This window comes from Anas acuta, chromosome 3 (assembly GCF_963932015.1).
Source record: "Anas acuta chromosome 3, bAnaAcu1.1, whole genome shotgun sequence".
NCBI classification, from domain to species: Eukaryota; Metazoa; Chordata; class Aves; order Anseriformes; family Anatidae; genus Anas; species Anas acuta.
Genome location: NC_088981.1, coordinates 80,891,825 through 80,953,675, shown reverse-complemented (window position 1 = coordinate 80,953,675; position 61,851 = coordinate 80,891,825). Strand labels below are relative to the sequence as shown.

The window sequence follows — 61,851 nt, the reverse complement described above, 5'->3', positions numbered from 1 at the left end:
ATCTTTGGTTTCCATCTGTAAAGTTGCAGTCAATTGTCCTCAATTTGCTTTGCTTTTGGACTGCAGTGACAAGCAAATTGCAAAATCATCAACAAAAGCTCTGGAAACCACAAAACCCAGTGCCAAGAATACACTAATTGTTGAGTCTTACCCACTTCTGCTTTACCCTAAGCCCTCCAAAACACCTCTGAGAAGATTCTCCAAAGCAGGTGTTGTTTTTTTTTTAAGCACCACCCTACTTCCTCACAGAACCTGAGATTCCCTATGTTGTTTTTTTCCCCAACAGTAATGGAGCAGCCAACCATTTTCCCACTGAAGAGCAAGCTACCTGTTAGAACAAGCCTTTCACGCGACAGCCATCGCATCGCATCAATCACTGAGATTAGAGAAAGAGCCAGTCTGAAATCAAACAACAAGCAGCAGATTAAAAAAAAAAAAAAAGAAACTTCTCAAAGAATGCGACCTCATTTCCAAAACAGGCACAAATTAGGCATACCACGGCTGTGAGCCATGAGCACCCATGGTGGCATTCATCAGCCAGGAGCCTGTTTGCCATGCATTAATTTGGAGCAGCACAGGAATGACTGGGTGCTACCATGACATCACTTCTTATTTATAATAACTCTTAATATCCCGAAGGATAAGATAAGCTGAGACAGAGAGGCAATCACAATGGCTGGTATTTTAATTCTACCTCCAATTATCAGTTAGGCACATACTCTTCCCTATCAAGCCAGAACAAAGATCTCCTGGAGCACTGGAGATACAGGAGATGCATCAGGAGGCTGGAATCTGGGTAGTGGTCCACCCAGAAGCAAGGGCTTTCCTGCCCTCAACAAGTTAACAGCAGGAGGAGGCCGGGAAACAAGCAGGAAGGAGTGGGGCTGAGAACCCCGAGGCAGACAGAAGTTAGGTTTGAGGTTAGCAGAACCGTGATCGTTCAGTCCTCAGTACTGGAAGAGCCACAAGAGCAGTCTGGCAGAGCTCTGACAGTCTGAAATACGGGTTAAAAGGAATCCAAATATTAAGGTCAGGCAGGCTTCAGGGAAGCGTGCAGAAAATCCTCAGAGAGTGCAGCTACGTGCGTAATTCTGGACTCACATCACTGCCAAGGGAATGGAAGTTCACTAAGAGAACCCACAGGGCTCCTCTGAAATCATAACCCACAGCATGAGCCAATTAATGCACAGATCTACCAGGCTCCAGGACATTTCAGCTAGAAATCCCCACTCATTTGAAGTGGTACGAAGACCCAGTAAGCACAGACTTCCACTTAAGCAGAAGTTGACATTAGGTAAGTTAATTTAGAGAGCAGTTTAATGGAAGGATTACTTTAAAACTGCTTGTAAGTCCCCAAAGCAGATAATCCGAGTCAGGTGATGAGCAATACTCCTACCCGTGGCACAGAGCTCTGGAATTACCATGCAGTAACGTTTCAGTCACTCGTGCTGTGACTCAGAATGACACAGGCAGCAGCAGCCACCGCTTACACAGCAGTTTGCAAACAGCTGAGCGTATCTAACAACAAACTCCGAGGCCCAGAACACGCAGAGGTTGCACGCCTTCGGCTCCTCCAACACCTAGGGAGCTGCAGCTTGTGGTGCAAGCGCCTGCTCTGTCTGAGGACCAGACTTCCTTTGGTGTCACTTCAGGCTGAAGGAAGACGAGCACAGCTGCTTCGAGTCAGCTGCAGTTAAATCAGGTTTTGTCAGTCGTGTCACAAACATGCTGCCCTACCTGAAACAACACAGCCAATCTAAGAAGCATTTCTTGGCCTCTGAAAAATTATGTGAGGTTTCCATCCACTTCCTTTCCTGAAATTCTGACCCACCCACTACTGCTAGTAAATACAGTTTCCATTTAAACACTCAGATTTAAGTTTATTCATACACAGCAAAAGTTCCACCTGCATATTAAAAACAAACAGATTAGAAGTAAATGTTTTATTCTTCCAACTAAATTCCAGTACTACAAGGGCAGTAAAACAATGATACACTGAAAAATTGCAGCAATAAACATTTGTTAAAGACTGATAGAATAAATAAAAACTACAAAAATGAGAAATCATATAAACCCATTCTTAACCCCCAAAAAAAGTCATGGAATACAGAAATGCCCTCCTTCACTATTTCACAGGCAGTACTGTGGGCTATTTGCTTAAAATTGTCCTGGGATTACATTCTAATTTAACTGTGATTACAGCTCTGTTGTAGTGCACAGTTATGAAAACCACACTAACTTCAGTCAGAAGTGTCATTCTACGTTTTTTATTTACACAACCAGTGAAGGGCAACTTCTAGAACACCAGCTTTAATCCTTTACTTTTTCAAACTTATTAACATAAGAAGCCAAATTGTAATGATACAGCAAATGAGGCCACTGGTATTATTACAGGTAGCAAAGGTCCACATCCAGGTGGTACTGACATCAGGGAGCACTCCAAAACCAGTTGCTGCATAAGAGTGGTTGCCACTGACAAAAGCTTGAAATAACCTGTGTTCACAGGGGGAAAAAATATGGCATTGCTGCAAGTCATTACTGGGACAGCTTGCAACAATAAAACGGGGTGTATAGGGCAGCCCACGTATGCAGAAAGTATGATTCATGAAACGTCTGAAAAAAGAAAAAAACGAGAGTTAATGGTGAAGGTAACAAAAGGCAGGGCTATCACAAACCTGGTACAGCAATACCAAAACCTTCCTCAAAATCAAAAACCCAGCACGTAACGGGTGACAGCTCTGCGTGTTTTAAAACCAAAGCTGCATTTTACCGCACATCTTTTCAACCTCCATACTACCAACATGAAGTATTTTTGCCCTGGGGCCTTGGCGAAGCTCAACAATGAACAAAGGCCAGTTAAACCATTGAGCATTTGGTAACCCAGTGCTGCTGTAGGAACCGGAAGAAAGGGATACTCACAACTGGCAGGCTGTTCTCCATATCGTCGCATGATTTGATCATGCGTGAACTTCACAAACGCGTCGTATTGTTCTGCAAGCATGAAGCATAGGAAGTGTGAGTCTACTAAGTTTAACCCAGGCTGAAAAATAGTCAAAGCTACTTTTTTATACTGTACAAATCAGATCAATTAAACACACATCCACTAGCAGCAGTTTTAAGCAACTCTGCACAGTTCATAGCTGCCGTTTCTTTTCCATCCCCCACAAACAACAATGCAGCACATCCCCTTAATTAATAGAATTTCCCTTAGAAAAACAGTTAATATTACCAAGGATAACTGTACTGCACAGACACAAAGACCTCGGTACACCCAGTACATGCTAAGTGTCAGAATCTTATTTTGAAGTAACTGAGAACACCCATTTCACAGACACTAACAGGGCAGAGCAGTTACACACAGCGTTATGGTCAGTGCTAGGGTTGGAAACGTAACTTCTCTCTGCTCCTGCCCCTACCAGATGTAGAACCAAATTAATTTAATGCTATGGAAATGAAGTAGTACAGGAAAGGGACTTGCTACAAAGTTAGAAAGCCTTTTTGGTGACTACCCAAAAATGAAAAGCAAAAGACAAACTAAAAGGATGAGCTGCTAAGTGACTACCACTTGGCTAATCCCAGCCACAGAAGCAGCCACACAGCTGACTGTGGACTTCATAAAAACAGCTACTGTGTGATCCGAAATGAAATTTAGGTATCAAACATTCCTTTAGCTTTGGACTAAGCACTGCTCTTTCCCAGACAGATTATTTCTATACACACATACATACACTCGCAATACTTTATTCAGCTTTAATACTGCACTCATCAGCAGGATATCACCTTTCAGAATTAGGAAATTGAACAAGGAGAGTAATATCTACCAGATGCCGCTCCTCTCCATTCCCCTTCCTCCCTTGTGGAAAAATACATGTGCAGCAATGTGGGGTGTTCTGAGAAAAGGGCAAGGTCAAAGAAGGCAATCTTCAACCAAAAATGCAGTTACATTGGTAGTGGTTCCTAGTCCCACAGGTTTGCCCCATTAAAGTCCCCATCCTCTTGCAGGGATGAGCTTCACCTTTGAAGTAAACAGCGTGTCAGTTATCAGCAAGTAGTGCAGCAGCAGCAGCCCCACCTACGGACCTGACTCGGAGCTAAGCACATTCACCCTTGCCTGAGCGGGCCCAGTGTCACGGCAGCCACTTCCCCTCTGCCCACAAGCAGAAGCTCTGCTTCAGTGCAGTTCTGACCAATGGCTTTGCTGCAGCCATGTGAGGATCTTGGCCAAACAACAGAATAACACAAAGAGCAGATTGAAGGAGTTGTTGCCCAGAATCCATTTCCAAAAACAACAGCAACCACAACTTCCCCTAAAAGTTATGTATTAAAGGCCAGAAACCATCCTGCAATCTTTCTTCCTGAATAGTTTAAGTCAAGATATACTGCCACTCCTGTAGCATCATCTTTGTTGAAGTATGGCTTTGGCAATGTGAAGAATCCACGGTCACTACAAATCCCCGTTCTTGTGGCATTCAGCTCGAGGAAGTTAAGCAACCCAAAGGCAAGAGCGATCTAAACTGAAGTGTTTGAAAACCAAAGTGAACAACTGGAAAGATGCTTGTGCAGCTGGAATCCCATAGCACACGTTCTAACAATTTAAGTCAAAAGATGGCCATAAAAATACCATTAATACAAATGTTATTGCTAGACTAACTACTCTAAAACTTGAACCACAGTACTGAAGAGCCATTTTTCACAAGCAGCTTTCAAGCTAAAGTTTCACAGAGCCCCTTGCACTCCTTCCTCTGGTTTTCCAACCTGCAAAGGATTTTGCAATCCTGACTTTATGCTAACACAGAGGTTTTGAGTAACAGAGACAGAAGGGGAAGTCAGGGCATTACAGCGATCTGAGTTTTCCATTCATCAAACGCTAACTCTATATGAAAGGCAACTCTGCTCACAAAGAACAGGGCAGAGAGGGAAAAAAGGGAGTATCTGGCTAACTACTTACAAGAAAACTGTGATTCAGACAGGAAACAAGGAAAATACCTGAGATCCAAGCATTCAGTTAAGTCACTTGAAAGAAGCTATTCAATTAAGATCCCTTACCAAATTTCCAGTTACATTTCCATTGATTTCACTAGTCTGTAAGAACGAGGATCACCTTACTGCACAAAGTTTAGAAAAGCATATAATCACCCTGTCAGCAGAAAAACGTTACTGGCTGCCTAAGGAAGGAATTAGTCTAAAATTTTTTTGGCAGTCTCTCTTTAAATTCCTATACAATACTCAAAATTTACTAACAGCTTGATATATGGGATGAAGTAACTTGACCTCTTTCAGCAATGACCGTAAAAACAAATACACCTCATCTCATCTCACTGTAAACTGTCCCATGCCCCCAGCAGAAGCCACCCCTCCTTCCTAAGTGACTTTGACACAAAGAGCACATGCAAGGAACTTGCCAGAAGGGTTCCTGCTGTGAAGAACTACAGAAAAGTGTCAGAAAGTGTCTGGGGCAAATCTACAAACGTATCTACTCTTCAACTGGTTATAATCACAGAATCAGAGAATTGAAGGGGTTGGAAGGGACCTCGAAAGATTGTGATGATCACTGTTAACAGAAAGATGTTCTAGGAGAACAGAAGAAGCTATCCAATTCCTAACACACAGACGAGAAGAAAACTCTACAGAATCCTAGTTCACCAATCTGAAGCACATTGAAAAGAAAGATGTAGAAATGGAACATTAGGCCCAAAGAAAATTAAGTATTTAAGGCTAGTTATGCATTAAAGAGATGTGGATTTAAGAGGGACTTTGAACTATGCCAGTTTTTACACAGGCTCAGGTGCAGAGACAATACTGTCACGGGCAACCCACAAACCTGGTGACCTTCTGTGTGGCCATACCCACAGAAGGTTTTGCTCCCATGCCTGGATAGATTTGCAAACTTTAATCCTGAGGTGTTTTCAGGTGGGATGCAGAATGGTGGTGGGTGGGTTATTTAAAAGCAGGTTTGCTGCCAAAGAGTGCACTCAGAAGATACTCGCTATAATCACACTAACCACTAAGTATTAAATTAGACACCAAATCATATTGTGAAGGCACCTACCTCTGAATGCACCAGAATTTAGGTGCTCAGACATTACCAAAATGCTCAGAAGTAGAGGACACTGACAACTAAAGCAAGGTCCTTTTTTCAGTGCTGACATGAACATGATCCTTAGCAAAGATAAGCTGGCATCAGGCACCAAAAATATCAGCTGAGTGGTAGGAAATACAAGAATTCAACACACAGGATCAGAAATGCATCTCAACTACTGATGCTCGAGCAGCAACCAAACTACTCCACTGGCAGCAGTGTAATGCGAGTAACTGGGAAGAGAAAGGGAAATCTTAGGTACTGTCTTCTTGCCAAATTCCAGAAAAAGGAAGTCAGTTCCCAAGCAGGGAAAAAAAAAAAGTCCTTCACAAAGAGCTCTTAAGTCGGTAAAATAGAAAGTCTTTCTGGCAAAAAAACATGAAGAGGAAATGATCAATTCAAACACGATAGCAAGAGAAAATTCTATCCAAAATAAAACCTCTGTTTCCATTGATTGGTAATACCCAGGAGTCACTGTTTCTATCCAAGGCAGCATAGAAGAGAAAATCCTATCAGAGACTACACTTTTTTTTGTCTGTCCCATATACAATCTCATTCCTTAATCAGATTAGGTCAGAAAAAAAACACAGCGTATCACAAAAATGAGAAAAAAATGACACTTCTGAACCCATCCTAGCACGTTATTTTCAACTATGAAATACCTGCAAGTTTTGTGGTCAAAATTTCTTCATACTCTTCACGGATTTTCTCTTCACGCTCTTTCAGCAAACGTTCACAGATCATTCCAACTTGTCTGAGAGTAAACAGAGGCTGTTCTTTTTTCAATGGTGATGATGCTGCAGATGAAGTACCTAAGAAAATATTTGGGTATACCATTTACCGCTTGTAAGCAGTTCAGAACCAGCATTATAATCAGTTTTCTTCACATCTTTTATATTAAAGAAACTTTACAAAACATTTGGAGAAAAGTTTACGTCATTTGCACACTTCTAAGTAAAGTAAAATTTAACTGAACACTCAAAAGGAAGATATCTGTGATTGATAATAGGCATCGGTATCAAAGCACCAGGAGTGTTGTTCCACAATGCTACACAAATGGCCACTGCCCCTTACATTCAAGCTCCTGCTTTGTATTAAAATTGTAGCATATTTTTGCAAAGACAGCTGCTCCACAAAAGCCTATTAGAAGATCAGCTGCAGGGTAAGCAGGATGGTCTCTTGAAAACCTTAAAAGCTTTGCGTCCCACTGGCTGCTAAAATACGAGGGTACAACCTTCCAGATCAATGCGAGTATTGCCCCCCCAAAAAAACAAACAAACAAACAAAAAAAAAAAGTGATGAGAAGGTGCCACAGAACATGAGACAACCAGGGAAAATTATTGACTCAGAATCCGAAAACATATAGAAAATTACACAGAACTTTCTGGGTACCTGGCAAAGCTGGTCCAGTAAGGAGAAATGCATGTGGCTGTGCATCAGTAGAACAACAAGGATCTGTCTGCTGGAAGCTATTTTCTAAGTGTCTCCTCTTCTGCATGCGTTTATACTCCTGTTTTATGTTGTACAGAATTTGTTCTAGAAGAAAAACAATAAAAGAATTACAAGGCTAAAATAATTACATTTCAGGATTTTACTTCAGTTTATTTCCACTCAAATGCCCAGTACCGTAGATGACTAAGAGATGATAAGAGCTAGACTCTTAAAAACATGTCCTGCAAAAACGACACCATTTTACCTAAGACGCAAGCCAAACAATCAAACTTAACTAAAAGGAAGGTAACTCCAGACTGTTCTCACAAGGAAAACACCAGCAAAGTGTGTTGTTAGTTAGGGGCAAACATCTGTGCCACAGTACTGCTAACAACAATTAACAGCAGAACTTTGAAATTTAGGAACCATCAACTGTACGGCACACGTGGGTAAAAAATAAGCTGTAGAACTTCCACTGGCATTCATCACCTGCCCTCCAAACGTTTCATCAGCAATCACCTTTCTCCTTCACACACCACGGGTATCATTCACAGAGCTAAGGGGAAGAGAAGACTCCATCTCCAAGAAATCCCACTCCTCTCCGTACAGTTACTGCCACACAGGCAGCAAAGGAGAGGGAAACCATTTAGACAAAGTATTTCTAAAGCACCTACTGCTTAAAACCTCCAAGAACTGGAAACCAACGGGCAAAATAGGAATGTACGCCTCAATTTTTCTCCATAGCCCCAGATCTACTCAAATAAACCCTGTGGATGGATCAATAGCCTCTTTTAAATGAAGCATGGCCATTTGTAGGTCAGCATTTGATCACACTGTGAAAAATGCAGCAGGTGCTTTCAGTAACCTCATTTCTGTCGAAATGAGAAATGTCAAGGAAAAAACAACCCTTGCAATAAGACTATCAGCCCTGCGTGCTTTCTCTCTCCAATTCCACGTGACAAAAAGCTCTCGGGAACATCAGTGCCCTGAACGGATCTCCCCTGGCTACATCAAATATTTTTAAAATGCCTTCTACCCCCCCTCACCTTCCAGGGGACCTTCACAGAAAGAGACTTCTTCCTTGCGACAGCTCTTAACCACTCAAATACATTTTGAAAAATCATTTCCCTAAGCAATCTGCTTCCACGGGACTGAGCATCCAGGCTTCTGGCAGACAGCTTTCAAAAGCTCACAGCCACACGGATCAGCATCGTTGTGCCAGAGCTACAAAGGACTCCACTTGGTTCCTTCCTGCCTCTGTTCATTTCACCAACACTGTTGAAATTTCTCTACCAAATTTCAGCGTTTGAGAACAGACCGTCCTTGAGGTTCCACGTTTGCACATTTCCCAGTAAGCAACCAGCCGAAGCAGGTTAACTTCAGCACACAGCTTTTTCAGCTGGTGGCAGAAGCCTGTGCTAGCTAGTGCAAGCAGAAACAAACATTTGCCAACTCCTAGCTCCGAGGTTTAACGATTGCGGTGGGTCTCCAGTTCCATAAATTAATCCAGGAGCTCCCAGTTTATTAGAGAGGGAAACCTTCTGCAGTCAACAGGAACATCAGCGCCTTCTCAGCAAAGAAGCTTGTTTGGATTTTGTTGGTGAAGAGCCCTGCAATTTCTGCCTTGTCAGTCCCATGCCTACAGAGCCTGTCCAATTTCCAGCCTCCTACAGGGAGAACAGTAACTGCTGAAAGCAGCAGCAGCTGCAGAAGCCATAATAAAGAAATACAATCAGGAAATGAAAGAAAGCGAGGAAGGGGGGAAGAAATGTACTCAAGGCTGGCTGGAGGATTTATACTTCTTGTAGGACGTATTTATATATACACCTCCACTGTGGTACAGAAATATATAGATCCAGTTAAACCACGACAAAGTTCGGCTTCCAAAACGAAGCAGAATCCCAGGTAGGGTTTGTCCCGTGCATACACACCGCATCAGACATTCGGAGGAGGTGCTGCAATGTTTTACTCAACAGCATCATGGCCACCAAACAATACTTTTCCTCATAATCCTGTGCTGCTCTTGCTCAGCTGTGAGCAGGAACCGAGTTAGCTCCTGAGATAACATCTGTCCTAAAGCATGTCCACACCACAAGGCTGCACGCTGCATCTGCATCAACAGACCAACGCAACGCGCCATGTGCTGCCTTCACTACGACCGCGTGGTCTCGGGCAGGCTTTCCAAATTCTGTATGAACTGCAAAAATGTAAGCCAAATTTGGGATGTAACAACTTAGATAGAAATCTAACTCTTCTTAATATTATATTTATGCAGATGTATTTTCAAACCAGATTGACCTCCAAATTTGTTAAGAAAACTCCATTGACCAGAGCCTGTTTAGCAAGATCGCAAGAGTTAAAGCAACAATCACCAGCAAGGTTTTTTCCAGTCCTAAAAACCTCTAAAAATTCAAGAGAAAATAATTCAGAGAAAATGTTAAAATGACAGGCAGAAAAGAAGGATCAAAAGCAAGACATACAAGCAGGGGAAAATAAAAAAAAAATCGTGTGCTGACTTTGGGAAAACGGTTTCAACTGGGCCAGGAAATGAAGGGCTGTGCACCAAGGACACACGATTCTATGCAAAATTGTTTTGAATAGTGGGCACAGAAATCTCAATGATATTAGACTGATTGACTGATTTCACCTACTTCTAATTTGGCAATATTATTTTTTAAACTCACTTTCTTCTAATCTTGCTCTGACAACCAAAAGCCTTAAAAGCTACTGAGAGGCGCAGTGGGACGGCTCTCCCCCCTTCAATAAAAAGCTGCTTTGATGGCTTGCACAGCTGTAACTTCAGGGAAAGGGCTAAAACTAAACAAATATGGGAGGGAGAAGAGCACCAAAAAGAAATGACAATGCACCCTCTGCACTGCAAACAGCCAGCAGGAAAAAAAAGCTGGCAGTTGAAGTCCTGGCTGCACACGTGAGCACGCAGTTGAGCTCCCTGGGTTACCAGCACTCCTGTATTTGGTCTAACGGGGGATTTAAAGCCCTGCTGGTCAGCATGTAGGGCACGGGAAAGCAACTGAGAATGCCTCAGGCTTCCCCATTTCCACCATTTGTGACATGGAGACCAAGAGGCTCCTTAACACACCGTCAAGCCGTTCAATCTGGACTAGTAATACTTCAAATTACACAGGCACATTCTTGCAGCACCCAGGACCACGTTGGTACATTCCTTACCAACATACAGCGGCATAAAATCCATTACTTCAAGCTAAAGGACTTCACTGTGAGGTGTAAACCTGCAAATGTTTACAACTGATCTTAAACGAAAATCTGATCAACAAATTGAAGTCGCTAAACCACTGGATTAAAACTGGCCTAGATTACTCGTTTGTAAAAAAAAAAAATTTAAAAAATCAAGTAACTATTACAGGATGCAACTAATGGGCTAATGCATTATTTTTAGAAAAGCACAGAAGATTCAGAGTATGCCCAAATTCACAGAGGTAATGCAGGCAACACACATTTATCCTCATTCTTAATTTGCATTTATGTTTATGAAAGTGAATGAAGCATTCTGGATTTGCCAGAGTGCATTTCCACAAGCACTACCTAAAGTAAGTGTAAAGCGCGATTCTGACCTTAAAACGTATTTATTTTAACTGAACCTAGCAGAGTAAAAGTAGTTGTTGAAATGCATCAAGCCACTTCCAGCATTTACAGCTTTGCTTAGAAAAATCCAGACAAATATATCTGAGGAATAAACATTTTCTTTAGAACAGTTTTCATAGAGCATCAGCACATGAAAGCAGCCATAAAATGCTAAGGCAGCGAGAAACAAGTAACTTCTGAACAGTACCTACAAAGCAGACATCTGAGTGTCAAGCCCTTTAAAACTCTGGCCCAGTTAAAGTTTAAAAATTAGCAGATCTCATTCTCCAACCTACTTTGGATTCCAGAAAACCTTCCTGCCTTTTCACATCCAGTTTCTTCACTTCCAGTTCGCTCTAGCTATTCTCCCTGCACTGACAACTAAATTAAAGCATTCATTTAACTGGTGTCAAAGACAGGATAGGTTTGCTCCTTAAATATGGAGGCCCAAACTGTCTTTTTCAACAACGGCATGCATTTTAATTAACATGTTTCTTTATACGTAGAAATCTAGAATCTGAAAGTGTACTAATTAGAGAAAACTTAAGTTTAAAGTTCTCTAAGACTTCTCTAGAGCTTCTCCAAGACTGTAAAGGCAGGGCAGCAGCAATCCAAGTCCATGCTGAAATGAAGCAGCACTCCTACGTGACGCTCCCAACTCAAGAGGACTGTGGATGCCAGCAGTTAGGCAAGACCATGCTGTGCCCTCCCTTCTCACCCTCATCTAGAAGGCCGGGTTCAATGCCAGGACAAATGACAAGACTGCTGCGGCCACCGTGACTGTGCACAGTGCGGGGATTTGGCCACAAACACCTGGAACACAATGAAATGCACAGATACTCCTTCTCATCTGGGGTGCTGTCTGCTAGGAGCATCATGTGAAATCTTTCTTCACGGAATCTCGCGTTCGGGTGACGGATGGCACTCGCCCAAGCCTCCTTTCCAAATCCGAGCTATGATTCAGGGAAACAGAATTACACATTGCAGTTGCTTTCGCACGCAACGATGAGAGGTGAAAAGCTGAAGGGGCAATTCAGAATTCACGTTTGACAACTGAAACATGATCTGTCACACTGATGCATTACCAAGCCAAATATTTACTTCCTGGGAGTGATGTCTACTTCTCACTTCCTCTAATTCATGACAAAAAGACGAGAAATTATTTTTTCCCCCAAGTTCTGTCATCTAATTACTTCATCCTGACCTGTAATTACCCAGAAATTATGTACAAGGGAAGCAGCAGTTCAATCTGAAAAGGTAACAAGGCAAACAATTATTTTCTCCATTTTAATAACCTCTTATCAACTACAAAGGTGCTGATTGTTTCCCCTGAAGGATTTTTCTTCTTGGCTTGCTTTTCAAACTGGCAGTCTCGCATCGCGGCTCCCAGCTTCTCTGGTTTAGCTGAGGGAAACGTTGGCAGCGCAGGGAGGGAGGTGACTCAGTGGGCTGCAATCAGAGCAGCAGTTTTCCTGCCCTGAAATGGGACCTGCAGCTCGGGTTTCCGCTTGCAGTGTCCCCGTTCAACGTACGCGTTCGGACCTGAACCCTGCCTGAGGTTTCTTCCAAGCGAATCCATCGAGCGCTAGCCCCACGGCAGCAGCGCGCATCTTAAGGGCGTTGGGTCCTGAAGTATAAGCAGTGCCCTACTTCAGCCTCCTCTCCCTTACTCAGCATTTCGTTGCAGCTACCTCGTTCCTCATTGTGATCTCCCCACCGCATTCCTGACACACCAAATCGATTCGAAGCAGCTTGCTGCCCCTAAGGACAGCGCTGCCGCAGAGCGGTGGGTTCACAGCGTTGCTCACTGTTTTATCTCATACAGAGTGTCCGCAGACACAGCGGAGAAATTAAAATGATCCAGCTATTCTACTTCTCTTCTCACTCTGGTCACAGCCATCCATCACTCCAGCTACGTTTCTTAATTAGGCATGGTGCGGTAGGCTTCGGTCATCGAACGGATACTTTTGGAAATCACGTTCCTCTCAGAGGAACACGCTCCAAGACAGAAAACCCTGTAACGGGTCCATGCTGACACTTCACAGCCAGCATTTCCAGCTCCAGAAGCAGCTCGTGGCGAATCCTGTGAGATCCAATTACTCTCCTTCCCAGCCCGATGAAGGTTCTGGTTCTGCCACGGCAGCCGTGAGCTCATCCTGCCAGCGCACTATTTCAGGAAATTCCAGCTCTCCCGATCGAGGGCTTGAGCAGCGAAAAATAAATCAAGCAACGCAAAATGTATTAGATACAGCAATTAGGTCTTCCTCTTCGCGCACCAAAAAATGTCACGTTGCGTTTATCAGACTCGCCACTGGAATGAAAAAACTGCTTCGACATTTTACAACATCTAAGTCCAAGGGTACTTAACATTTATAGACACCACAGGCATCTATACAGAAATTTCTCATATAAATTAAATGATCAAGACCAGATGCAGCCATTAGGATCCTTCCCCCTGCCTTTTTTTTTTTTTTTTTTTTAAAGGGGTGGGAATGTTTTGTTTTTAAAATCCTGATGGTTTCTGCAAAAACTGGAGCACAATGAGAAGCCTGGCACCGTGCCACGGCAATTTAGCAATAAATACACATGCCAATAGATGTTAACAAAACAGAAATGAGGCAGAAAGCGATGCGGCAGGACCTACACTCCTCGTCGTGAGGCTGCTACGTTTGTCCATTTAAAATGCAGACCTGGACGTGGCCACTGCCCAAGCACGAGTTTCAGAGAGAATCCCTCTGAGTTTGCTCATGAGGGCGACAGAAAGGTCACGGGAGGACAGCCCACGGGGCAGGCCAACTGCTCTTCCTGCTCCAAAAGGTCAAAGTCATCTATCTTCTTGCCTACCTTTGAAAATCAGTGCTAATTAGGCCACTTTTTCCGATTCTTCTGTCGAAGGCCTTGTATGGAAGATGTTTCGCTATTTTCTGTTTGTAAATCTTGGGTCCTCTCCCAGAGGGCGGGCTCTCCCACCACCCTCTCTGTGCCATCTCCCTCCAGAGGTTTGCCAGGAGGCTGCCATGAAGCACCAATTCCCCCATTCCTATCCCCTGCCACCTTCCTGGCATGACCTCCGCCTGGCTTTCGGCCGGTGACCCGAGGTGAAGACTGCTCTCCGTAACCCCAGCCGTGCAGTTTTGGGTTTGCAACCCCGGGGAGTTACTGGGGAAACGTTCAAGCAGATGGATGTTTCAGATGGAGACGAGCGCTGCATGCGCAGATGCAAGAGCTTGCTTGGGGATTTTTAAGAGATTTCACAAACTTGTTTTTACATACAGCATTCTTCTGGGCTCTACGAGGTTCTGGCTGCAACTTCACCTCGGATTTTGAAATAGTAGTAGGCAAGAAAGCTGCTGGGCTGGGTTTGCCTTCTCAGCTACTGTGTACCACGGACAAGGGGATTTCAGCTCCTGCCAACATTATCCCCTCTCACCCTTGGCCGGGTGGTTTTATCTGGACTGCGTTTCCCACTGCAGCTTCTGTCTCAGAAATACCCAGGCATGCAGGCTTCCTGTGCCTTTCAATTCAAGAAAGGCCTCGAATGTCATTTATTCATGTGTTTATATGGATCTTATTTCAAATTAAATATTTTATTCATACATTTATAAAGTTTTCTTGCCCAGACTGCAATCTTTCTTCAGGGTCAAACTTCAGGGTAAGCCCACAGCCAGGATTTACACCAAAGTCAAACTCATCTGTGGGATCCGACCAGGAGGAAACTCCTCAGAGGACACAGTGCTTCGGGATCAGGCCCTCCCCATGGCGAGTGTACTTTGCAGGAGATAACTCCAGATGCTAACAGTGCCATCCAAAAATTACCAGACGTCCTCACGGAGCATGCTCCAGCAGGCGTAAGGTCAACCCCCCCGAAAACATAGATGGCGAAGCCACAATTACAGCTTGGCTGCCAGCTTCGTTGAGAAACTGGAAGTGACCTAACAGCTGTTCAAATAACCACAAAATATTAAAGCACTCTTGTGAGAGATAAATTTCATCTTGAATAAGCCTTCCCTGTCTCAGGCAGACTTATCGTTTATTTGTCTGCGAGCACTGCACAAAGGCAGCTGTTTTCTCATCTGCCTGCCCGCACCGCTCGTGGCTCTCAGCACCCCCCCGATCAATCCCTCTTCTGCTTCCAGATAATTCGCTCCTGAAATGATTAACCGTGTGCTAAGCAGTTCTGGTGCTGACAAGTTAAACAGTACCACGGCACGGTATTAGGGTGAAAAAAAAAACACTTCAACATTAACTTAAAACGAAGTACTGGCATCTGGCCTCACGTCCACACCTCTGGTTTCATACCGAAGTGATTTTCCTTCCATAAAATTCAGACGGATACCTGCTAAGCGTCGGTGATCTTGGCATTACAGCTGCACCCCGAGAAAACCCTAAGTGAAGTCAACTGAATTCTGGCTATTGTTGCTGAATTTCTCAATCTAAAACCGAACAAAACAGTGACTCAGCCGGGAACACTTTGAAAATCAGCCTGGAATTCTTTTCAGACAGAGGGCAAGATTTATCTGACCCAAATGGAGACATTTGCATCAGAAATGGCCACATAAATTCATTTTACAGTCAATGGGAAGCAATACATATTTCTAAAGCAGGCTTTGCCTCAACCCCAGGCAGAGCCCTGGAACAAACCATCTATTTCTTCCAACTGCCTATCAAGAATACCACAAATTATTAGGTCAGATGGACGTTTACAAAATTAGATTGGACAAATCCCGCAGAATCTTTGCGGCCCCTTCCAAATGATAAGCTGTATTTCGTCCGCTGATGGCTGAAATTAAATACACCCAACGTCATTACAGCCCTGAATTCAACCGAGAGGAAAAAGCAAGCTACCTCCTTTACGGTGACATTTGCACTAGCACTGTACAAAGGTTTTATTATTTTTTTTGCCTCGTTACAGGAACCAGAGGGAGCTTTTACACAAAAGCCATGTAAATGCACCCGACTTGCACACGCATCCAGCCTCGCTCAGGAGCAATCGGTGCTCTGTGAGACATTTTGCTTCAGTGCCCTTCACTTCTCATTACTTTCCATGCTGCCTTCCATAAAACATCCTCGCCGGTGCAGAACCACCTTTTCGCATGGATTACAGCCTCCACCTCCGATTTTTTCAAGAGAGGCCTGTATCTGCTCAAGCGCAGTAACGATTTCATTTTTAAGGGCTTCAATCATTAAGAGTGGAGGCATTACCCCAAATACTGCTGTAGGTATAATCTCTGCTGGAAATTTTATTGATTTGTCTCCTTTCAGCAATGCACATGCACTGGTCAGACAATATTTATATTAAATATTCATCGCCCAAGCTTTCCAAATCCTGAAGAAACCAGCCAAAATAAATCATCGCAATGAAGCACCGCTTATCTTCTAGAAAGAATCCAATGGTTTCTGATGTGAAAGATCTATCTCAAAGCACGTCTAATGCCTCACTGTACTGGGGAGTGCAATCCATCACAGCTCTCATCCCAGACCGCTGACTCATTCAAGATCTTTTCCTAGAGGTTCAAAAAATATCAACGCGCTGATGCCAAGTGTAAGTACTTTGTATGCCCTCTATACACTTCCCTCAGAGCATTTTTTTTTTCTTTTTTTGTGAACCCATAAAGAAAAAGCAGCGTTCTCCTGTACGGCTTCCAGAGCTAAGAACACAGAAACAAGGCACACGGAGGAGATGACAGTCTGAAAAGGCGTTCAGACTTACTGCCTGCTCAACACTGGCAGCTATCCGGGGCAAAACTTCTGCACAGAAGGGCGTAATGAATGCGGGAGCAGAAGGAATGCCATTGTACCAATTACAGAGGGCTTTTTCCTGCACACAAAGGACACAGCCCCACACCCCATCGCTGCAACCACCCATGGCTGCAAGCAGAAACGTTCTCAAGTGCATTACTGGAAGCCACCCACTAGCCTAACCAGAGGAAGGGCCAATCAGCCCTGCGTGCCCAGCCAAGATCCAGTCCTTTCTTCTCTTCGTACTCATTGGTAAAACGAACTCGGTTGATTTTTAATTGACACAATTACACAAGCTGACCCGGAGCTTTCAAGGCCACCAGTTGAATCATCATCATCATCCCTCTCGCACGTTAAGCTCGGGGAAGGGTTTCGTTCTCTCCCAGCGTCTGGGAGAGCCGGGGAGCCTGCCTGATCCCATTTTCTCTGCCCTAAAGGCAACTCTCACACCAGCACCCGATGGCTCCCATCGCTGGCTTTTCACAGGGAACTCGAAGGATGCCGCAGGACGGCTCCCCCGGGACGGCGGGGCTGGGAGCGGAATCCCCCCTTTGTTTTATCTGCCTTTTGCCTTTTCCCACTGGCGTTTTGCGGGTGATTGATGACAGGCCGCCCTCCCTCCCTCTTTTCCTCCCCTCCCTCCTTCCCTCCCCCCGTCTGGGCACGGGGAGGAGGTGCCGCGCCTCGCCTCGGGCCCCCGGGAACGGCCACAACGGCCCCGGGGGTGGGGGACACGATGTGTGGGGGGGTCCCAGACCCATCGGGATGCCCCAAGGAACGGGCACAGCCCCCCCACAACCCCCAAAACCTCCCCCCACGGCAGCTTCGGCCCCGCCGTCCCCCCCCTCCCCCCCTCAAGGCATTTCCGCAGTCCTCGCCCCTGCGGCTCTGCCGGCCGGGAGAAAAAATAACAATAATAAAATAAAATAAAGAGAGCCGTAATTACAATAAATAAATAAATAAATAGGGAGATAAATAGATAAATGAAGCACAACCCTCCCTGCCGAGCCCCCCCCCCCCCTCTTTGCCTCGGCTCAAGCCTCCCCCCACCCCCTAACCCCATACCCTCCCCCCCTCCCCTTTCCCTTTTCGGGTCCCCCTTTCCCCAGCCCCCCCCCCACACCCCAAAAACACCACCCCCCCACCCCAATCCCCTTTCCCCCTTCCCCAGCCGCCCGCGCCGCCCCCCTCCTTTCCTTCCTCGCCGTCCCTCCTCCCCCTGCGCTGCTGCAAACGGCCATTTCTATTGTGTCTCTCCCCGCCGCCGCCGTGCCAAGCCGAGCAGGGCTCCCCCCAACACCCCCCCCACAAACCCCAAACCCCAAAACCCAGCCCCAAACCCACCCCAACCCCCGGCTGCGACACAAAATGGCCGGAGGGGGGGCGCCGCGCCCACCCCAACCTCCCCTTTTCCCCCTAAAAAAATAAAGACCGAGCCTAAACCCGTGAAGGAAGGAAGGGGGGGGTTTCCCCCGAGCCCCTCACCTGTGGTGAGCCGCGACGACACCTCCCCGAAGGGCGAGGGCTCCATGCGCAGGTATTTCTGCGGGGAGGAGGCGGCGGCGAAAGAGGAGGAGGAGGCCGAGGAGGCGGCGGCCGAGGCCGGGGCTGACAATGGCGCACATCGCCTCCGCTTCGGCGACGCCGGGCTGAGCAGCGGGTCGAAATCCAGAGTCCTTTTCAACGTGGCGCCGCACGCCATGGCGCCGGGGAGGGGGTGGGGGTGAGGGGACGGGGGGGGGGCGGCCGCCGCCTCAGCGCCCTCCGCCGCCTCCCGCTCGGCCTCTCCCCGGGCCCCCCCCGCGGCTCCTCCTCGGGCTGCGGCTCGGCCGGGCGCGCTCCTTCAGCTCCGATAGCGGCCGCGGCGGGCGGCGGGGTGCCGGGGGGGTGTCCGGGTGCGGGGCCGGGCCCCCTCAGCCGGGCCAGGGCCGCCGATGAGGAGCGATGGCGGCGGCGCTGCGCTGCGCTGCCCGCCTGCCTCCCGCAGCCGGCAAGATGGCGTCAATAACAACGCCGCGGATTCAAACGGCAAAGCCCGCCGCACCGCGCATGCGCCGCCCGGGCGGGGGGAGGGGGGGGAGGTGGGAGGTGTAGTCCGCGCCCGCCCCCCTCCGCCGTTTGACGCCACGGAGGAGGTGCCGCCGCGAGGACTACAAGTCCCGGCGTGCCCCGCGCGGGGGTTCCGGGGTGCCGGTTTAAATCCCCCCTCGGCGGGGATGGCGGTGCCGGCCCTGAGATGGCGGCGCCCCCGGGGAGCCCCGACCCCGCCTGAGCCCCCAGATGAGGGCAGGGCGCGGGCAGCGGCCCCACAGCGGCCCGGGGCAGGCAGCCCGGGCTTAATGAGCCCCTAATCAGCGCTTACACGCCGCGTCGTGCCTGTGGTGGCACCTGGTGCCCGGTGTAACCCAGGTTTTTAGCGCAGGGGTGACCTGGCAGAGCCCTCCCGCAGCAAAAAATTCAATAAAAATATAAATACTAACTAATGACTTGCGTTCTCTCTGACGGAGGAGTTCACCACAGCATGGGGACAATTAGGGGACGCTCTCCTTAGGTTTACCTGGCTTGCCCTGGCCTAAAAACAATCAGCAAAAAAATAAATAGCAAAAAATAGCAAAAAATAGCAAAAAAAGAGCAAAATGGTTCCTCAGCTGCTGTCCTTGGAGGGAATGCTTGAAGTATTCCCCCAGGAAGGAGGGTGCTGAGGAGCTTTCTTACAGCTGAGGCGCGTCCTGGCGCTCCGTGGGGAGGCTGAGGAGAGGCAGGGCTGGTGGTGGTGCTGTAATTGCCCTCCTGTTACTCTACCGGTATAACTCCTTCCGCGGATGCTCTTCTTAGGAATAATGACGGCTGGTTTTCCATTCATTTAGTTCTTAATTCCCATTTACATTTCCCTAAGCAGATGAGTTTCCCTGTGTTCGTGCAACAGTCTTAAGTATTCTTACCAAAGCGTTTCTCCCAGGAAGGCTGAGGCGAAGTTCTCCCTATAAACTCTGAATTAAGCAAACCTTGCGTGTCTCCTACCATATCAATGAGGCCAAGAGTGCTTTGAGCCCACACAAGGCTGACACAGCAACTTCTGCCATCATCTGTTTGCTGAGAAGTGCCTGCGTTTGGGTGCAATACCGAAAAAGTTGACCCCAATTTTAAAATAACCACCACTTTCCCACTTAGCATTGGTGCTGTTTTATCTCTGTATAGATATCTCTGTAGATATTCTGCCTTCCCCAGCAGAGAAGATTGGTTTCTGCTAACTCACGTGATGCCAGATCCTAAGGACCATTCAGCCGCAATTTAAGTCAATTAAGAGTCTGAGGAATCGGGCAAAACTTCATCAAGATAAGCTACTAGAAAGCAAGCTTTTGCCAGCACAGGCAGCACTGTAATTGTAAGCAATTGATTAGAACCATGATTGTCCCAATCAACAGAGCTGCTCGGGCTTTATCTGACCTCTAATTTGTTGAGCTAAACTGAAATAATTCTGATTTAAGTCAAAATAAGAATTCACACGTCCCTTTGCAGCAAATTAAACCCAGCTAAACCAATGTAGCTTTGCATGTAGACAGGCCCTAAGGCAGCAAAATGTCCAACAGCAGTGACAAAGTGTTTGATGGTTGTCAGAGAACATGTGTTTTTACTTTCATTGTGGCAGGAAACACCATAGGGTCAAGGCTGCAAACCACTGTTTATATTGTTCTTTCTTCTACTTACTTATTATATAACCAATTTGCAGTGTCCCATTATGTGCCACATAGGGTGCCTTTAAAATTAAACCCTGTTATGGGCATGTTTTTAAATCACATCCACAAATTTTATTAATACTGGGAATGGGAGAGCTTATTTACAGCCAGAGCTTGTACTAAATTTTATTGGATCCGCACTCCAAGCATGACACCTGCTGAAAGGACAAGTCCAAATGCAGGACAACATTTTGACCTTCGTGCAGTTCGGAATGGAGTAGCCCTTCCACTATATTGCTTTGGCACTGTGGTGAAAATTCAGTTGTCTGAGTATTACTGAGTATTATCTTCCCCTTCCTCCTGCAATTGTTCCACCCCCCCATTGTTTTTGGGTTGCTTTTTTTTCCCTGTCTTCCTCTCATTCTCTTTAACTTCACCTTGACTCTGCTTCTTCCTTTTCCTTGAGGCATTTTATTCATTTGATGCGGGGTCCACATCACAGTCCTTTTCTTTTGTGCTGTCTAACTGTATTCCTCCCACTTCACAGTGTCTCATTTCTCATTAACAGGTTGTGCTCGCGAGCAAGTGACCTTCAGTTGGCTGAGCTCTTTTTGCGGCCTTGTTCCATCTCACCCTGGGTGAGGAAAAGTCATCTTGAGCAGTCTCTGTCATTCCGCTCCAATTTGGTCATACATATTGAAGGTTTTTTACTGATGTATCAGGCACTCACCGTGTTTGCAGATTGTGTAGGTAAAATGCAGAAAAACTTATCTGTCAGGACTTCAGTGGAGTGTTTATGTGGCGCTGAATAAAAAAAAAATAAAAAAATAAAAAAAAAAATAAAGATTAGTTAAGAAAATTGGGAATTAGTGCAGAAAATGTAAGGCAAAAAAAATCAGCTGAAAGAAAAATTAAATGATTTTCTCAATCTGCTTTGCTACACAGTTGCACAGTGCTGGCAAGAGAAAAGGATAAAAGGGAAAAGGAATGAAAGCCAGAGGTCAGTGAAGGTCACCTGTGCATATTTCAGCGCTGACTTACACTGGTAAAATGTACCAAAAATTACGGCCTGAACTTGCAAAATGGAACAACCTTCAACAGGACAATGCGTTTCTCAGATCTGAGGTATTAAGGTATTTCTAGCAGAAAGTATCTTTGCCAGCATGAGAGGCATTGAAAACACATTTCAGTTGAAATACTGTGTATAATTCCACTCATACGTATTCAGGAAAGATTAATTAAAACCAGAACTTCACCAGAAAAAGGTGAGTGGGCTGCTTGGGAAAATAGGAGTAGAAAATGTGGTTATTGTGAGAAATTAAAAGATTAGGACATGTTTAGCCCAAATAACTGTTAACATCTTTATTTATTTTTTTTTTTTTAGCTAAAAGTGTAAGGAGCTATATTTTGGTAAGTTTTAAGATGTGTTTTAGTGATAAGGAATACATTGGAACTGGCAGTTATTTCACCCAAACTGGAAATAAGAAAAAGAACAGTAATTGTCAGAGAGGAATGAGATTCCAGAGCACTCTTCCAGTAACAGTGGTATGGGTGAAAGTAAAATCAAACCCAAATCTCTAAATGAGGCTTCATGCTATAAGAAAAGGGTTTCTGTGGTGTGGTTGCTTTCAATGACCCAGGCAACCCTCGCAGTCGTTTTGTGATGCAAGGTGGCAGCCATGAAGTCACAGTGAAACAGAACTTTTTACTTGCAAGGAGGTGAAACAGTAATAACCCATTTGAGTCAGTTCACCTATATTCAGGACAATACATTGAGGCTATAAAAAGAAAATTACTGAACTCACTGGTGTATAAGTGTGACTTGTGCTATCAGACCTGGATATAGAATAATTAGGAAGCAGTGAGTAAAATTTTGCAGCTCTGACTACTGCAATTACCTCTACAGTTTCAGGAAAGTGTCACCCCTGGCAAAAGGTGGAACAATTTTCCATCTGCTGTGAGTCATACCATTGAATACCGGGGTAAGGTGGTATCGGGAGGGCTTTGTTGTGAGGTGCTGGAAATGTTACTGCAACCTGAAGAACAAATGCATTACATCCCCGTGTCCTGCACACCCTCACACTCCACTGTCAATAGTTTAAAAAAAAATAAATTAAAAATCAATGCTTGCATTACCTCTATCTCTTATCTTCCTTCCTTCGTCTCCTCCTAAAGAGTTCATATTTTCAAACCTCATGTAAAAGGTTCCCTGACTGCATTTTTGGAGAAACACTGCACCAAACTGAATTCTGCTTTCCTCTTGGTCTTCAAACAAACAAACAAAAGCAGCTGCCACGGTGTTCAGCAGAAATGAAAACCACAATTTTTTTCCTACAAAGACTTTTTCCAGAAGACTTGATTACATCTTTGTAAGACAATTGCTCATCAATGATTATACCGGTAAGGGAGCAGTGTGGGATTGCGTATTAACTGGAGACTAGAATCAAGTCAACTAAAAATACGTTGAACTGGAATGTTGAAACAAATTACAGGCCAAATGTTAATCAGATGAGTAATACCGAACGTGTGAACTACGGGCTGTTGAAGTTAAACACGGGTAGAGTTGTCAATGTCTCAATTGTTGGGGTGGAGCGGAGCCCAGATCCTCCATGACCTTATGCAGCTGTTTAAGGCTGAGATGTGAAGATCGGGCTTTTCTTCCACGCAAATATGTTACTGAACAAACTAGCGTAAGACACGGTCTCAACTGAGACTTATTAACCATTTCCTACTAATTACTTGGACTAGGCACAGGAGTGGGACCTCTTAGAGCATCAACCAAGCTGTAAACTCTGGGGATACTCTAATTTTTCAGAAGTGTGTTTAACCTTGAGGCTGGTAGGCACATATTTGGATGTTCCTCGGGTGGAAGAAACCACACGGCTCCTTTATCAGTATAGACACCTTCCATCCTGTTCACTCATGACACCCACCCCTCTACTTTGGTGTGCACATGGAAGAAATGGGCTCATACTTGTAGTTGCAAACTTGTTGCTTCTTTGGAAATTTTGCGTGGAAGCCAGCTGAAAAATTTGCTTCTTTAAACTCAAGTTTTCTACAAAGCACAGTGAAAAACCAAGGTCTTCAATTCAAACTCTTGTTTTCCCAGATGATTTACTAAGTGTTCAACTTCTCTTTCAGTATCTTTCAGTCTTCACCATCCTTTTTTTTTTTTTTTTTTTTTTTTTTTTTTTTGTCACTTAGTATCTGGTTACATTTTGTTCTCAAAAACCTCCTCTTCCTCTACAGCTTCATCCTCCCTGCATCCTCCCTGGTTTTACAGGTGATATGTATGCTGTACCACCTATCCACATCTAATGCTTAACCTTCTTCTCCTCTCATCTATCCACCCCTGAACTTCCATACCTCCACCTGCCCTGCCAATCCCATGCATTACCCCTCACTGAACGTACATTTTCTGTTCACAAAAGTTTCTTCTTGTTTCACAACAAGAAACTTGTTCCCTTGTACTGGCAAATCCCTTCCTTGTCCTTTCTCCACCACCGCAGAGAAAAGTGACATCCTCCCAGCTCCTTGTTCCCTTTTCTTCCCCATGTGAAAGCTGCTTTAGGGCTGTGCTTTTCTTCCACTATTTCCACAACCCTAAATTCTTTTCACTCTGTTCAGGGTCCTTCTTTTCCCCATCACAGCAGATAAAGCTTTCACTACCCTCCTCCCTGTTTCTCCTTGCCATGCAGCAGCACCTCGCCACCCTCGTGCCCCTTCATGGGCCGTGATGTTCTCTTCAGCTTCAGGCCTTGCCTTTGTGGTCCTGCATTTTTCTGCCCCAGCTTTAATTCAGGGTTTGTGTCTGTGCTTCTGGTCCACCTCAGCTTTCCTCTGATCACTTCCTTCCTTACCTCCTACTGCTTTGCTCCGAGGGCTCTCATTCATGCCGCCCATTTCGCTGGAACAACTGCACTCATCTGGTGAACCAAATCCGCTTTGTCTTCAGTCAAATCTCCCTATAAAACAAACTTCTGCCATAAAGCCTACCCAGCTCAGATTGCTCTGCTGAAATACATCCCATTCCTCTATAAGAAAAACAAAGCCTGTTTCATAACAAAACAAAAAGAACTGAGCGAGAGGCTGAGTACGCGATTAATTTTTGCCAGTTGCTTTCTGCCAAGAGCAACATGCTCGCTCCTATCCCGCTCCTCGGATTGTCCTCCCCTTGTGCCTCGTGTTTGTCCTTTTGTTTCGTTATCAGCTTCCGAGTCCTTCCTGACGGGGCCTGACCGGATCCCGTGCTCGCACTGGTGTAAAGCGAGGAGGAGTAAGTCACTGCAGCGAGCTGAACTTTGCCATGATGGCATTCATCTGAAAGGAAGGCGAATCACCCCTTTGTTTTAACATTAGCTAATAAAGACTGCCCGGCTTCACTCCAGCATTCTGGTTTTAATTAATCGGAATTAGCATATACATCTCCATGCGCTCTTTTTTTCCCTTTGTGGGCTCGGCCACTTTGAAGAAAACCTCGTTGGCATGCCTTCCTGGTTATTCTATATCTTGACGTTAAAAAAAAAAAAAAAAAAAAGACAACCCTGAAAACCGAAGTAGCATAAAACTCCCACGCACACAACAGGATTAGCTGCTCCGGTGCCGGGGAGCCCTGGGAGAAGCTCTCCCCGCCTGCCGAGAGGAGCTGCTGGGGAGGCGTCCAATTCCCAGCCCTCCGTCCCTTCCCTGGCATTTGCACAATCCGGCTGCAGCGACTTCCCGGTCCTAATTGGAGCCTCTGGGCATTATTGTGTTATTATTATTTAATAAACAACCACATAAAACGCTGGTTGACATTTAAATAAGAGTAAAGAAAGGGAAGCTCTGACTCCTAGGCTGTTTTGTTTTCCTGTTGACTTTGGTGGAAGCCGGCTTTCTGTGCAATACCTGCGCTGGCATGACACACGCTCACCCTCATGGTTTGGGGGAAAGCACCAATGCGGATAAGTGGGGCAGACCTACTGCAGCTTCCAGCCCCTGTCGTAACATAAAACATAACCTGGGCATACCCAAGTAAAGTGCATTAATGACTTTTCCTGCTGGAGTTAGCCTGAGCGAGTATTCGGCGTCGTTTCCTACATTGTTACCCACAGCATGTAGTTTCTAGCGGTTATCTGAAAGGCGCAGCCATCATCGGGATGCTCTTAGCGGGAATAAATGGAAGGGAGAACTTTGTTTTTGCATTCGATCGTAAGTTTGAGACATTTCAGAATAGGAGTTATCCTGACAAAAGAAAACATTCTGTCCTTGAAGGGAACGCAGAGGAGCACAGCTCGTTCAATAAGGTTTTGAAAGAAAACAAAGAGCTGAAGGCCAGAACTGACTCCTTCAGAAAGAAGTATAAAATGAGACAGGGCTCAAAGCGCTTAAAATACTTCGGTGACAGGCAACAAAGAAATGCCTGTTACCATAATTGCTTGAATTAAGTAAAGAGCCAGAAAATCTTGAGAACTTTTTAAAAAGTAGAGGTTTGATGTGTGGGGAGTGTAAGAACAAAATTCTCTCGGGCCATGGCCGGAGCCCTGAATCAGCAGAACTCTTTTCCTTGAAGAAAGTGAAAAGTAGAGGAGGGTGAGTACATACACCCTTATTATCCTTGCTCATTGTGGATCAAAGAGGTGGAATTCTCAGGGCTGCCAGCTCGCCAGTTTCCTGCAGTGAATCTGGTGCAGGTTGGGCTTAGTTCTCTCTGTTGGGCAATCTCTCAAACGCTCTAGATGATCAGGTCCTATAAAGGACTTCTTATGAGATCTGAATCTTATTTACTGGCTTGTATGTGGTATAAATATTTTAAAAGCATTCAGTAGGAGTGAAGCATTCCTGCCATTTACAAAAATTATATACATGTATGCTTTAATTCCAGGGAGTTCACCCCTCGTTCTTCCCACCATTTCATTACATGCTTGTTCTCCCTGTGTTTTATATATTAAATGCCTCGTGGACTGGTTCGCTTGCATTTACATATGTGGACGGTAATGATTCTGTGATGTTGCTTGGAACTTCTGCATGAACATGTTATATAAAGGCAGTGTGGGCATGACAAATGTATTGCAGATTCTTCACAGATAAACACAGTCAGTGATGGCAAATATGAATGAAGCTGTGTGCAAGTTTTAATATCTAGGCAGAGCTTTTAAGTGCGTAACACCTGTAACCACAACTGTCAGTGCAAACAGGGAAACTAGTTTTAAGGCATTTGAGCTGATTTAAAAGTGCTGGACTTTGAAATACTTCAGCTGGCGTGGTGCAGATGTGTTCGTCCTCCGGCAGGTATTTAAGTGCATAAACTCTGTTATTAAAGAATACAAACTTTATTAGCAGATGATATACCAGAGACGTTGGGAAAACAGGTATCTGAACAGTGAGACTGCCTTATGAGGCGAGCTGTGGGTTTAAAGACATGTAAATCTTACTGGGAAATGGATTAAAAAGAGAGGGTTGATGGTCCCAGGGAGCTGAGTGTTAAGCACAGAGAGTTTTTTAGGTGCCAAAATGGAAATGTACAGGAGGGGTGGTGGATTTGCATCAGTATCCGTGTAGCTGGTAGTAGGGTTAGATCAGAAGCAGAGAGCGCTTTCCTGCAGTGAAAGACACTGCAGGGCTATGCAGCATGAGGAGAGAACGGGGCCGTTAGACCATGGACTGTAGTAATCTCCCCCTGAAGGGAGACCGAGCGACTGTTTCTTGTGAGAGTACTGAAACAATAGTAAATTGCTACCAAAAATGTAGAGAGATGCGTCCTGTAAAGTTTTCTGCTGCATTTTATCAAGGTTGTTCATGTTGCAGGAAGAAGAAGGTACGTGGCAGTGCAAGACTTTAATCAGCACAAAGGCAAAACAAACCTCTCAGCCCTTTCTTTGTGCAAGAATACAAACCTTTGCTTGTTTTGTTATTCGTTGAAGGTAAAGTTGGCATGAACTGGCCTGCAGAAAATTTCCTAAATGTGGAGTTCAGGTTCAACATGTGAAGGAAATTTGTTTTCAAATTGACAGGTGTCCACCTGCTCAATCTAAATAACACCATATTAAGTGTCTGTTGAACTGCTGGAAGAAAAGTTATGTTTTGTAGGGAAAGAAAATGAAATTATCTTTGTGATTGTGTCTCTTTAGAGATCAGTCTGAGCTGTTATTCATGGAAAATCAAAAGAAGGGCATCTTCAAAATGTCCAGTAGACTGAAGAAGCTGGGCTGGGAGCACCTGATTTGACAACCTTGCCTCTTGTTTGCTCCTGCAGAGTACCTGGAAACACCAGTAAAAAAAAAAAAAAAAAAAAAAAAAATAGTCCCATTGTTTTTTAGAAACTATTTTGTCTGTATAACATTAGGATGATGTCAGAGGTTGATTATTAGTTAGGTTGTCCCAATAAGAACAATTAATTTGGGGGCAAAAGGCGGTGAGGACCCTGTCAGGCACTGAACAATGTTTTTGGTTTTCATGCACTGAATCATCAGTGTTTATAGGCCTCCAACATGTAAATCACCCTGAGGTAATCTGGAAGGGAAGGATATGAATAAGCCAATTAAATTGGCAAAGAGCCTAAGGAACACCCTGTTTAGGGATAAAATCACATGCCTGTCCTAGTGCCAATAGTTTGGGAGAAAGAAATGAAGTTCAAACCTTTGTAATTCATTTCTTTGCATAGAGACATGATTTAGAAGACTTTGTCTTCTCCTTTTGTGTGTGCGAGATCAGGTGACTGAGATAAGGTAGTCAGCAATGTGTTTTGTGCAAGTAACTTTTATTTTGATGACACAGAAGGATGCCATCCAGGTTGCAGAGGGTGTAGGAACTGGTTGCCTCACTTATGGTAATTATTTCTTATTCAGTTTTATGATACGAGCATACAAAGGACTGAATTGCCCTTTACCTTTCTAAGTACCTACCTTTTTTTTTTCCCCCCCTTTGGAAAGGGAGGCACTATTTTCCATCCGGAAGCCTTCTCCACCCAACTCAGCAGTAACTAGCATACTTTAAGATGCCTTGTATCTAAATAACAAAAACAACTGCTCTCTTCCCACCACATGCCAAGCCCATGCCTTCGAAGATGTGAGGTAACGGGGAAAAAAGGCAGAGGTGAAGAAATCTTTTCTCTGGAAGTTGTGCAGAGGAAATAGTATTTGCATTCTTTGATTACTTTTCAAAGTAGGAGTGGGCAAACGGGTCCTTTTTGTGTTTTTGAGAGGCTTGCTGTACTTGCTGGAAGTCTAGCTAGATACTTCTCCCATCCTGCCCAGATCTTTGAACTCAAAGGCCAGTTCCAGTCAGGAAAATAGCTGGCTCTCTAGAAGAGACATACCCTGCACATGCCTCCTCTGGCAGAAAAGCTCAAGCAGAACCCATGGTTGACATCAGACAATTTATGTGGGAGTGGAACATCATGACCTCCCCAAGTGTGGGAGAAGCTCTAATTGGCATTTGTACACTATTAGGCATCAGAGATATGTCATAAACACAAATCCATAGGAAATCAGGAGTCACCAGATACACTTTTCACTTGTTTAAGGCACTTTCGGGCCTTAGTTCTACAGACACCATTAAGAACAGGGAAGATGCAACTTCTTCTCTTTCTTCTCCATCCTCTTTGGTCTTCTAGAATTACGTTCCTGGTTGAAGGGACATAAGTCCCAGAGAACAAAACCATCCAGAAAGCAAAAGAGACATCAGGTCACTGGAGGCACCACCTAACACCCCTCTGGATGCCTTGCAAGTAACAGCACCAGGAGATCCTAAATACAGATGCGTGGACTGGCAGAAGACCCAGATAAACACAGCCATTCAGGATGGTTTAGATTCCTTTCGCCTAACCCCAGCCATCTGATAGCTCGCCATCCAGCCTCAGCTGGTCTCCACTCCCTGTGGAGACAAAGAGGCACCTTCCAGGAACAGTTAGTTCCAGCCCAGAATAAGCATCAAATGGGTGTGATGAGCTTTTCTTTTTCTGTCTTCATGCTTTGTGTGCTGAGGAGGCCTTGATGACAACCTGACGTTATTAGAGAGCTCGTGTTCAGCGAGGTGAGGCCCACCTGGGTGCTCAGCTCCCTTGGGGCCTGCCCATGTGTTGTTAGCAGTGAAGCAACCTCCCATTACCAGAGGAGGGCTTGAAGCTTTGCACCAGAGGGTCCCTACAAGGGTCCCCTTCGTTTTGAGCTGGAACTGAGTGGATCTGGAAGTCCACTCAGCCTCTCGGCGATGTCTCTGGCCCTTACTCATTTTCAGCCATTCAGAGACACTGCTCAGCGCTGTGGAAAGAAGCAGAAATAGCTGCTTTCACTTCTCTGTTGGTGTGCGGGCCCTGCACAGAAACAGGAACCAAAGCAAGGTTAAGCAGGGTTTAAAGGAACAAGACAGTATTCGGCAGAAGAAGGGAGAAGCGCATGAGTTGGCCAAGCCTAGCAGCAGAGCAGTGCCTGTAAACTGCTGGTGTGTCCCCAGGGAAACGAGGGACAGGGGAAACAGCAGAAAGCTGGGCAGCACCGAAACACACAGCACACGATCCAGCCCAAGTCCCCTTGTCTCGATAGACAGCGCTCTAGAATCGCGGTGACCTTCCTCCTGCCCTTGTGAGGCTGAAATATGTAGCGCAGCTGCAGGACATAGTTCATCGTTTATCAGGGGTAAATACAGTTCTGGATGGGAACGGGGAGGTGAAAAGTGTTCGGCACACAGCGTTCGCTCGCGTGTTGTAACTTGCTGCTCTGAGAAAACAGAACGCTTTGTCTTCTGGTAACGCTGGTGAGTGACTCCTTATCATAACCTTGCAAGAGGTTTCAAGTGCTTTCATGAATAGGAAGATGATTAAGATGACACATCAAGGTTTTCCGAGTGCTTATTGCTATTCAGCAGCATCCTCGTGTTTTTCTTAGTTTTCCTTCCAAAACAAGGTGTTTCTAATCGCTGATGTGATTGGTAAACCACATCCTCTCACTCTTGGTGGCCCCGCTTGCTGTGAAGCTCAAGCAGAGCAATAGGAAGGAAACTGAGTTTAAATGAGGAGCTGTCAGAGCCACAGCAGATAATTTGGCTGAAAGACACCGAGGTGACCTCTGCAGAGGAGGCCTCCCTTGCTCTGAGCAGTCGCTGTGACAAAACCCAAGGCTAAAAACGAAGTGACCTGACTAAAGAGCTTAGGGGGAGAGAGGCTAACTGGGGGATTTAGAAGATACGGTTTGTAGAGGAGATAGAGAAGATAGCTGTGTAGCTGGGGAACAGCTGAAAGTCTTGCTCTGAACACATCCATAAATCATCATGCCAGGTAGGGTATTTTCTCTTCCCCTGAAGCTGGGAGCCTGCTTCGTCCACAGCTGCTTCTCTTCAAGAGTCCATTAGAGTCCCGAGTCTGGGTTTGGAGCAGGCTGTGTATGAAAGATGTAATGCTTGTCTCTGCCATGCAGCTGGAGAGTTAGGTCTGCAGACTGACTAAAGTGCCTTTTTTCGAGGAGAGGACTCATATTAATTACCCTACATCTAAGGAGATCTAATTTCAGAAGCACAAGGACGCAGAGGGGAAAAAAGGAAGCCTGATTTTTCCAGAGCTGAAGCGATGGTATCGGATGTGTGTCACCTGGAGTGCCTCTGGGCCCTCTGGCCACCCTGCTTGTTAACAGAGGAAAGGAAAATGACTGAGGCCGATCTTTTCAGTGACAGACACCGCCGGAGTGCAGATGGTCTCCTTTGCATAGGGCTGAGGGGGCTGCAAGAGACAGTGCAAGGGCTGAAAGGTTTTCCCAGGTGTCTGATTGCTTCTGGGGCTGTAAATGAGTCCTGACCATGCAGATCAGCAGTACAAGTTTCACCATGCTTGCAGAGAGAAGTAGCTGTGGTGGTTTCCTTTTCTTCGAAGTGTTTTACACTTTCTGCAAAGCTGTGTTTGGGGTACATGCGTTATAGGCATGCCCGGTTCAGAGGAGGTCAAGTTATATTTACGTTGTAGCCTCATTTCCTTGATTTAACAGGGCAGAGAGAGAAATTCCAGGAGCCATGCACTTTGAGAGTTATTCCAAGTTGGTTCCAAAGAGCAAATGCAAAAATAGGTATGCTTCTTGACGTTGCCACCTGTGGCACATAGCCCTTCGTGTCTGCTTTTCCAGCTCGTCCCCCTTAGCTCTGTAGCCCCAAGGGCCCAGTTGACACCTGCTCCTTGCTATCTGGTGCCCTCTGGTGCTGCAAATACCTGTCCAAGCTGATCCTATCACACCCTTGTGCAGGTGTGGGGACCAGCAGGTACCCCAAGGGGGGATTTGTGAACTGCTATCTGCTTCCTCCCCATTGCAGCCTGGCTGTGGCAGGGGCCCTCCAGTATGACACGGTGCAGGTGGGACTGGGGCTGGGAGGCAGGAAAAGCTAGTCCTGTTCCAGTCAGTGATGGGGAAAAGTGAGAACTGGACAGGCTTGCCCCCCATCCCTACCCCCATCCAAGTATCTCCCCCTTGCTTTACTCTCTGCCCTTCCCTATCTTTAGCCCTCTAGCTCCTTTCCGCTCTTCTACCACCCGTTCCCTCTTTATAGTTGCCTGATCTCACTGCAGAAAGCCCCATCCCTTTTTCCTCCTCCAAAACACACCTCCTCTTCCCCTCAGATGCTGTTCCCACCACAGGCAGTCTCTGAGCCCGCTCCAAACACCTCCTGGCTCAGGAATGCTCGGACCTTACACGTGCTCAGATCCATTGTTCAGAAAACAGGATTACAGTATCTCTCCTGTCCTTCATCTCCCCTCTAATTAATCAATGCTAATTGATTGATTGATGGTGGCTTTCTGGCGCAACAATCTCCCAGGTCCGAAAAGCAGCCACATGCCTATCATTCTCACGTATCTGCCCGGAGCATATGGAACGTATTAACCTCCCGAAATTAGTTAGAGCCTCTTCTAAATTAGTTTGTAGGAGCTGGCAGGGCTCGTCTCTCTGAACTAAAAGAAAGCTGATGACAGAGGCAGATAGCAACGCCAGGCTCACGGGTCATTCTTTCAATCCAAGTAGACTTCACCCTTGCAGGGAAGGAGCGGATCACATCATGCCTTCAGGGTGCACTCTCTGGTTTGCAGACACTCGTGTGTCCCCAGCTTCTGCATGAAGACCCAAGTCACCGAGCCCTTCTCTCCTGCTCCAGCACTCATCTCAGATTCCTCAGCCTTCCCTCATTCATTTTTTTTGGGACAGCCTCGCTGCTGGGCTTTCAGAGTTGCAATCAGATGGCTGCTCCCATGCTGCTGGTGCGGTTGGGAGTAGCCGCGGTAAGGAAGGGCCATTGTCACCTACTCACCTACTGTGACCCCATACAGCGGCTTGTTTGTGATCTCATTACCACCAGGAGATCATTTGGCATGGTCTTTCACAACAAATTCACAACCTGAGGACCATCCACGTGATGAATATCAGTACTCTGCCACAGGGAACAATTGTAGGAAGAAAACCATCTGATTCTTTAATCTTTATTTATTTATTTATTTTTAACAAAGCTCACTCTTGGAAACAGCTGAACGGGTTAAACAGAAAGATCTCCTCCCCAAACTCAACCAAACCGAACCCCCAACCCCAACAAACAAGCAATGAGCTGTAGGCGAGCACGAAGCTGGAAACATGTGATTTGGAACAGATAAAGGGCTGGCAGAGCTGTGAGCAACTAAAAATGGGCTCTTATAAAGACAGGTTGGGCAATCTTAAAAAAAAAAAAAAAAAGCGGTGCTACCAGTCCTGTCAATGAATACTTAGATATGGCCCTTGCAGATTGCAGGTCCCTTGCTGCCGTGCTCGCTGGTGACTCATGTGGAAGATCGCTAATTGAAGGATAGCAAATGGCCTGCTGTGGCCTGCAGCCATTATGAGCTGCACATTTTTTCAGGGATGCTTGTTGCAATCCCCTCTTCTTCTGGAGATGGGGTGTGGCTCTCCCATTCCTGGCAAAGTGGCTGGTGCTGGCTTTGGTTGGGAAAATATAGGTGCTGCTGCATGACAAGCTAGGCGTCCCCCGGGGGGGATGTCACCTTCCTCGCCAGCACAGCATCAGGGGTGGGACAATGCCCTAAAGCACAACAGAGCCACACGCAGATCTGTCAGCTCTATCCAGCGTGTGCTTACGTGGATCAGGCTCATGGAAACGCCTGAATCATCTTTCACACTATTCACATAACTACATTAACACAATCCAGTCCTCTTCTTGGGATCTGGGCGTTATGTTCTCAGACTATGCTTCCTTCTCCTTCTTTCACCAGAGATCTCATGACTCCTGTCCCTTGCATAATTATTCATGCTTGTGTCCAAATCCCCCAGCCAGCACTGAGAAGTTGGTCTTTCCAAATGTAAGTGCAGGTCCCCCAAGTTTCTTTGGCAGTGGCCCATTGGGCATCTCTCTCTCCATGCTGAATAGGGAGGAGCACAGCACTCAGCCCTGCAGATGATGAAGCTTGGGTACCACTAACCCTGCAGCTGACCTTATGGTGGGTGAGACAACCCCTACACTTCCCTGTCTCCTTTGTGCCTTTCCGCTGCTTTGCCCTCCAGAATTTGCTTCCTTGGCCAACCCAGGATTGCCTGGGGTAACGCAGCAGAAGACAGGACACCATGCTGCAAGTACACGAATCACAGAATCGTAGAATCACCTAGGTTGGGAAAGACCTTAAAAATCATCAGGTCCAACCATCAACCTGACCTACTGAGTCCCATCACTGAACCTCGTCCTTTAATGCCACATCCACACGTCTCTTAAGTAGGGACGTGCACTGCACCACTTCCCTGGGCTGCCCGTTCCCATGCTTGGCCAGCGTGGGTGAATCATGGGCTCACTTTTGCAGAGGCTGCAAGGAGGGAGCAAGCTGGTGAGTATTCTCACAGATATTGCATCCAGCCTGGCAGGCAAAGAAAAAAACCTGCCCTCATTTATAGGAAGCCATCGGCTGCTGTGCTAGTCAAGACTGATGAAGTTCGCTATCTTGCTTCAGACAACAATGAGCACCGGCTGCTATGTGATATACTACATAAATACTGTAGTAAAACAGATGAAATCATTCACTGTGAACATTTCTCACTGTCCTACTGATAACGAGGTCACTAGTTAACCATGTCACCAACTGGTGACCAGCATGGGCTGGGGAGAATGAGGGCTTCACGCTGAACTACTCCACTTGCTATCCTACATGGTTCCTCTCACGTGGACAAAGCAAAAATGAGGAAAGAATGAAACCTCCATCCTGTTCCTTCAGAAACCGATGACAAACCTCTCATTGTTCTCAAAGGTGCGGGATCAAACCTGTTGTTATCTCACACGGAGCGCGATTAATATCGTGACTAAGACTGAACAGTGCGTCAAAACCGATCATCTCTAAGTCTGGTTGGCAAGGCTTTAAAGGAGCTGAATGAGGTTGTCAGCTGCCTTCTTCAGTGACAGTACAACAAACTACCCGGTATAAACCTGTCACTGTATGTACAGGTGAAAAATGCAGGTGAGCAATATTTTACACACACACACGAAACTCATAGTGTTACAAAGAACTGAGTGAACAAGGCATTTTTATTTTTAATTTTTTAGGAAAGTGAATGATGAGATCTCATTACCCAGAATCAGGATGCATCTTGCTTGGTGAAATTAAAAAACAGAAGTGTTCTTCAAATCCCTAGTTCAGAAGCATTCAGAGGGAGGCAGTTCAGCAGCACGGGAGAGATGTGCTATTCCTAGAAATCTCCTGACTCAAGTCCCGTCCTGCATCTGTCAGTGATTCAGTAGCATGGCAGTTGTAACTGCACACAAGAACACTTCTGTTGGCAAGCAGGAAGAAGCTGGTTGGAAACACCAGGATGAAGATGGGCTGTGGGGGTGCCAAGGTGGAGATCACACCTGGTTGGGGCCCTGAGGCCAGTGATGTGGGCAAGGTGGTCAGGACTGCAGGGGGAAATCTGAGCTGCCTGTCACTGGGTGGGGAAAAGAAAGGTGGATGCACAAGAAGTGTAAGTTTGATGGGCAGTTAACGAGGCAGAAATGAGAGATAACAGTACTTCATTTCTATCTCTTTATCTAGTAATTCACTTAGCTTTTCCTTAAAACAAAATACTTTGTTTACGAAAGCATTGGCTGCAGCACTTAGATGCTTTGCACATTGTGTGTAGACCTCTGTAGGCTTACAGACATCGTGGTGACATGGCTGGAGAGAGGACGGATCCCCAGCAGACAGCCAGACAGCCTCCCGGGAAGAGGTTCTCAAGATTTGGCTACTTCCATGTGCATCTACTCAATTTCACTTTCTCTGCTGAAGATCTGAAACAAAACAAACCCAAACAAACAGCAACAGCGAAAAGCAAACTCTGCTCTATTTATGAAAGTGATAACGATGACATAAAGACAGAAATAGAACAGAGAGGTGATTTCAAAAATGGAGATGATGCATGTGGTTCCTGAAACTAGAGATTTCTTCCAATGGCTCTTCAAGGAGAGAAGAATCTGCCCAAATTATCCTAAAGAGAGATTACGGCTCCAGTGATTAAACTCCTTGGGACAGTAATGTGCCTAACAAGGCTGATGCCTGCAAGGGATGCTTAGTTTCAAGCACAGTTCCAAAGGGAGAAAAGGTCTTCCTGCCAAATCTGAGTGGTTTTCTAGGCTGAAATGTTTGCTGGTGACTTTTATGTGTGAATAGGTCATGTCAGCGAGCTATCTTGCTCAAACAATCTCAGTTACATTGGTTTTATTGCTAACTCCTTCTGACAGCCTTTTGGAGAGAGGAGAGGACTCATGAATGCAGAAGTACATCTTCATTACTTATTTCTTTTCCTTTTTACCAGCACATGAATCTAAAATGGCCTTGCTGCCCTCTTACCGTAACTTAATTGCATGGATCGGAATTTAATTCACATTAATTTTCTGGCCCTAAATGTTTGAAGTCCAGAGCTAATCCAAAGAATCATTTTATTTCATTAAGGCCTCATTTTCCCCACTGGTTCTTACTCTCTGTGCCATGAATGTTTTGTGACGATCTTTATTTTAGCCATTTAGAGACAGACATCTGAGCTATTCTTAGGGAAGTAAAATGGTTTCTGGCAGTCAGCGCTTGCAATTTTTTGGAATAACACAATTTGTAGCACATAAAATTCGGAAAGGCTGGGAGATCACCAGGGAGTCGATTACAGGACGGCGGCGTTGTCCTGATTCTTCCATGTTGTAATGCAAGGAGATCCAGCTTGTGACAACCCCAAACCACACCGAAGCCTCCCCGTGACAAAACCCATCTCCCCGTGTGCTCAGGGTGATCAGTGCATCCCCACTGATGTTAACTCCGGTTCAAAAGAGGGCAAGAGCTTCCAGCCAGATGCACGGGTCTGCAGGGCACGTCTGGGTGCATGTGGCATCACCACCAAGCAGAGGCTGTCACCCAGGGCCCTGCATTTGGAAGAGCGTTGTAGCAGTGCCACCAACAAGGCTGCTGGGGACAGCCACGTCCCTGCGGTGCTCTTGGGGTACCTCAGCTCTCACTTAAGCAACTGAGCGAACATCCAGGAAGAGAGAAGGGTGCTGTCCTGCATGCATCACTTCCTATACTTTGCCCAGTCTCTAATCTGCAGCTGCTGTGGACTTTCCTTTCAGCACAGAGCTGCTTTGTCTGAATAAGCAGCAACGGCATCTAAAGAAGCAATAGATTTGGAAACGGAGACAACTGGAGCAATCACACTTTGATCTCTGGCAAAGCCCAGGGGCTTGATTGTTTTCCAGTGGAAGGAGCCGAGATAAATGAGTTTTCGGGAGTAGGGAACTCGAGGAGTTGAGGCTGGAGGTGGATTAGAGCGAAGGGTTAGGGGGTGCACCCTCTGCCGAGGATAACGAGGGCAGTCACCAGCGAGCCGCGGGGTCCTCTCACTCCCTGGCACTCCACGGGGCTCACACGCATTTCGGAGGAGCTGGCAGGAATGTTTCTTTCCACAGACCTCTGCCACCTCCTTGGAAGTCGATCAAACCCGTTTTATTAAAACCTCCCATTTGACTCCTCGTGGTTTTATACTGATTAAGAACCCTGCCTTGGCCAACTGAACAAGGGGACTGATTGTAGCTCAGCTGCTTCGTGCTGGAAAAGCTTTGATCGGGCTGAGTGGGAGTTTATGTTTAAGGTACTGTATAAAATGAATTTTGGTGATAAGCTTATAAACTGAATTTGAACCTTGCTGGGCTCCAGAGAGAAGGAATAAACAACTCGATTTATATTCTCCACAGATACACACTGAGATGTCCCTTTGACCTTCAGTTATTTTCCTTGGGGGGTCAAACTGTTTCTTAAACTGTTTGAAATTATTTGTCCAGATTAGCTGTCCATGCTGAAGATGGAGAGCTTTCAGGGTGGCTCCCAAGAGCCCTGAAGCCAACTATAATGAATGAGTTTGGTGTTTTACTCTGAGGAGAAAAAAAAAAAAAAAAAAAGAGCTGAATGAATTACAGAGCTGCCAAATAGCCCTGGTTCATTCACACAAACTTGAGGATAATGCGCTTCTCCTGATCCCAACACGATAGCGTTAGAAGAGCCTATTTCAAGGGCATTCATGTCTGACATCTTCTCTCCCTCATTACTCACCAGCCTCTATCGTTGTACGCAGCAGTGAGCTGCAATTAGAAGGTGCTGGGATCTGACACGAAACCCCGAGGAGCATGTAGGGTTCGTCTCCCATTGATGCTGAAGCTGGGGACCAAACCTGAAGCGGATCCAAGTGGAAGCGAGGTCAGATGGTCTGCCTGGGAGAGATTTGCTTTGGAAGAAGAGGTTGTGATCTCTCTGGACAAATGTCTATGCATTTTATCAGAGAAGTCATCCAGCTGATGTGCAAGCCCTACAGCTGTAGGAAAAGAGAGTTTAGTTTGTGTTTTCTTGAGGCAGAGGGCTAGAAGCGAGAAGTCCAAGGTTAGGCTCAGTGATGGCTTTCTGCATACCTATGTGCTCCAAAAGGCGATTGCAGAGACACCACAGCACCCCGAGCTTCCACAGCCATTCCCCCTTCCCTGCGTCAAAATTAGTCTGCTCCATTTATCATAATAAAGGGAACATTTTTTTAAACCTGGCTCACAGTTCATGCCCTGTGCTTGTGTATCTGCCTCTTTGTTCCTCCCAGTGACTTGTGACCCTGACGCCCAGCTCCAGCCAAGAGTCACTGAAGTGTAGAGGTTTCGGTAACATCAAAGTTAAATCAAATTTCCAGAAAACTGGGAACTGAGTAGAGGAGAGTGAGTAATGCTTCAAATATTACCTCTGCTGAAAGAGAAGTCTTGCCAGATATCAGAGGATCCCAGTGGGGAAGAGGAAAGGGGGACAGAGAGACACGTAAGAAATCAGGCCTTATTTGTTCATTCTGTTGTGCATGGTCAATGTGGGTTTTGTTTTTGATTTCTCATCAAAACCTAGTTATCTAAAGCTTTCTGGGGATTTGAAGTGTAAGTGGGTATACCAGCAACCAAAAACTCCTCCCATTAGTCCTCATTTACTCTCAGCAGGGTGCCCAGAGGGGATCAGAGCTCACTCAGTGTTGACTCTGCACCCTGACAGGACTGAAGTATAGGCAGCAGAAACGCTGAACATACCCAGGGAGCAGGACTAGCGGAAGCTGGAACAGACCCATTAATCAACCAGTCTCACCGTACGCTACGGGAACGCAATAATGCAAGAGGCAGATTGCAAAGCCTAATTTGTGATCTGGGACCCCGTTCTTCGGGGTAAAGTTCTTCTGCTTCTAACCTACCCCGCTGTCTCTGTTTGTATACAAGTAACTATGGGAAAGGATACCATGCACAGTCAGGCTCTGCAAGCCTTCCGAGAGTGTTATTGACTTCTCCAAATGCTGCTGCTCAGAAATCACAGGCTTCCTGCATGCTCAGCTTCCACCTGGATAGCTTTACTCTCAGGATACTCTCTTCATCACGCATTATTTGATTCTGCTCTGCCCTGAAATAACAAGGTTTAATTGGCAATCTGGCTCTGATTTACTAGTATCTCCTTGTGCATGGAAGGAGACCTCAAATTCAACGCACTCATTCTTAATCAATGTCAGCTTGGTATTAACTCCATGTTATTACATTATTGATTTTATTCATCCCAGGAGCTACATCAATTTATCCTGGAATTTACACTTCTTTAACAACCAACACAAATCAAGAACATTTGTTACGCTTGCAATGTAGACTGGAAGGTTTTTGGAATCTGATCCTTATTTTCCTTTACATTTGTTTAGATTTCCCGTTAATCTGAATTCCTATCTTGCCCCTTTGAACTTTCAACCAACTGTAAATACTTTTGATAAATTTCCCTGCTAAAAACTGCATTGCAACATAGTCCTGAAAAAAAAAAAAAAAAATGATCGGCAACTGCAAAATACCCACTGCCTTCTGATGACTTGATATAGCTGGTTTGGGGAAATAAATGGTTGGGTGCTTTACGTTACACAGTGCCCACATGTAAACAATAAAACCTGTTTGTAGTCTCGGTCGTCCATTTGGTTCCATTAGACACAGTATAATCATTTGTAGCTTTAACTCATGTCTTGGAGGTGTGTAGCAAATTAAAAACATAGCGAAAAGTTGGTCCTTTTCCACCGCGTTTTACTGGCTGACTTATTCGAAACAGATAAAGAAATTCTGGGAAAGTTCATTGTCTGTTTCTGTATTTGTTAGGTCTTCCTCCGGCTGGACTCTGTGATGGCTGGAAGGATGATGTCAGAAGAGTGGGAAGTGAAAGCTGAAGGGGTTTTTGAAGTTGAAGCTGAAGTCGTTTTTTTATTTATTTAGTTTTTTAATTGGTTAATGTCTACACAGCTGAAATGATGATCTAGCATTTAGGAGAAAGGATGTGGGACTTCAGAGCAGTGCCTGCACTGGCCTGGGTGAACAGAGGTACATTTTAGAGAGCTAAAGCGCATTTAGCGTCCTTCCTCATTCACAGAGAAACCCACTGCTGGCTGGAGAGCAAGGCACGAGTGTGAACCCTCTCTTCTGTACAGTAATTTTCCACTGCTGTATACTCAGCCTGTTGTTTCTCTCTGTTACCTGTGTGCAGTAAATATAAAACTTTCAGGATGTACTGTTCCTTAGCAGTAAGAGGATAGAGACCAGTCATAAACACAAAGAGGGGCTTTACTGAAAATAAAAGGGACGATACAGCTGTGTTTAAGTTAAAGTGCATGAGTAAGCTAGAAAAGGGAGGATTGCAAAATCTGTGTTTCCATGGCAATGCCACCCTTCAGTGTTACCTAACACGGCCAGGATTACATCATCAGAACAAACTTTCATCAGTTCATCACAGTTTGGCTATAGGCGACATGACAGCGTGTTGAGCTCGGTGTGGAAGTGACGCTTTTACAAAAATTTGCAGGGAACCCCATCTGGCCGTAGCCTGGCACAGGCTGCCTTGGCAGGGAAGGCCACACCACCCAAAACACTACATGAAAAATTCAGGAGATAGAGGATTTGTAGGGACTTTCTCTTCAAAGTCACCAAAGCAGAGCTATCTTGGCCACACAGCTCAGGAGAATTTGGGGGACATATAGCACCAGGAGTTCCCACTTAAACATCCTTGTTTTGTGTTTCATGTCATCACACAGGAGTGGTGGATACCCATGTACCTGAGGGTTTGCAAGGTTTGAAACGGAGGCATGCAGGGGGCAGGGAAGAGAAGACAACCCCAGAAGGGCTGAGGCTGGCAGGGCCCTCTGGAGGCCACCTGCCCCAACCCCTGCCCAAGCAGGGACACCCAGAGCAGGCTGCCCAGGACCACATCAGGTGGCTTCTGAAGGTCTCCAGGGAGGAGACTCCAGCACCTCTCTGGGAAACCTGTGCCAGTGGGCAGCCACCCTCACAGGAAAAAGTGTTTCCTGATGGACTTGCTTTGGATTTGCCTGTGTGGACAAATGCATTTTTACTTTGGTAATACAGCCAGCTTCATCTGTGCCAGAAGCCTTATGTGTGAGGCGTTCCCCTAGAGCTGCCTGTGATACTGAAGTGTTCTGGAGAGGTGTAAGGTATCTTCTCAGACTGAGAGGTGTGTCAGAAACCCTTCTCCAGGTCAGACCTGGGACCACTGAAGCACCAAGGAGACCACAAACCAGAGCAGCACGGCAATGCTTGTGGCAGCAGGAGGAGATGGAGCAGCTGTGGAAGGTGTGAACCATCCCCGACACTTTCCCCTCTTGCCCTGGACAAGGGGTGAGTGAGGAGCAAGCAGTGCCTCCACCAGCACCAGATATGGCCATGCAAGGTTAACCCATCAGCGTTTTTAAACAAACGTGAGCAGCCAGAGCTGATTTATCCAAGCTTTGCACTGTGTGGCACATGGCTTGGCATGAGGCATGCTGAGGCTGGTGTTGGGATATTGCTGAATCGTGGCCCTGAGCTGTGGCAGAGGCTTGGCTGTGGTGCCTGCAGGGCTGGTGGAGGTGCCTCTCCTTGGGGTGGAGTTTTCAGCGTGTTCACCTGCACTGCTGGTGCTTCTGTTGCTGTGACTAAAAGTCCCCGTCCCCCTGGGCTGAACCCCGGCCTCCGCAGCAGTGTTGGGCCTGCACCAGCTGCGTTGTGCAACCCTGACCATTAAAATATCTTCACTTGTTGCTGGGACTCCATCGTTTCCCGTTTGCTGTCTGGGCGCAGATCGGTGCTGCTTCAGGGGTCCATGTCGGTGAAGGTTGCCGAAGTCAGATTTCCACACATGGGGAACACAGTTCTTACCCTACCCCGTAGCCATGGTGACTTGTTTTCTTTTAAATTCCTTCCCCTTAGGTTCAATGCTATCTTTAGATGTCATCCTGTTTTGACAAATGTGCGTGCAGTTCCTGATGCTATCAGGGAGCTATGGCATGACAAGGACTGGCTTAAGTAACAGCTGCATAACTGTGTCAGGGATGAATGATGCGGCTGGTGCCCTTTCTGGAAGCGCTCCCATTTTCTGTGATTCTTGCTCTGACCCCGCACCCAGTGGTGGACTGGCTTGCCCCTCCTCTGTGGGTTTTCATCTTTCTTCCTCTCCAGATCTTGTGCAAGGACCTCCTCGCCACAGAGTTTTGCTTGCACTCCAGACTTAGGGAGGCCTTACAGAGGCCTTCCAGTACCTAAATGGGGCCTGCAGGAAAGCTGGGGAGGGACTCTGTCAGGCAATGCAGTGATAAGACAAGGGGTAATAGTTTTAATCGGAAAGAGGGTATGATAAATTATCTATGAGGAAGAAATTCTTCACTCACAGTGAGGTGAGGCCCTGGCACAGGCTGCCCAGAGAAGCTGTGGATGCCCCATCCCTGGAGGTGCTCAAGGCCAGGCTGGATGGGGCTTTGGGCAGCCTGGGCTGGTGGGAGGTGTCCCTGCACATGGCAGGGGGGTGGAACTGGGTTGGTTTTAGGGTCCCTTCCAACCCAAACCATTCTGTGATTCCATGATTTCAAAATGCGAGAGGCTGGAGAGTTGGGGTGTGCAAGGCAGTCAGGGTAGGGAGATGGGAACTGAGGTCTGAGGTGGTTAACCCTACTGATAGCTAATGAGGCACCAATAGGCTGGAATATGGACCTAGAAGTGATTTCCCTGGCTCACAGCACAGGCCAGTTGTGTTCAGGACACTGGTGAAATGGGCTTCCCAGCAGAGGTCATGGAGACAGAGGGCAAGTGAAATGTTGTCCTCTGAGGTCTTGTGGCTGGTGCATGGTTTGTGGATCTTTATTCCTTTCAAAAGTAATTTATGCCTCTGTTATGTGATAATATCATGCACAGCCAAATGCCAAATTGAATGCCAAATTGAAAGTTGAATGTGAAATTGAAAGGTTTTTTTTTTTTTTTTTTTTTTTTTTTAATTCAAAGGGAACCTTAAATTTGCCATGCTTAAGTGATGCAAACTTTTTGTTTTGATTTGTTTCCTGCAATGTTTTGCATTAAACCTCTGATGCTCTGGATACAGCAGCCTGTCTCTCTGCAGGTGTGTGTTTACCAGGGGTAACTCCACCCTACCGCCTTTGCTTGTTCAAAAGCCAGTTTTCCTGACGGTTTTCCCTCAGAGTGGTGGGGTGAGCGGGGCACACACCTGCTCTCACGCTTCCTATTCTCTGTTGCTCGGGTCTGGTCAGGGCGAGGCTGCTGTGTGTGTGCAGCTGTTACCTGTGCAAATACAGCAAATACCACCCCAAAAGTTGTTCTGACAGCTAGAGGAGATGTACAGGGCAGTGAGGCTGTCAGCTGCTCCCTTGGCATCTCCGGCTATTTTTGCACCCCCATGCTTAACGGTGCTCAGAAGCCAAAGTCTGACCATTCAAGTCCGTATGTCAGAGATGTCAAATCAAAATATTATTGGAAATCTGGCCTAAATTATAGACCATACAGTGTGACATCACCTTCAGCTAAATCACACGCTGACATTTCCTTCTTATAATGGACTGCATAAGCCCAAGCTTGAAATGGGTAATGAAATTATCCCTTCATTACACAGCTGATTTAATGCTAGTGTGCATTCGGAGTCGCAGAGGTGATCTTTAGCATCACACATGAATTTTATGTTTCTTTAATTAACTGCATCATCCTGCACGTTGGCAAGAAGCAGTAATGATATATCATCCTTCCACTGACCAGAAAGTTGCAGAGATACTCCTGTCAAGAGACAGGCTCTGAATACCACAAACCAGAAATATTTGAATAGTTAAATATTATATGCTCAAAGTACTTGCACTGTAATTGTAATAGTTCCTTGGTATAAGTAGCTGGGACCAAAATCAGTGCTATAGCTGGGATAAACACGTCCTTCCAAGCAATGTTTTGGATCCAAATAGCTACAAGACTTGAGCATCATGCAGGTTGTTGTAGGTAGGAGGTGCAAGGCATGATAAAATTAGGTCACTCATTTTTACTTGCAAGAGCATACTCGGCTTTTCCTAAGACACAGCCAGGGTTCAGGACCTGTCAGGCTTCCTTTCCAGGTCCCAAGAGCAGAATACTCCTGGTCTGCCCCCGAGCACCCGGCATCGAGCCAGGCTGGTGTGGTGGCACTGCAGCCAAGGTCTCCAAAAGTGGTGTCTGCGGCGCCGCTATCGGCTATGATCTTCTTTGGAAATAAGCTGACAAAAGGTCTCTGAAGTTGCTGTGTGCACACCCAGGTTTGCCTGGCTTGGGAAGCAGGAGTTTTTTCTCACTCCGAGCCAGCAGCGCTCTACAGCCAGTTATGTTTTCTGATCCAAGTCCAACAGGTCTGCTTCTGCCTGTTGTCTCACCGCTCCTTTCCCTCACACACCCCATGCTCAACATGATGCTCAGGGTGCAGCACCCTGTGCATTCCCTTTCATACCGAGCCAGGCTGAGAAACTCCCCCTCCGCCCCTGCCCCTGGCTGCTCATTTCCCCTGCTGAGCCCCGGGTCACTGCCCTAGGGCAACCATCACCAGCCCAGGGCATGGGAAGGGAGTCTCACCCTCCAAGAAAATGTGCAGCAACTCCACCCTTGGCCAATCTGCTCTGCCCAGAAGTTAGAGCAGCTCAGTGTTTGCTTTTGTTTTGGGTTTAAATACTTGTTCAGCTATCTCTCAGAGCTATCTGAAATGAAGGGGTGTGGTGAAACTGCCTAATTTAACCCAGCCTGGGACATCTGCAGATGGACGGCCCATCTCCATGAAGCCGTTTTATCCTTTTCATTTAGAGTGCTTGAAAAGTTGACCATTTATAGACTGTCGCCACTCTTCTTCTGGCTTAATGAGACGTAGTCAATCAAGACAAATAAAGTAAGCCCTCCCAGAAACAGAAAAGGCCCCTGCAGACATCTGAACCATGTCTTTCAATGGCCGGGTGAAGGCCTAGGAGAGATTTGGTTGCGCACCGGATCACGCTTTGAGGAAAGAAGAAATTGCGGCATGTTCTGGTTGTTCCTCCCCATCATCTCCTCATCATTTCCCACCCTAGGGTTCTGCAAACCCCAGTTGCCACACAGAGTGCCTGCAAGACGAGCCACCTCCTTCCCAGATCAGCAGCTTGGTACTTTTGGGTACTGAACACGGAGAGCTAACTCCCAAATCCATAGTCACTGGAAAAATGCCCCTGGCTTTCACAGGGCTAGGATTTCAGCCTAATGAGTGCTCTGTAGCTGAAAAGCTACGGGCCAAACACACCCACAGGATCCAAAACATACATCTCCAGCAATCTGTTCTGATTTTAATGTATTTGCATATAATCTTCTTGATGAGGGTTTTCCCACTGAACTCCTGCTCTGACATGACAAGGAATGTTTAAGGCAGCAAAATGGAAAACACAGCAGAGAGAGATGAACACCTAAACACAGATGAGAAGGGCAAGCATCATTAGCTTTTCTCCACTCTGCTTTCCCTCCTTCTGGCCCTATTACCATCTTTTTTTTGCTTCCAGAGGTTCTCCACAGTGGCCCCAAAGGAAATGCCGGTGGTAGCCTGTTCCTCATGCTTGTGCTTGCTCGTGTACATCGCAGTGTACGTTGGGTCTGCACCAAGCTTGCATGCACATCCCTGGCCCACAGCTATTTTTTCTCCAGCACTGGGTGGATCTCCAGATCTCCAGAAAGGGGGATCCCATTCTTTTTCTTGCTGCTAGGGCCTTAGAAAGTATGTTTTTAGTCATACAGAAGATATTTCTGCACCTCAGTCTTTTCTGTACTTACCCCTTTGTGACAGAGCAGTGCTGTTACTCACTTTCGTGGACTACCTGAGGTCACAGAGCACGTGAAAAGAGAGAAACTGAGCCCTAGGTTAATGCCACAAACATGGGGCTAACTACCCCTCTGCAGTGCTGGACTCACCTTTGGGAAGAGAGAAAGAGGTAGGTGCCTTTTCTCAATTCTGGTCACTCCCACACATCCAATGGCAGTGGCACACATTTCTTTCCTTCTCTGCTATTTTTCTAAGGAAATGTTGTGTTTATTCCTGAGGAATAAGGATCCTGGCCATATTAGGTCGGTCTGTGGCAGGCAGTAGCGTTGTGGGTCCTGCCCGGGGTTCAGATCCTCCGCAAGGTGCTCTGGCGAGGGCCCTCACCACAACGCCTCTCCCTGCTCACAGCACTGCCAAGCCCTGGCAGGGATTTCCAGACATCTGCCAAGTCTGGTCTGGAAGAACCAGCTCTAGGTAGGAACAGACTTCCAGGGCCAGCTGCACACACCAATACTGATTAATGCCTTTTTATTTTTCCAGATACACCCCAGTCCAAGAGGGACTAGACACAGACCACCAGCAATACAGATCAGTCATTATATCAGGGTGCTTTTTTTTTTTTTTTTCCTTTTCAGTAGCTATTAATTTGGGATGCATTTCAACTGTTGACCTCAACTGGAAAAGTACCAGATCCCATGCTGTGTATCTCATGGGTACTTCATCTCATTAATAAGCACCTTCATTCCAGGGTATTGTCTGTTTATTTTGGAAGGTTTTCCTCCCCTCCCTGAAAAAACAGAGATGAATTGGGATAAATACAGGCAGGAAATGGTTTCCCTAGCAACACTAAGAATACATAAGAACAACCTCATCATTCACTTTTCTTCCTTAGATACACTTTTAAAAGAAGTTTGAGCTACATTAAAAGACATCTCCTGTTCACAGTACAACACCCAAGTCAACAGAATTAATCAGCCCTGATTTCACTTTCAGTGCAAAGGGAACTAAGTCCCTTTAAAAAAACAGGGACATAAGGCCTTAGATTCCAGGGAATGAAAGCTGAGTCAAAAGAGGAGTTCATTCAGATTCAGCACTGGTCAAAAAAAGGCGCTTTATGTAATGTTCAGCTTTGCTGAAGTGTAACTTACACTAACGAACTTCCAGCGTGTCCTGTTCAGAGAGCCTCGGGTTTTGGTAAACCCTGGGTTGGGCTGTCTGTAAGCAAAACCTAATCTAGTTGTGTAACCGTGCTGTAAAGGAAATCAGAAAAAAAAAAAAAAAGAAACAAACAAACAAAAAAACTGTTTTTGAGAGGTTATTAGGGGAGACATCAAAGCTTGGTGCTGTGTAATTCCTACTCTCATCACGTTGCACTAACACAGCCCCCTCCCTCCTGAGCTGCTTGCCATTGCTGCCAGCCTCCACGCACACTGCAAGTTGCATGAGGGACATTTCCGCAGCTGGGATGGCTTCATTTCTTCATCTGGAACAGCGTGTCGAGCCTCAGAGGCCAGGGGAGACCTCACTGGGCACATCCTCCTCACCCAGGTTGGTCTGTCTCCAGCCTGTAGGGAGGAGGGGTTGTTCTTGAGGGGAAGCCATGAGGGGAGCAGGGCTTCAGGCTTAGCCCTGCCAGATTTCTACCTCCAGGGCGGGCAAGATCTACCCTTTCTCATCATTAAAGAGGGATCAGGTTGGCTAGCAATGGTCACAGCATGCCAAGGAACTGGTGTTCAACCTTCTTCCTTGTCTCATGTCCATTTTAGGATCACTGCTTCCAAGACAAGATCCTTCATTCTGTATGAAACACCTACTTTCTTTGTTCCTGGTCTGTCTAAGCAGCAATAGATTTATCTCCAGTTACTGCTGGGAATCAAACAGTGAGCATGGATACAAATCATTATCCAGAAGCTGTGTTTCTGTTGAACATTATTGATGTTGTGGAACAACACCAGCATCAGAGAACGGCTAAGGAGTGGATAAAAAAGAGGTCAGGTCACAGGGGGATCAGTTGTTCCTCTGGGTGCAAACATACAACATGATCTGCCCAACATGTGTCTGACATGAAGCCACAGATCTGGGAACAGAGGTTGCAGCACATTGGGAAGGCTCCAAGAGCCTCCCTCTATGTGGCTTATTGGAAAGAAGGTTGAGAAGTGGGTTGGTCACTACTTACTATTGTCTGGTTGAGGAGAGATATTTGATGGTAGAATGTTCTTCATTCTAGTAGATGAACAGAGAAAAACAGTGGGTGAATGCTGAAAGTAGGCAAATTTAGAAAAAAATAAGATGTGTTTTCTTGGTGTAAGTGCAATAGCCATTGGAATGATCAACCAAGAGTGAAGTGGAGTTTCCTCCCTCACAGGAAACTTAACATCCATGGTGCTTTTCTTAAAGGTGGCCATTTGATCATTTCCAGGAGGCTCACTGAGCTATGCTGAAAAGATCAGAGAAGATAGTCACAGTGGTACATTTCTGGTTTTATGGTCTATCAGTTCCTACTCAAGAGGTGCAGAGCATCTGGAGAAGTCCAATATCACAGCCAAGCTAGTATGCTTAGCCTCTGGGAAAGCATGATGGAGAGAAATGGAAATACTGTGCTTTCATACTTTGGAAGGGCTTTGATATTTGCAGGATCGTGCTGATACACAATTTTGTCCCTTGGGCCTGCTTGAAGTAAAGACCCCTAAGAAGGAGAATGTCTTGTTTTACCAGTCCCACTAGCATAACTCTAGGGTTTGTTTGGTCTCGTCATCAAACTAACTCTATGCTCAGTAATACTGTTGCAACTTCATGCCAGAGAAATTGGTTAGTGGTCTTCTGGGATGGACTAACAGCATCTTTGAATTTGCTCTATGTGGTCCAGCTGATGGTGTGCAGAGAGCATGTCATGGCAACTTGTGCTACAGAAAGCTGGAGGAGAATGGTGGGATTTGGCAAGAGCCTCAAAACCTGGGTCTGGTTCCCACTGATGTTCTGACACTCTGAACCAGCTCATAATAGGAAATGATGCTGTAGTTTGAGACAGCTCTAGAAACTTAGTCAGTTCCTCATTTCCAGGGTACTGATTAAATTCAGAAATGGTTTCTCAAGCTGGTTCTCTATTTTCCATCTATAGTAGCATTAACCTCAAACTTTAAAAAATCCAAAATGCTGCAATGCCATAATGATGAAATATAACAGAGCTGGTGGTGAGGCACTGGAACAGGTTGCTCAGAGAAGCTGTGGATGCCCCAAATCTGGAGATATTCAAGGCCAGTTTGGATGGAGCCCTGGGCAACCTGATGGGTGGCGTCCCTGCCCATGGCAGGGGGGTTGGTACTAGAAGATCTTTAAGATCTCTTCCAATCCAACCCATTCTATGATTCTCTGACTGAGATTTAGATGGTTTTGTTCTGTAGTGAACATGTATGATTTGTTTCAAGACGAAAATTCAACAATCATATCCAATAATAGAGCTTCCTCTCTGGGGTGGGATTCTCCCAAGCACAGCTCTCAGTCAAGAAACGATCAGTCCTAGGAGGCCCAATGAACCAGGTAACAGAGACCAGATCAGGTAACAATGGTGCCCCCTTCCTGGCTTTAAACTGTAAAAGGGGATTTCTTGAGCACAAGGAGCATGGCAGCCTCAAGAGGTAATCCAGTATGATGGCCGACCACCTAGGCCTCGACACCATGGGTCCTAGGCCCACCTTCTGGGGAGTAACGATGGGAAGAAAGGTGAAGGATGTCCACATGGAGGACTTTGCAGGGCCCATGCGCTGGAAAGAGCTTGTCAGAGCAGTGTGAGAGCTGGGCTGCAGGCCAGGAGCAAGAGCAGCCAGGATTGATGGGGCATGGCCCAAACTTGCACGATCCACAGTGACAAAACACGCAGGGCTCTTCTTTTGGGAATGAGACACCTAAGGGCTTGGTTGTGCCCCTGCCTGCCCCGGGTGTGTGCAAAGGGCAGGACTGCGAGGAGGAGGTGGTGTAGATGCTCTCTTGAGCAAGGGCACGGCAGGGTTTGGCTGGAGGATTGCTCTGCTCCTGCCCTGGATTAGCTCAGCAGCAAAACCCGCACTGATTTCAGCCCCTCTCTCCGTGCTTCTGTGCTTCCCTGCAATGTACAGCAATTAAGCACAAGCCCCAGACATCCCCTTGCTCATACAATGCTTTAATTATAAAGCAGTTTGCTTCTGATTGGCAATTACTCTGCCTGGGAATGGGCCTCGCAAGCGGGTGGGCCTTTGAGACCCGGCTGTCATTTTCATCTGCCTCGTCCCCTTCTCCATCTGGCTGCTTAAGAATAAGGCCTCACAGGCTACCCCATTAAGTAGCAGCACTATACAAAATTAAGGAATGGATGGGGTTGGCCTTCACCGAGGCTGTAGCTTCGGCTTGTCTCTTTGTATCCCCCTCTCCCCCTTGGTTGTTAATAGGAAATGTCTGATTCATTGCCGTGGCCTGGCTAATCCCATCACGCTGACAGCGCCGCGCGGCGCCCAGCTCCTCCTGCCAGACGTGCCGTAAGCAGGGACGTGACACAGTGGTGGCAAGCGGGTGAACTGCCACCAACCTTCTCCCCAGGGCGATGGGACTGCCCTGGGAGGGGAGGAGCACTTCCCAGAAACACAGCCCTGGCCCCAAACACTGGGGTCCACATGTGGTCTGGGGGCACGATGGGGCCTCTGCAGGGGATCAGGCTGGATCTTCTTGTGGAGTCCCCAGCACTTGCTTTACTCAAGGCTAAAAGACCAGGGAGAGAGAGAGAAATGCAGAAGTCTTCTCTGCATCCTGACCCTACTTTGCAAGGTGCCCTCAGGCTGGGGATGGATGTAGCAGCTTGGGCAGAGCCTGTGGTCCTGCTCCTGGCCTGGGGAAAGCCACGGACCTCTCCTGACATCAGCTGCCCCCAGTCGCTGTTCAATAGTAAATATTGGCGAAGAGCAAATATTTAGGGGGAACCGAGCACATTTTGGATGAAACTCTCCCTTTCTTTAGCAGCCTGTGTTTTTTTGAGCTATTTAAATTCAGCCACTAGAGAGCAAACTTCTTCTTTTTATCAAACAGCATTTTATATATTTATTTTAAAAAGAATTGTACAGTTCTTCGGGCTAAAAAACATAAAAATTGAAAACAGCTTTTAGTTTACAGAGGGGAAAATAAGCTTGCTCTTCTCTCCCCTGCTCCCCCCCCCCCCCCTTGCTTTCCTTCTCTCCGTTTCTTTCTCTCTCTGTCTTGCTCTTCACAGGCTTCATTTTAGGAAGGAAGAATAGACAAGTGTGTTTTGTTGAAGTGAAGGCCTCTGCTAATGACTGCCTAAGCTCTCTTCCTTCACGTCAATCATCAGAGGTAATTGTCCATCCTGACGCGTGGCAGGCTGTGTGAGGAGCATCTCAAAAGGAGGCCTTGGGATAGTAATAGGCCCTGCAGTGCTGTGCATGCGATTGAGCAATACTTAGAGGGGGAAATCTGCAAATTGGCAGGATTATACCCATTAATATTGGAGACTGCCTCTTTCTAGAGTAGCACCGCAGCAGCTGTGATCCTTGGACCATGTGGTTTAAATGCCCTTGAGATTTTAACGCAAACAGGTTGGAGAAGTCAAATTTTTCTAAGAGCCTCCAGCCAGAGGCTTTCCTTTGCCCCTTGGTCTTTCACAGCTCCGAAATGCCCTGCTTTGGCAGCTCCTGTGCAGCTGAGCTGGGGGAGCAGGGCCAGGGCAGAAGGGGGATGCTTTTGATGGAAGGAAGGCCCTTTTGTCTGTTCTTTCAGTGAGCAAGTGTTGATAGGAATAATGTTGAAGATGCTAAAAGCGGTAATAGAAGAGCAATGGCATTTTACTAACTTGCTTGATTGCTTCAGAAAACAAAACAAAACACAACATACAGAGTGCTTCTGGGCTGCAAGGACTGTGGGGCCAGGCTCCGTGGCATTCTGTAATTGCTGCGCTACAGCTCTACGTCCTTGACGAGGTAATGGCTCATGTCAAGGCTGCCTGCAAGCTTCCTTTAAGCCAGTTCTAATGACAATAAACCCTGCAGAGGTGCACAAAGAGGCTTCCTAACGTGACGGTGGTGGCAGAGACGTTTCAGAGCTGGCGGGGGCAGGCTGGAACATCCGTGCTTTAACATGAGGCCTGCTTGGGTGGCAGCAGCAGCAGCAAGGAGCTGGCTTTCCTGGAAACCACGTCCAAATGGCCCAGAGCACAAGCGAAGCAAATGCTGCTTCAGTCAATATCTAGAGACCCCCATCAGCACCTGATCAAAAGCAGCCATTCCCGGGAAAATGAAAGAGGATTTTGTGAAATACTTCGTGTTGTCAGCGTTGTGTACACAGTGGGTTATCTCCCTGCCTTTCTCTGTGAGCTGGCCAAGGGGCCAGCTGCAGATAACACGCGTGTTGCCTAATAGTGAGGTGGCTCTTTATGGGGACTCGCAGGCACACTATTAGGGCCCACGGCCTGACATGGGCCTTTACTGAAGGACACTCCAATGGGCTGTGGGTGGTATGTGATTCGACTGCTAAAAGGACAAGTCCTACCTCTTAATGGCCCACTGACATTATGAATTGCCCCACAGAGTGATGTGGCCCAAATTTAATCAGTTCAATCTATTGTACCAAACTGGAAACTAGTGGTTTAGAGTGAAACTGCTTTATTATCTCTGTGAGGCTTCAAGCATGACCATGCGGCTACGAAATGAATTAGTTGCACCCCTGCAGCATGCTGTGACAGGCTCTCCAAGCCAGATATTTTGCGAGCAAAGAGGGACCTCAGGATTTTGGACCCACTCAGAGCAGCTATGAAAGTCATGGTTGGCCAATCTCACCAGGTCAATCTGTTGCAATGTAAATTTTTATATTTTGCTGCGAGGCCACTGATCTTGAGATCCAATACAGCTTAGGAAAGTGCTGTCTGAATGCAGGCAGCAGGGGATAAAATCCTTCCTGTTCTGCTCTGAGAATATCAAGGTGCTGGGGAGATGATGAGTCAGTTTGGAAAATGGGGCCCCATCATCACCACCCCCCCTTTTTGGTGCAATTTAGCTACAGTTGTGACCTCAAAGAGCCATGCCTTTTGGGGCTTGGCTTTCCTTGGCTGACCTGTATCTCTGTATGGTCACAGAGATACAAAGCCTGAGAAACGAGGATATAAACAGGATGTATCAGACTTTGGAGTGTCCCATGCCACCAGACATCCAGAGCAACACAAAGGGCTGGGGACTGGTGACAGCTCCTCTGACCTTCTACTGATGCCTCCTCAGAAAACATCTGACAGCCCTTTGTGAAGCATGGCTTTGGGCAAGCTCACTTCACCAGAGAAGCTCCTTGCTGGTGCACACTCAGATAAAAAACAGCCACTGGACAAAACAAGCAGCTCCCAGGGCTCGTTGGCAGCAGCTGCATAGCTCATGTCTTTGCTTTGTGCATGACAGCACAGACCAGTGTCAGCATAAATTCAGCCAGGGGCACACTCAGACCTCTTGTGCACTCTTACCTGCCCAGATAGCTTTTCAAAGCATGCCAGCAGCAAAAGCTGATGATCAGCTTAAGTAGTGCTGTCTCTCCCCTTTGGCTCTAAACACTGGCCACAGCAGGAGCAAAACTGGCACCTTGAATTTTATTTAGGACAGGCTTCCAGATGGGGACTGCTCAGTCTCCAGGCAATCATCACCTACTTCTTCTGGGCACATCTGAGAGCGCTTCGTGCTGTTTCTCTATAGGAACAATGTTCTCTCTCTTTTTCAAAAACATAATTAACACCTTGGTGACTTTTTTGTGTGTCTGAAGAATTATTTCCTCCACACATTCATGCTTCTGAAACTAGACCCCATGGGCCCTGAATTGGAAAGCTCTTGCACACTTTCCTCAAGCAACTTTTCTGAAAACCTCCCATTATTGATCATTTCCAGAATTGGTCTCTGTTTTGGAGTACCCATTTTCTTTATTCCCTTTGGGACAGACTTCACTGCCATTACCATGCTGCAGTCGCTGAGGTCTCCATCTGTTGATGCTGAACCACCCCAGCACCTGTATTTTGTGCCCTCCATGTGCCAGAAACTGAGTACAGGGATGGGAAGGGCATGCTTGGCTGGCACCATGGGGAAAGGACCACGTTGCTGAGCTGTATCTCAGGAGTGCATCCTCCTATGGACTCCCTGGGTTACTTTAAGCCATGGCTTTCCTACTGAAGACCCAGAGCTAAAGCAGTTTGTCATACGTCTGTCTTATCAGGCATGGGAATTCTTCCTATGCTTCTAAACCCTTTGCAAAATATTCTGCCAAGCCCCGGGTTGCGCCCAGGGACCAGGATTTCATTCTTGGCTTCTCTTCACTCTGAAGAACTCTTTCACCTTCCTTCTTTTCCCCCAAGAAATGTATTAATTTTCTTAACTTTTCTCTCTGCTTCTCTGCCTAAAATTAGACTGCTGCTTTCCTTATCTCTGACCAGCTCTACGGTGCTATACTTTTCCATTTCTTGCATTATTTTTCTTTCTTCTTTTCCTTCTCTGTGATTTATTTCTGGAAAAAAATGTGTCTTGCAGTGAATGTTTACTAATGCTGGAAAAGGAGATAGGACAAAGTACAAACTGGACTCATTCTTGCCTTCTTTACTACTCACTTTTCAGGAATGGTCAGTTATTTGTCCTTCAGCCAAACCTGCAAATCTTTTCCAAGGCCTTACCTCTGTTTGCCATCTGATGTGGTCAAATCAGTCCGGGGTCTGCATGTGGCATTTGGTTTTGTTCTTGGCTTCAGAGGGGTAAGGCTGGTTGTACCTGAGCCCAAGCCTTGCCTAGCAGTTCTTTTCTGCAATTTTAGGTTTAAGCTGGCAATTAATGCTGTTATCCCTCTAGTCTGTCAGCACGCTTGTCATGCAGAGAACATCACTGACTTGGAGCAGTCCCAGATGTGGCCTGGGGGGAGTGGATGGGGGAGAAGGAAATGGAGGCAGAGGAGGGGAGAGAGGCCAATCACCTCCAGCTTTTATGAAACTTATGCCCTGTAAAATACTGCAATTATATTGTTTTCTAAATCCAGTGGGAACTGTTGTTTTTCACGCAATAAATATCTTCCTGCAGTGCTGGCAGCTGTAATATGGCAGCTCTGAAAACATGAAAGTGAAACTCATTCCAGTAACATGAGACTGATGCTAGTGACTTTCCATTAGCTAAGCTGAGAGAAACAATCAAAAAAGGTAAGTGATTTGGTTGCTTAAATTTCTTTTATTTTCCATTTTAGTAACCCTTTCCCTAGGGATCAAGCCCAGGACTTCACCACCAGTATTTTTGACAGCATTTTGCTTGAATGATGCAGGAGAAACCACTAAGGACAGAGTAGACCAAATATCATAGTTTTTCTTAAGACCAATGCCCTATTTTTTATATTTAAAACATTTCAAGGCAAGATGATGTAAGTAATCATTCATTCTCTGAACACCAAGAGTATTTTGTGATTCTGTGATTTTCTTTTCCCATCTTTCGGCTGGTTTGGGCTCTGGAATATACAGAATATTCTATTGATATTCCTATAGCACAAATTCAAGTGAATAACAAATACTTAACAACGAAAAACAGCATGCCTCGAGTGACAGGATTAAGCTGAGGTCCTAATGCAGCAAAGCCTTTCTTAGCAGAACATCCCTAGAGTTGGGTGCTTCTTGGCACAAATGGAAATGAATGTCCAGAGTATTTCACTGTGAGATACTGAACCTAAGTCATGTGCTCTGTTATAGTTAAATCAATGTATTTTGTATGAAAACGTGTTTATGAATTATCTGTCATTGGTTGGATGACAAGATCTACCAGCCAGGTTTTCACATTTATTTTTTTTCCCAATGCAGAACATCACTAGTTTGGTTCAACCTAGTACTTTCAGGTAGATTAATAGGCTCCATGTGTACAAACAAGCCCATTAACATATGTTAGGCCAGATGATAAAAACACAATACAAATGCAACCAGATCCCTAGCATTCCTAGCATGTAGCAGCCCTAGTGTGTAGCATTCCTTGGCAAAACTCATGATGGTGGAGGTGATGTGGAGAGAGCTGTGACGATGTACAAAGCCTCAATTCCTCCTCCATGAATGCTTTCCTCCACTGTCTGTTAAACCACGTGGCTAACTTTAATTAAAGAGGCAGACTTACCGGAATATAACCTCACATTTCCCAGTTAAAAGGGATGTATTTTGCTCACTAAACCATTTTTCTCTGTCCAAGAACACCAACCATGTGCTGCTGTTACCTGGGTGTTTGTGAAACATGTCCATAGCTCTCACACTGTATCTTAGTTGACAAGCTGTGTGTTGACGCAGCTGATGCCAAATTAAACCTTTGGGTTTGGGTCCTCTGTGTCCTACAATTTAGGCACTGCAATTGAGTTCAAGATGAACTCGGATGGGAATAAAGTTTGCGGCAGAACTCTCCCTATTGCAAGAACCTTGCAAGTGCGTTTGTAATTATTAGTCCATTACCGGAGACATTAGCACAGACACGATAAAAGGGATTTATTTTATTTTCCTGCCAGCCCATGTGTGTGCCTTAATTGCATATCGAAGATACTCTTAGAATCCTCTCTTTCATGTAAATATACTCAATGGTTAGTAAATATTAATGCTGCTCTCTGGCTCCAGCTGTGAGAAGATTTTATTGTTGTGTTAGAGGTTTTGATTAGCCTCCAAAAGGTTTCACAGTGTCTCCTCTATTTATCTGAAACATACAGAACTGCTGCAGGCAAGGGTTGCTACAAAGAAAATCGTACACTTTCTCCCATTGTTTTTAATTTTCTCTGTGCAAGTATAATTATTTCTGCCTGTTTAATGCTTCAGCATCACCCTCTGTGCAATTCCAAAGGCACGGGAGAAGCTGCCTGGTACCTTTTCGTTCCAGTTTTCAGCAGACGGTGCTGAAATAAAAGAAACATATGTCACGTCTTCCCATTATTCTGCCTAATTGTCACGGCGATTTACCCACGAGCTGACGTGATAGCCATAGAGGGAAACGGAGCAAGACCTTTTGCATAACTCAGGGCTCGAGGAAATCCTAGACGCAGACGTGAGGGGGCAGCTCGGTGTCTGCCGGTCAGCACCGCGGGGCTCTCCCCGCTGAGATCAGCTGGTGAGTTCGGTGGCCTGTCTTGACCTCTCCTCATCCAGCTGAAGGAATGAAATCCTGCTCAGCTGTCCCTGCCATATCCCTTACAGCAGGCAACGTCTTCGCTGCGGAGTCATCCGAATTGCTGGGTGCTGGGTTGGTGTCCACCCATAAGAGCTGGTGTCCACCCCACACAGGGACCCTGGTGCTTCTGTGCCCATGCCAGTGCAGCTCTTGGCAGCTCTGGGTGTACCCCAGGGCTCCCAAAGTTTTGCAGGGAGTGGGTTATCCTGAATTCCCACATTGCAAAGGGAAGAAAAATTGGTGCTGCACCCCTCCTGGCTCCAGAGGGGCTTTCTATGAGGGCACCAACTCAGATCATCACGCACGTCCCTGCGGACAGGCCACTTGGTGGCAACAACTTTACTGGTTGTTGTATTTACTGGTGGCTAGGTCTGGACTGAGGCAGTTGTCTGGAACTGAATTGCCAGTCCCCAGTGTGCTCCAGTCCCCTTTAACCCGCTGGATATTCATCCCACAGGCTTTTTGTCTTTCCAGAAATCAGTGGTGTATTGATGGGGCTGATCTCTGTTAGTAACACTGCTCTCGCACGGAGGTCACCAGCCTCTCTAACATCCACGTCTGCTTTACATAAGCCTTCAATATAAAACCACAATAGCTTTGCATGCTGAAGGGCAAGTCTTGTTTGTGTTATGCAGGCATTACCACATTTTCAGCTGATCTTTTAAGTGGTTCCTAATAAAATTATTAGGCGACTGGAAAATCTTCAGTAACATTTTTAAATGCAGCCCAGCTTCACAATAATAAACTCAGCTTTTAACAACCCTCGTTTATAACAATTCCAACAGCAAGAACTAATTTTCTCTTTGGTAATGAGGACTATTAGAATGACTGTTCACACAGAGTGACCTGGATTCAATAGTCATGCTTTTTGCTATTTTCACAACACGCTGTGTTTAGCATGTAAAAACGTACAGCTTTCTGTCTTTGGAAATTGTTTAGAAACTTCTCTCTTTAGAAATTGTTTAAAGGTTGCTAAAATGAAAGCACAGAAGTAAAATACAGCGATGTCCTATGCAAATAACAGGTTTCCTCATTATTCTGATCTGGGAAATTGCTGAACCCCGCTATGATGTGTACTTTCACAAAGGGAGCATTCATCTCATTCCCACCGGGGTTTGTTATGGTGAGATTACACCACTTTAGCTTTCAGTGTGGGGAAAGGACATGATTATTTTAGTGTTGATAGCATTTATCGTTCCACGGGCCCTGCTGGCTCTAGCTTGCGGAGCTGGAAGGTACTGTCTGCTGAAAGCCCGGGTGAAACTCAGATGAATTCCTATTTATTGAGGTGCTCGAGCAGTTCCCACCAAGCCTTGTCCATCAGAACGGGGACAGGGTCACCACGGTCTCTCTGCTGCTCTTCCCCAGTGACCTGCTGGTGGCTCAGGAGCGAGGCCGAGCTGGCTGGGAGCTGCAGGACCAGGCTGGTGCTGCTCATCCAGGTGGCACCTCCCATCCTCCAGCCAGCTGTGAGCACACGTCCTTCACTGGCAGTTCTCAGGGAAGAGCCCTGCGTGTACCTTCTTTCTGCTGAGCGGGACATCTCATCCAGGAAAAGGTAAGTTTGGTCCTATTGCCCTCTTGTGGCTGCCCAAAAGAGGCTTTACAACAGAGTCTCATCGGCTGTCATTTGCAGATGTGGAACCTGCTAACGTAATTTTCCTGCAGGTTGAAAGCAGGGCTGGGCCCCTAGGTGCAGCTGTGCAGGGTAAGCTGGTGCACCAGCCACGGGACCGTGATGTTTCTGATAGCAACACAGGGGCAGGGCATTGAGACAACAGGAAAAAGGCATGAGGACACCTCAGACCAAAACTTCCTCCCCTCTTCTTCCACCACCCTGGTGTTTGCCTTGTGCCTGTTTTTCAGCCACATGGGAAAACCCCCCTGCTGTGGGTTGGCAGCGTGCCCTGCCACTCTCCCATTCAAAGGTGGCCACTAAAAACACGCTGGCAGCCCTAGCAGGAAACGCTTTCCTTACTTACTATGTGTCCTGGACCCATAGGTTTCCAATAAGGTGTATGGGAATAGCACTTCTCTCCCTGTAGCACGGTGCAGAGCTTGGAGAGGATGCATCCGGTGCCTCTGCTGTTGTGACAGGTGTTAAAAACTGAAAAAAACATGCCCAGGAAGGTACAAAATAGTTTTAAGAAGAGCAGGGGATCATTTTGAAGGGTTTCACAAGAACAAGGATTACAATCAAACTGTGAGGAAAGAGAGCAAAACAAGAAAATGAACACTACGCCCTTCCCACAACCTGAGCTGCCTTCCACCCATGCATGAGCATCCTGGGTTCAAGTGCAACCGAGCTGCTTTCTCTCTGCTGCTCCTTCCATCAGGCCCTGGTGCTTCTGCTGATGCTTACACCTATGGGTAGCCTGAAAATTTACTCTTAAAAGGCACAGCAATAAAAATCAAAGCAGGCTTGTACGCAAGTTAAATCTTCTGATAAGGAGAGGTAATGTTATTTGTTTTCAGTCAAACGAGGGCAATAAAAGCCAAGATGTTTAATGAAACCCCACCTGGTGTATATTGGCCTTGACACAGTATTTTTATTCAACATAGCCTGCACTTAATGGAAATCCTTGGCAAACAGCCCGAGCCAGGGCTATAATGTTTGTAAAATAGCTGTTGCTTTCAGCGTGATTTTCCCCAGCGAAAGCCACGCGAATAAAAAAGCGGAGATTCAGTAACAGTGTAATTGTGTCACATAAAGGCCACCCCGGGGGAAGCCATCTGAAGTTTTAATGTTTTAAAATGAGCACTGAATTCACTCGTCTCTGCTAACGAAGGCGGCTCCCGCTCCCGGGCGCAGCTGTGCGAGCGCACCACACCGAAGGGCTGCCTGAAGGAGAGCAGAGCGAGCGCCATTTGCAAGTCAAGTGCCTTTAGACCCCAGATGCTGCTGCCTCGTAGCCTCTTGCCTGCAGTTCTGTGGCCTTGACGAAGAATAAAAGTTCTCCCTCCAGTACCAGCCCTCGCCTGTGGCCACCGCAGGCCTGGCTCCGGGTCACGGCCCTCCTCAAGGCGGCAGAGGAGCAGGTTGGTGCCAAGCTGGTGAAATGACACCGAGTCAGGCTGGATTTGAAAAGGGGCCGTCACGTACTGCTTGCTAAAATAAACACATCCAGCTTTGGTGGGACACAGCTGGAGCTTCAGAGCCTCCCATGCTTGTCCCCAGGGTCTGTCCAGGCCTGAGCTCCCCTCCTGGCAGCCAGGAGCACCCCAGGGCCACCTCACGCTTTCTGGGCTCTTGGTCCACTCCTCTTCCGTTTGGTGCTTGACCATAAACAGCTGCAGGTAGCACACACCATATATATATATATATGTAATTTATGAAGAATTAACTGTTTTTCATCAACAGCCCAGCCACCCTCTTGCTGTGTCTCCATCACTGCTGTTCCCTTGGATCCCCAGACATTAGACCAGCCACTTGTGTCCAGTCCTGGATGACATCTCAGTTTGTAACTCTTCTGACCCTAACAACCCCTTTTGGAAGCCACAGAACCAGTTAAGCTCTCTATATCACACCTTACAGCATTCATTTCCATTAATTAGCATTTTTTTATTGGTTGTTTTTACCAACCACTACTCATTCAGGTGTTCTTAGTGTCAAGGTGAGCACCAGCACCTTTCAGTATGAACACAGGGCCTACAGCAGGTCCTGGAGGAGGCAAGTGTATGTGCTGAGGGGAAACAGGCTACCAACCGAGCCATGCTGTCCTCTCAAATAAAGGTAGAGGGTAACAGCATTTCCTAGCTAACCTCAGGAGTAGTCTCCATAGAGATCAGCAGGCTAACCATGAGGGGGAATTTGTCTGAGAGGAAAATCTCTCCGAGTGGGGATTTGGGTGAAGAGAGGCTGTCAGTCACCTCCTCTGTGATGCTGCCTGTGTATGGCTGCCTCGCTATGCCCAGCTGCTTCACTGCTTTACTGCTCAAAGATGGAAAACTTGGCATATTTGTAGGGGATGCTTACCTTAGGGGATGCTTACCTTAGGGCATGCTTTGTGATCATCTGGCCTTGGTCATGCCCACAGCTGAGAAAAACAAGGAGCTCAGATACTGAAGTTTTTAAGTTACCAAAAGTAGTAAGGCATTTATTTTCAGGGGAAAGTTCTGTAATATTGAACTTAAAACGGACAGAAGCTGCTGTCTGTCAGACAGGCCAGGCTTCCCCAGGCGTGCCTGGAGCATCAGATAATGTGGAGGGGGAACAACTGGTGTTTTCTGCAGCAGTGGTTAGAGCCCATGTGAGATTTTGTTGTATCCTTTTGAACATGAGCTCTGCGTGATGCAGAGCATTTAATGAGGATTCATGGGCCACCATGGACCAAAAGATCACTGATGAGGAATCCGGAGATAGGCAATTAATGTTTTATTATCTGTGCTCTTAAGATAATGGCTGTGTCTTCTTCATACTTGTACAGCTCCTAACATAATGGGGTCTTGTTTCACTCTGTGACACTTCTTCCTTGTTCCTTTTTCACAAGCTTCCCTCAATAATCCGGCCAAATGTAAATAGCTAAGGGAAAAGTGACCTTTCTCCTGATATCCATCTGTGCATGGAGACTCTCAGCAGTG

General features: G+C 46.3%; 1 protein-coding gene and 1 long non-coding RNA gene across 4 annotated transcripts; one reads left to right on the top strand and one right to left on the bottom strand.

Annotated features, from left to right (window-relative positions):
• Positions 1-1,859: 1,859 nt before the first annotated feature.
• Positions 1,860-18,886, bottom strand: AKIRIN2 (akirin 2). Of its 3 annotated transcripts, XM_068678011.1 has the most exons (6): positions 18,338-18,886; positions 7,472-7,615; positions 6,742-6,891; positions 3,822-3,890; positions 2,920-2,991; positions 1,860-2,613 (listed from the first exon to the last, which is right to left on the bottom strand). In XM_068678011.1, exons 1-6 carry the CDS (start codon positions 18,552-18,554, stop codon positions 2,603-2,605), a joined length of 663 nt encoding a protein of 220 aa, XP_068534112.1. In that variant the 5' UTR covers positions 18,555-18,886; the 3' UTR covers positions 1,860-2,602. The 3 variants fall into 3 exon arrangements, with proteins under 3 accessions (XP_068534112.1, XP_068534114.1, XP_068534113.1); XM_068678013.1 differs by lacking the exon at positions 3,822-3,890 and having other exon boundaries at positions 18,338-18,878; XM_068678012.1 differs by lacking the exons at positions 1,860-2,613; positions 2,920-2,991; positions 3,822-3,890 and adding an exon at positions 3,894-4,015.
• An 11,124-nt stretch (positions 18,887-30,010) lies between these two features.
• Positions 30,011-43,304, top strand: LOC137854505 (uncharacterized). The gene is made up of 3 exons (XR_011095198.1): positions 30,011-30,261; positions 34,757-34,963; positions 35,050-43,304. It is a non-coding gene; the product is annotated as an uncharacterized lncRNA (long non-coding RNA).
• Positions 43,305-61,851: the final 18,547 nt, after the last annotated feature.

What these genes read in the sequence shown, in the direction of transcription:
- AKIRIN2 (XM_068678011.1), bottom strand. Translation starts at nt 18,554, where the DNA reads ATGGCGTGCGGCGCCACGTTGAAAAGGACTCTGGATTTCGACCCGCTG. An exon ending in TTTGACCACAAAACTTGCAG is followed by an intron (nt 3,891 to 6,741) that starts GTATTTCATAGT and finishes CCCTTTTCTCAG; the next exon opens with AACACCCCACATTGCTGCAC. An exon ending in ATGGAGAGGAGCGGCATCTG is followed by an intron (nt 2,992 to 3,821) that starts GTAGATATTACT and finishes TCATGCTTGCAG; the next exon opens with AACAATACGACGCGTTTGTG.